The 72,089-nt window shown below is 43.6% G+C and overlaps 1 protein-coding gene across 1 annotated transcript; it reads right to left on the reverse strand.

Annotated features, from left to right (window-relative positions):
* Positions 1–17,194: 17,194 nt before the first annotated feature.
* Positions 17,195–45,765, reverse strand: ATF5 (activating transcription factor 5). The gene is made up of 3 exons (XM_063436550.1): positions 45,410–45,765; positions 29,127–29,399; positions 17,195–21,551 (listed from the first exon to the last, which is right to left on the reverse strand). The coding sequence occupies exons 2-3, from the start codon at positions 29,302–29,304 to the stop codon at positions 20,794–20,796; spliced, it is 936 nt and encodes a 311-aa protein (XP_063292620.1). The 5' UTR covers positions 29,305–29,399; positions 45,410–45,765; the 3' UTR covers positions 17,195–20,793.
* Between the last annotated feature and the right edge of the window lie 26,324 nt (positions 45,766–72,089).

The following is a 72,089-nucleotide window of genomic DNA, read 5'->3' on the forward strand; positions in this document are numbered from 1 at the left end:
GACACATGTGCAAAAGCTAGAGACCCGTGTAGCCGACATGGAGCTCGCCATGGAGGACATGGCGAACCGCTCCAGGAGGAACAACGTCCGCCTGAGAGGCCTGCCCAAAAGGGAGGGCGAAGGCCCCCTGGTGCCCACACTGCTTGCCCTCTTCACACCGCTACTGCCTAACCTGCCTGCCGACCAATGGTGCATTGAACGGGCGCACAGAGCCCTCCGCGCGAGGAGACAGGAGCCCACTGCTTCCAGGGATATTATCATCCGGTTCCTCCACTTCCAAACAAAGGAGGCCCTGATGAAGAAAAGCAGAGAAGTGGAGCTTCGATCCGAGGGGTCCGTCCTGCAGCTGTACCAGGATCTGGCCCCCAGCACACTGCAGAGGCGAAGAGAGTGGAGGCCCATTACAGAAGCCCTGAGAGGAGCCGGCATGCGATACGCCTGGGGCCACCCGTTCAAGCTATTGGCGTTTCGGGAAGGGAGAGCCCATGTGCTGGTACCCGGTGGCGACCCAGTGAAGTTCCTGAACGGGCTACAGATTCCAACCCCGGCACAGCTGGCGACACAAGCAGAGACCAATGAGGATCTAGTTCCCCTGCCGACGGAATGGCAAGAGGCCGGTGCCCGGAGGCGCTGACGGCTGGAGCGGGTAGAGTACGGAGGCGGAGAGACTGGGAAACATGGCTGGGAGGCCAGGGGACTTTGGCCTGCGGAGGGACAGGGGGGGGGGGCACCGGGGACTTTATTTGGGTGGGGGAAGGGGGTACTGGGACTTTGAGCATTTAGGCCCGTGAGGCCACCAACTGAGCACACAGACACCCTTACAGGACGGGTGCCACAACAAATATAAAGGCCGGGGGGGAGTGGGGGGGAGGGAGGGAGGGGACAGGGGAATGCGACCATGATAACAATAGCCTCGAGAGGGGTGACAACCCAGCCGCAGCCATAGCGCACAGTCATGGGCCTTGTTCGGGGGGGGGGAGGAGGAGGAACAGGCAGGCTCGGATGGGGATGAGACAGAGGGGGCATCATGCAAGCCCCACAGGAGGCACTAGCAACTAGGGTGGGCGGACTCAGTCTTACGAACAGCTTGAATATAGGGTGTTTTTCTGCATGATAGGATCCCAGACAGGGCCTTTTCCCCCAACACAGTCCCCGGGCCACAGCTGGCTTTCACACTGTTGATTAATTGTTGTTTATGGTTTTACATGTTATGTATATATGCATATGTTATTTGCTTGTGATAAGAGAGCAGTTCACACAGCACACTGAAATAGCTCTGAAAACATGCTAGACTGCGCAAATGGGTCAGAGGCTCACACATCCACATCTCCCTCTAGCGCTACGCGCGGACGAGATAGGGAACTGTGATCCCCAATCCATTCTGGCAACAGATAAGACCAGACATGCACAGCCGAGCACCTTTCCTGCTCGACTGTGGTTTAGTTTCTACCCTTTTCCCTATTTCTATCTTTCCCTTTCTTCCTCCCCTCCACCTGAACACCCTCCCCTATACACCCTGGACCAGGGGGGCCCAGCTAAGGGATACGCGGGTTGGGACCAGGACAGAGGTGGGCGTACAATCCAGCGATACTACCATAGGTTGATATGTCCTTGAAAATAACATCCTTAAATGTGAAAGGGCTTAACACGCCGCACAAAAGGCGTCTTCTCTTCAGAGAATTGAAGAGAATGAAGTCTGACATAGCCTTTATCCAGGGAAAAACATCTACCGAAACACACTGCATTCCAACTAACTAACCAAACATTCAGGGTCTCATGCGAAGCCAGAAAACACACAAAGCACAACGGGGTTGCGGTCCTAGTCTGCCCGCTACAGATAGACGCCACAATGGCCGACCCAAATGGGAGGTACGTCATAGTGTCAGGCACTCTTCTAGCGCACAAGATACATCTTGTAAACGTCTACGCCCAGGGGCGGACTGACCGGTCGGGCACTTCGGACATGGTCCGAGGGCCCGGCCGGGAGGGGGGCCCGCCATCAGGGGGCCCGGCGGCACACTTTGAGGGGGCCGGCCGCCCCTTTAAATGCTGCAGCCGCCTGAGCGCTCTCTTAAGAGCCTCAGGCGGCTGCAGCTTCTCCCCTCCCCTCCCCTGTAGCGTGGCCGAGCTGCTCTGCGGTCCGCGGTGCCCGGCCGGAGTGATAGGAAGGTGCTTAGTGTGCACCTTCCTGTCAGTCTGGCTGGGTACAGGAAACAGAAACTCCTGTTCCGCGCGGAACAGGAGTTTCTGTTTCCTATACCCGGCCGGACTGACAGGAAGGTGCACACTCAGTGTCGGCCTCAGCAGCTCGGCCACGCTACAGGGGAGGGGGTAAGAACAAAGAGGGAGGGGGGGTAAGAACAAAGAGGGAGGGGGGGTAAGAACAAAGAGGGAGGGGGGGTAAGAACAAAGAGGGAGGGAGGGGTAAGAACAAAGAGGGGGTAAGAACAAAGAGGGAGGGGGGGGGGTGGTAAGAACAAAGAGGGAGGGAGGGGGGGTAAGAACAAAGAGGGGGGTGGTAAGAACAAAGAGGGAGGGGGGGGTAAGAACAAAGAGGGGGGTGGTAAGAACAAAGAGGGAGGGAGGGAGGCGGGTAAGAACAAAGAGGGAGGGAGGGGGGTAAGAACAAAGAGGGAGGTGGGGGGGGGGTAAGAACAAAGAGGGAGGGAGGGGGGGTAAGAACAAAGAGGGAGGGAGGGGGGGTAAGAACAAAGAGGGAGGGAGGGGGGTAAGAACAAAGAGGGAGGGAGGGGGGTAAGAACAAAGAGGGAGGGGGGTAAGAACAAAGAGGGAGGGGGTAAGAACAAAGGGAGGGGGGTAAGAACAAAGAGAGAGGGGGGTAAGAACAAAGAGGGGAGGGGGGTAAGAACAAAGAGGGAGGGGGTAAGAACAGTGAGGGCTGGGGGTAAGAAGAAGGAGGGAGGGGGTAAGAAGAGGGAGGGGGGTAAGAACAGAGAGGGAGGGGGGTAAGAACAGAGAGGGCTGGGGGGGTAAGAAGAAGGAGGGAGGGGGGTAAGAAGAGAAAGGGAGGGGGGTAAGAAGAGAAAGGGAGGGGGGTAAGAAGAGAAAGGGAGGGGGTAAGAAGAGAGAGGGAGGGGGTAAGAAGAGAGAGGGAGGAAGTAAGAAGAAAGAGGGAGGGGGTAAGAAGAGAAAGGGAGGGGGGTAAGAAGAGAAAGGGAGGGGCTAAGAAGAGAGAGGGAGGTAAGAAGAGAGAGGGAGGTAAGAAGAGAAAGGGAGGGGGGTAAGAAGAGGGAGGGGGGTAAGAAGAGGGAGGGGGGTAAGAAGAGAGAGGGGGGGTAAGAAGAGAGAGGGAGGGGGTAAGAAGAGAGGGAGAGGGGTAAGAAGAGAGAGGGAGGGGGTAAGAAGAGAGGAGGGGGAGTAAGAAGAGAGAGAGGGGGGTAAGAAGAGAAAGGGAGGGGGTAAGAAGAGAGAGGGGGTAAGAAGAGAGAGGGAGGGGGGTAAGAAGAAAGAGGGAGGTGGGGTAAGAAGAGAAAGGGAGAGGGGGGTAAGAAGAGAGAGGGGGGGGTAAGAAGAGAGAGGGAGGGGGGTAAGAAGAGACAGGGAGGGGGTAAGAAGAGAAAGGGAGGGGGGTAAGAAGAGAGAGGGGGGGTAAGAAGAGAAAGGGAGGGGGGGTAAGAAGAGAGAGGGGGGTAAGAAGAGAGAGGGAGGGGGGTAAGAAGAAAGAGGGAGGTGGGGTAAGAAGAGAAAGGGAGAGGGGGGTAAGAAGAGAAAGGGAGGGGGGTAAGAAGAGAAAGGGAGGGGGTAAGAAGAGAGAGGGAGGGGGGGGTAAGAAGAGAGAGGGAGGGGGTAAGAAGAGAGAGGGGGGTAAGAAGAGAAAGGGAGGGGGTAAGAAGAAAGAGGGAGGGGGGTAAGAAGAGAAAGGGGGGGGTAAGAAGAGAAATGGGGGGTAAGAAGAGAGAGGGAGGGGTAAGAAGAGAAAGGGGGGGTAAGAAGAGAGAGGGGGGTAAGAAGAGAGAGGGGGGTAAGAAGAGAGAGGGGGGTAAGAAAAATGAGAGGGGGGTAAGAAAAGAGAGGGGGGTAAGAAGAGAGACAGAGGGGGGTAAGAAGAGAGAGGGAGGGGGGTAAGAAGAGAGAGAGGGTAAGAAGAGAAAGGGAGGGGGTAAGAAGAGGGAGGGGGGTAAGAAGAGAGAGGGAGGGGGTAAGAAGAGAGAGGGAGGGGGTAAGAAGAGAGGGAGGGGGGTAAGAAGAGAGAGGGAGGGGGGTAAGAAGAGAGGAGGGGGGGAGTAAGAAGAGAGGAGGGGTAAGAAGAGGGGGAGGGGGGAGTAAGAAGGGAGGGGGGAGTCAAAAGAGGAAGAGGGAGTAAGAAGAAGGGGAGGGGGGAGTAAGAAGAGGGGGAGGGGGGAGTAAGAAGAGGGGGGAGGGTGGGAGTAAGAAGAGGGGGAGGGGGGATTAAGAAGAGGGGGTAAGAAGAGGGGGGAGGGGGGTAAGAAGAGGGGGGTAAGAAGAGGGGGGAGGGGGAGAAGAGGGGGAAGGGGGGAGTAAGAAGAGGGGGGAGTAAGAAGAGGGAGGAGTAAGAAGAGGGGGAGGGGGGAGTAAGAAGAGGGGAAGAGTAAGAAGGGGGAGTAAGAAGAAGGGGAGAGTAAGAAGGGGGGTAAGAAGAGAGTGAGGGGGGAGTAAGAAGAGGGGGGAGTAAGAATTGCCCCCTCCCCTGTCCGCAGGCACCGTGCGGGCAGGGGAGGGAGGAAGAGAGGACCCGGGAGCTCAGCCTTCAGCTCCTCTGGGTCCTTCTTGCGCGAGCACAGATCGTTGCCGCGGTTACCACGGCAACGTTACAGCTCTTGCGAGAGTAAACTCTAGCCCTGGAGCTACGGGCTAGAGTTCACTCTCAACACTGTGACCACCAGGGATTCCTGGTGTTCGCAGTGGTGAGAGTGAACTCTAGCCCCATAAACACACTGCCCCCACACACCATACACATTCACACACTGCCCCCATACACCCACACACACCATACACATTTACACACATTGCCTCACACACACACACACATACACTGCCCACCCATACACACACAGCCCCCCATACTAACATTGCCACACACATACACAGCCCCCTCATACACACATTGCCCCACACACCCCAGGTAAGTTGTCAAACTGTTCTTAAACGGCTTGACTACTTACTATGAAAGGGGGGGGCGGCCCTCCTGGCACCATAACGACTACACAGAGCAGTAGTGGTTATTGTGCATGGATTATTTCTTTAAATAATCTACAAGTGCCCCAGTAGCCAGCAAGCCAGCCAGCCCACAGGCCGGCTAGCCAGCCAGCCAGCCCACAGGCCGGCCAGCCAGCCAGCCAGCCCACAGGCCGGCCAGCCAGCCCACACGCTGGCCAGTAGCCAGCCAGCCAGCCCACAGGCCACCAGTTAGGCTTACAGCCAGCAAGCCCACAGCCTGTCAACCACAGCCAGCAAGCCACAGCCAGCAAGCCCACAGCCTGCCAGCAGTAGCCAGCAAGCCCACAGCCTGCCAGCAGTAGCCAGCAAGCCCACAGCCTGCCAGCAGTAGCCAGCAAGCCCACAGCCTGCCAGCAGTAGCCAGCAAGCCCACAGCCTGCCAGCAAGCCCATAGCCTGCCAGCTGCAGCCAGTAAGCCCACAGCCTTCCAGCAAGCCCACAGACTGCCACCTAGCAACAGTAATTAAGGTAAGAGGAGCCAACTTGGCCTAGGTATCAGCGAGCTATGTTGTGTTGCTATATTGTGAATAGGAACCAGAGTGTTGGAGAGACCCCCCTCCAGGCCCCATTAGACTCCATTGTAGTCTCTAATGGGACCTGGAGGAAATTCTTTCTAACACACTCTCTAAAGGACACTTCGATAGCCTCTGCTAGAATGCTCCCCCCCTCCATGGCCCATTAGCCCTCAATTGTAGTCTCTACTGGGGCCTGGAGGCGACTGTTTCCAGCAGGGACACTGAGATGGCCTCTGTTAGAAAGACCCCCTTCCAAGCCTATTAGACTCCATTGTAGTCTCTAATAGGGCCTGGAGGGGATTCTTTCTAACACACTCTCTAAAGGACACTGAGATAGCCTCTGCTAGAAAGTCCCCCCTCCATGGCCCATTAGCCCTCAATTGTAGTCTCTACTGGGGCCTCGAAGGGATTATTGCACTTTTGTTCCTTGTGTCTAAAGATTGTGTAGGGTGTGGCTGGAGGCGGTGCATGGAGGCGGGACATGGGTGGCGCTTGCTGCGGAGTATGGGTGGGGCCTGTAAGGGGGCCCTTGATTTATTTTGCCCGGGGGCCCTGAGGGTTCTCAGTCCGCCCCTGTCTACGCCCCAAACACCCCGGACCAGGCTTTCTGGGACGATTTGACCTCTAAGCTGCAATCACTGCACCACGGACTCATCATACTGGGGGGAGACATGAACGCAGTGCCAAACCCAGCAATAGATAGAAGCGCACAGCGCAACCCGACAGGGCCACAGGGAAGGGGAGGACAGGATAGGCAGCTCCACAAGTTCATCGCGGACACCGGGTTGGTGGATATCTGGAGAGCAAATCATCCGAGCACGAGGGATTTTACCTTCTACTCGGCCCCCCACGGCACCTATTCCAGACTTGACATGTTCTTGATCAATGAGCGATCCCTGGCGCGGGTCACGGGAACAGAGATAGGATCCATCTCGTGGTCAGACCACGCAGACGTCCATGTCACCATGGGGAACCTTTGCAATGCCTCCCCCTGGACATGGAAACTCAACGCATCCCTCCTGAGAGACCCAGAGGTAGTGGCCCAGATCCGCATGGATATTCAGGAGTATTTCGACTCAAACGATACGCCGTACATGCGCCCCGACATCATATGGGCGGCGCATAAAACGGTTATAAGAGGGGAGCTTATTAAGATAGCTACTGCCAAAAATAAAAGAAAAGCCCAAGCTCTGCAGCGGCTCCTGACTGAACTGCGGTCACTAGAACAAAACCACAAGGGACGACCAGACGAGGATACATTTAGACGGTTAGAGGCGGTGCGCCATGCCATACGCTCACTGCTAGTAGACGATACCGCTAGAGCCATGACCTGGTCTAAACGGACCTTCTACGAGCGAGCAAACAAAATGGACACCCTATTGGCCCGAGTACTCAGACCCAGAGCCAAAAGAGGTCACATAACAGCCATTCGCCATCCCGACAAGACGGTCAAAACGCTACCCAACGACATAGCGGAGGTGTTCACGTAATATTATAGGTCCCTCTACAACCACACCCCAACAGCAGACAATAAGACAATACCCAACGACGAGGCGACACTTCGCTTCGTACAGACCCTGGGACTCCCCAAATTGCCCCAAGACGCAGTAGACATTCTGGCAGCCGAAATCACCCCAGACGAAATAGACCGAGCAATAACACTACTAAAAGGGAACAAGGCCCCGGGACCCGACGGATTCGACGGTAGCTATTACAAAACATTTAGAGAGGAACTAACCCCCCATCTAGCATCGGTATTCCAAAGCTTTCAGACGGGATGCACCCCGAACCCGGACATGTCCCTGGCCACCATCATCCTACTGCCAAAACCAGATAAAGAACCCCTGTCCCCCGGGAACTATAGGCCCATTTCCCTCATAAACCACGACATGAAAATCCTAGCAAAAATTCACGCAGAATGCCTTAACCCATTCCTAGCATCTCTGATAGACGCAGACCAGGTCGGTTTTGTACCGCACAGACAGCTATTCGAAAACACCCGTAGAAACATAGATTTGATATGGAGACAGGTGGTTACGAAAACCCCAACGCTGTTTGTGTCGCTCGACGCGGAAAAAGCTTTTGACCGTGTGACCTGGCCATACTTGTTCACCCTGCTGACCCACCTAGGGTTCCCCGACCAGTTCATGCCCGCCTTACGAGCAATGTATACCAACGTTAGAGCACAGGTGAAGATTTCGGGGGCCCCGCTCTGACCCTTCACGCTTTCCAACGGTACGAGACAGGGATGTCCCCTCTCACCTCTTCTGTTTGTGCTCTCCCTAGAACCCCTATTACAGGCACTAAGGCGCCATCCGAGTGTTCAGGGAGTTCGCGTGGGGGGTCGCGAGTTCCTGGTATCGGCCTATGCGGATGATGTGCTCTTAGCTTTGACCAACCCCGCAAAGTCAATGGAGGCCTTACAAGAGGTAGTGAATACCTTCGGGGTCATCTCGGGGTACAAGGCCAATATGGCGAAATCGGGCGCCCTCCCAATTGGGGTACCGGCAGACACTGTCTCCTTGATACAGGAAACCTACCACCTACAAATCGAATGGCAGACACTCAAATATCTTGGAGTTCGACTGACGGCTAAGCCAGAAAAACTCCACGACCAAAACTATACACCCTTAATAAAGCAGCTAGTGCGGGAAATGGAGACATGGGTGGATAGGCCCATCTCATGGATGGGTCGAATCCACGCCGTTAAGATGAACATCTTGCCCAGAATTTTATTTATGTTCCAAGCGCTCCCCATTCGCGTCACAAAAGCCTCCCTGCAGCCCCTACAGCAGGCGATTGGCGCTTTTATATGGCAGAACAAAAGGCACAGAATCTCTAGATTTATCCTCCACAGGCCACGTCCGAGGGGGGGATTGGGCCGCATATCTATTTCTACTACATAGCTACACAACTGACTCAGGCGGCGATGTGGCACTCCCCACCGGGGGAACGCAAATGGGCGGATGTAGAATCCCTCATGACGGGAGCCAACCTCCCACAACTTCTCATGTGGGTACCCAAAGCACACAGACCTGAGATCAGAATCACGTGCCCAGCCATACTCAACTCCCTACAGATCTGGGACACATATAAGCTTAAATACCGATTGGCATCTGACCCGTCCCCAATCACGCCATACTTACGCAACACGGCCTTCCCCCCAGGTATGACAGCAAGGGACTTCAGGAATTTAGAAAGGATAGGGCTCCAACGCATCTGCCAACTATATGAGGGAACAGAGGTCATCGCCTTTGACACATTAAGACAGCGGGGTCACCTCACCCCGGCAGATTTCTTTAGATACGTGCAGATTAGAGACTTCGCGAATCTGGCTCACATAAAAACGGCGGCCCGGAAACAGTTGACGTTCTTTGAACGCATATGCCTCCAAGAAATAATACCCAAGGGCATGATAGCGCTCATGTACGCCCACCTCTGTTCAGAAGCTAGGGACTGGGGAAAATTAGCCTACACGGATCAATGGGAAAGGGACCTAGGAGACACGCTGGAAGGCATAGAGTGGCAAGAGATCTGGGAGGCAAACCACACCTAGTCGGTGTGCTTCACACTCCAGGAGGAGTCCCTAAAAACAATGCTTCGCTGGTACACTACACCAGTCAAGCTATACCACATGCACAAGACTCCCACAGATGTGTGCTGGAGGGGGTGCGGCCTGAGAGGGACGTATGTCCACATGTGGTGGGAATGTCCGCAGATAACCACATTCTGGAAGCAGATTCAGACATTATTGACCCAGGTATTTGGCAGATCACCAGACCTAGACCCTTGGCTATTCCTCTTAAGCAGGACTCTTGACGGCTGGACTAGACATGAACAAAAGCTGCTACATAAGATTACTTTGGCAGCCAGGAGGGCCGTAGCATCCGACTGGCTTAAGCCAAACACACCACCCCTCTCAGGGGTCATTATGGGATATGGGAACCATGGGAAAATTCCAACCTGGGCAACTAAGAAAACAACCCCCCCCCCTTCCCCTCCCCCTCCTTCCACCCCTCTCTCGATACTTTCTCTTCTCTCCTCTTCTACAATAACTTAAACTAGGAAGCGACTTGGCCGACGTACCAGGCACACAAAGCCAGACACAGGGGGCTCACGGACAACCGGAACCTCGGGAGGGGGAACCGGACTGGCAGCCTTTCACGCAAGGGAGGGCAGACCAGGAAAAGGGAACACATACAAGACCAAAAACGGTCTGCACCCAGTAGGTCAACGACAAGTAGCATGCTGCTGGACGGTTTCCTCTTTTGGAATGGCCCGTTACAAATGTAAGCTGTGAAACTGTGCAGGTACTCTTGTGCCAAGAATGTTCAGCCAATGTGATATGTCTTCCTTGTACAATTCTAAACATGTGCTCCTTACTGATGTGCCACGTTTTATACTTCTTGTAACTACTGTCATGGCTGCACAAGCCGATTGTTGTAACATGCACAACGAAAATAAAGAATGAAAAAAAAAAAAAAGAAAGATGCATTAGTGGGCGGTAGGTAGAAATAGGTTGACTACCCTTGATGTACACAAAAGGACTATTTCTCTCAAATATTGTTCACAAATCTGTCTAAATCTGTTTGTGAGCACTTCTCCTTTGCCGAGATAATCTATCCACCTCACAGGTGTGGCATAATCTATCCACCTCACAGGGTGATTAGACAGCATGATTATTGGACAGGTGTGCCTTAGGCTGGCCACAATAAAATGTCACTCTAAAATGTGCAGTTTTACTGTATTGAGAGGATCCGGGGGGTCCAAAAACCAGTCAGTATCTGGTGTGACCACTATTTTTCAGCTCATAAAAAATAGGGGCAACAACAGAAGTGTTGCATTTATAATTTTCTTCAGTGTAGCTGCTGCTATTTCAAATTTATACGTTTTTCTCTGTCCCATCTCAAATTTTTCACAGCTCCTCCTCTGCCCCAGTCTTCCTCTGCTTCTCCTCTGCCCCAGGAATTTTTGTACATACAATGCAGATACACAGATGTGCACACTGAAACACATGCACACACTGCCACACATGTTAATACAAGGATACAAACACTGACACAGATATTACTGATACAAAGATACAAACAGTGGCACAGATGCACAGACATAAACAGTGACATACAGATATTATCAGAGGAGCCCCCTCCTATGGAACCGGCGACATGCTTGCTGCACCACACCCCCAATGCAATACAGAGCTACACACATTCGGCAATACCAAGACTCTTGAACCCGGCTAAGGTAGTAATCCTGACTTACTGGCGACAGACGCAGACACCTCAGACGAAACAGTGGGTAGAAGAGGTCGAGAACACCAGAAAATTTGAAAGATATGTCCAACAATGGTTCTACTGTTCTTTTCAACACCCCTTCGCTGGGGGCCGCTCGGCCGGTGTCTGATGTACCTCCGGATTGACATGCTCCACCTGGACTGGGATGGTTTGGGTCAGCCTATAGAAAGGGGTAGGAAAGACTAGGCACCTTTCGGGATAACAGCCTACTCCATATGATCAAAAGGTTCTCAGCTGACAGATCACAAAGATGACTGTTACTCTATGTACGACTCAATAGTCAGGTGCTAATATGTTCTAATTATTTATTGTTACGATTTTATTTTTTTTCTATTCATTTGTTTTTTTATGCATTCGACTCTTGATTAACTCGTCATGTTCAGGATTTTGCCTTTAGATTTTGTTGAAAGCAACGATGTCCACACTCCAAACATAGTTACTGGTTTATTTTGTTTTCCATGTCACTTTTCCTCTTCGTAGGAAACTTTTTTATACACCAGCTGTATTATTTCACACAAACATTGACACACAAAGATAGACACACACGTCACGCATACAGCTGTACAGACATATAGAAACACGCACTGCTACAGATACAAACACTGACATACATACAGATACATAAAACACATACCTATACACAGATACAAACACTGCCACACATGCAGCAATACAGACACACACATATACACAGACACTCACTGCCACACATATTGACACAAACACTGACACACACCTAGATATACAAATAAACTGCCACACATGCAGGTACAGACACACTGATACAAACACTAACACACATGCAAAAATACACTGCCACACAGAAGCAAACACTGACACACATGATGATGCACGGACACACAGATACAAACACTAACACACATGCAAAGACACTGCCACACAGAAACAAACACTGACACACATATAGATATACATAAGCAAACATTGCCACCCATCTAATACATTTACTTGTGATGGGCAATTGTAGGTATAATACACATTGCTAAATCGTATTTCTTTAAACTGCAACTGTTTCTTTAACTAATAACCTTTTACCTATTTACAGTACACAACATGTTTACTCCATCTTGTCTTAGACTAATGCAATAACAAATCAAGGCTTTGCCTATGTCAACCTAACGTCTAGTCCAAATAAAGATTAAAGATGTCTAGGTTATGACATTAGACTGTTAAGTATGTTTTTCTTTTATTTTTAAATATGAACTGCTTTCAACCCTAAGGTGTATGTCAACCTAACCTCTAGTCCAAATAAAGATTAAAGATGTCTGGGTTATGACATAAGACTGATCAGGGTGACATTAGACTGTTAAGTATGTTTTTCCTTTATTTTAATATATGAACTGCTTTTAACCCTAAGATTAATTAACCCATACATTACCAGTAGTAATTAGAAATGCTATACTATATATACATGCATAATCAATGCTAGGTAGAGACTTACTGACCGACTCTGGAGGTGACATACTGAGAGATTACCTGTATATGCAGGAGGGTATGTTATACTAATACTTTTGCAAGCATTTATTCATTTAATTTTATATACTCTGCTTTATGTTTTATTGATGGATTATTATATTCAATAAACTATATTAACCCCTTAAGGACCAAACTTCTGGAATAAAAGGGAATAATGACATGTCACACATGTCATGTGTCCTTAAGGGGTTAAAAGACAAAGTTATTGCTTCCAACTCCTATTTTTATTGTATTCTCAATTATTTATGTATTTTAAATAGAGAAACTCTATACCGACTATACAAAATTTTAGCTAAAATATCTGTATGGTTAGCCCTGCTAAATTCTAGGTTTTAAGACGTTATAGCGGTAAATAGGAGTACAAGCGGTTACATACTGACACACTTGCAGATACACAGATACAAACACTAATATACATGCAGATACAGACACACACAAAAGCACTAACACACATTCAGATGCACAGACGCAAACACCGACACACATCTAAATACACAGATACACTGACTCATGCAGATACACAGACACACAGATACAAACACTGCCACACATACAAATACAGATACAAACATTGACACACCATACAGATGCACAGACACTACATACAGACACACACAAATATACAGACGCAAAAAAAACACACATACAGGTCAACATTTTTGCTACCTTCAAGTTTCCTACCTTTTGGGAGCAGGAGGCTGGCTTCCATGGCTAGAGCTGTTGGGACTGTTGGGGCTGTTAGGGGCTTCCTCCTCTCCTGCTGCTGGCCTTCCCGCAGTTGGGAAGAAGTGACCGCCTCTCACTTTCTCCCAGCACTTATTGCAGATAAGGAGAAGCCCGGTCAGGCTGATAAAGCACCCCAGCGTATGACCAGCCCCTGATGGGACATGTGCATAGGCCACCGAATGGGCCCTGTGGTTCCACACCTGTGCAGTGCGGCTGCACTGGCGGTAGAACAGCAATTACTGATCTTTATTTTTTTTTTGCTTACCCCTGGGGGAACTAGATGTATCTCTGGGGGTAAACATATCACGCTTGGGAACCGCTTCTGTATAGGAACAAATTTCTCTGCCAGAAGCCACAAATCACTAATTTAACAAATGTAAAGTTGCAGGAAATGCCAGCTCATGCCTGCTTTCAAATATTACAGGAAGTTTCACAGAGTGATAGCATTTTTAAAATAAGGGAGGATGAGGAGTGAATGGACTCCTGCATTTCACTGTTAGCATTACATTAGCAGTACAGAGATTGATAGACATTGCTATAGCAGTTGTAAATACCTTTATTTTAGAAATGTATTAACTACATTTACTGAATGTAAGCATTGTACTCAAATGCAGATATTATTTTTACATTCTGTTGCAATTTTTAGTAAGCTGTACTGTTTCTCATGCCTTCAGGATCTTTGCAAATACTTATCAGCAAGGTTTTTTTTTTTTTTTAATTCTTTATTTTTGTTGTGCGCAAAAAGGGTTACAGACAGGCATGAGGTGCCCCGAGAGCAGTCCCCAAGCATTTACACCGCTTAACATGCGGGACATTGGAATATCAGGCACATTTTTATAGAAAATTGGTTACACATACATTCAACTGGTGAAAGCAGAGACTGTCACCACAGCTAGGGTAATCAGTTTTGGCATAGCTTGACAATAGTTAGGTGGCAGTATATACCTCACAGCTGTATACATAATACCATTGCTTATCAAAGAGTTGTCATAAGTTGATTGCAGATAGATGGTAGATTACAAGATTAAACGATTAAGGGTTAAACATGGCAGAGTAAGATTTGTCTATTGCTGTAGAGTAAGACGTAAGAGTATAAGAGTATAAAGCCATTGAGTACTAAAGCATATAAACATGAAGCTCTTAGTAGCCTTGTGGAAAAATAACATGACTCAGGAGGGATGAGTGTTCTAAAAGCAACAGGCACGTTAGCGTTTCTAAATAGGTGCACATTCGTTATTATAAGATGCTAGCATATTGTATAGTGGTGGTGATGAGAGCTGGTGTATGGTGTGGCAATACATTACATAAAGTCTCAATAGGTAGAAGCAGGCATCTGTGTAGCATTTTAGTCCCACTGAGTGAAGCTCCATCACCAGACTGCAACTGCATCCCCATCCAGACCTGTCATCCGATTCCTGAGCGTTGCAGAGTGTGGGAGCGTTCAGAGGTGTTCCGAGGTGCTGCCGCTCTGGCGTGGGGGGGTGTCGCTCCTGCCCCAGGCTGATGTGTAGGCCTGCGTCTTCTGGCCTGAGACTCGGTGGCATATATTGCCCGAGTGTCTCCCCCTTGTGAGGGTGGCGGGAGGTCTGCAGTTTGGTTGCCGCTTGTGTTTCCGCCCAAGTGGCCGACGCTTGCGGGTCGTAGCCCTCCTGGCCTTCCGCCCGGGTGGGCTGGGTTAGGTGTGTGTCGGTTTTCGGTTCAGTGCTGTGCCCGAGGGAGTCCCCCTCTCGCCCGGCTGCCCAGAGATCTCCTGTCGTTGTGCCTCGGTGCGCTGTGCGCGTTGCTGGAGCTTCTACCAGAAGTCGTGGAATAGGGCATCCAGACGCTGCATAAGGTCTGTGCAACAGTCGGAGCCCTGCTCAGGTGCTGCAGGCTGAGTTTGCAGTTGCCGCGAGTTCTCCGCCGCCATGTTTGATGAGCCACGTGTCGCCGGACCCGATGCCCTCACGCTGTGCAGAGGCTCGGTCTGGGTTCGCGGCGTGGACCGGGATATCCCCCACCGGTCCCGGGGGGGTGGGGGGGGTAGGATGATTGAGCGTCGAGGAGGTCGTGGAGCAGGTAGGAGGAAGGGAGAGCGGCCGTCTCCCCCTTGCCAGCCATTCCGTAGGCCTCGGTCACCGCAACTTGGGGTCTCGGGTGGGTAGGTCGTCGATTAGGGTGTCCAGAGATGCACCCCGAGAATCCCCGTTCAATTATGCCCCTTTAGAGTGGATCTGTGCCAGGTTTGCGGGGTATTTTCCCCAAAATCAGGCAGAAATTGCAGGAGCTGAGTTTTGGCACGTCCACGCTGCTTGGCAGCTAGGCTCCGCCCCCCATCAGCAAGGTTTTTGACCATTTTTATTTAGATATTTTTGTCACACCTACCGTATGTGAGAAAAATTGCACTTTTGCTTTCATACTAATATTTGAGACCCTGTGTGGAATGCTGCAAGATAAAACACACCGTATACTGTCTAAAGCTTTCCATTTCACAAATACATTTTATAAAGGATGAATATGTAGAAAAACAATTGTGTAAATTTTCACATTTATAAATTGTTACATTCTTCTGCAAAGCAATCTATATACAAAACTTCTGTGTTATGACACGTTTATATGCCAGGTATGCATCCCTTTCTTCAAATAAATGTTGTACCAGTATTTTTTCAATAAAAAAGTGCTCGGTAGTAAAGCGGTTAAACAGAAAGAAAGTCCCATGTCATTTTCGTCCCCCTTTAGTCCACGTCATTCCAGTGCTCCCATAGACACACTTTTGGGGTTGCATGCATAATATGGACCAATAAAATGTTACATGGAGATATTTAAACTTCCCTAGCCCTATCTACTGTGCCCTATTGTGGTTTCTGTTCCCAGCACCCTTTAGTGCGGGTCTTGATCTATTGTGTATTATTCTGGTATTGACCTTCGCTTCGTTACCGATCCTGAGTTTATCTTTAACCCTTTCCTGTGTTGCTTGCTTGTTTGATGACTGTGTACCTGACTATGACTAGTTCTCGTGGTCTCTCCGTTACCCTGACCTCGGCTTCTTACCGACTACGCTTTTCTCTCTGTCTATAGTCTAAAGCCCGGTAATACGTTATTTCCTTGTTTCGTCCTTTGCTATCCTAAACTCTGCGTTGTGGGGTTTTACCTCATGACATCTGCAGTGCCAAGCATGCCACTCATTCATAGGCTGAGAGCATCAGCTAATCATACTTAGCCAAGGAATTTGATGATGTGCAGCAACATTTGCACAGGATTTATATTAGCCAGTCTGGACTTCTAGTTTGGGTGTGGCTGATGACACCCCAATGATGCTGCTAAAAATGTACAGCAGCTAATGGATGAAAGTCTGTATGTTGAGCGTTTCAAAGTGAAGTGCTGCACATACAGACTCCAGTCAGACCACCAGAAATCACTGAAGCGCTTTAACAACATTCTTAAACATAAATCACACTTACACATCTAAACTAACCTTATTAGTCACACCCAAACACCAAACTTTTTTTTTTCCTTTCCTTTCTATACTGATCCATAAAGTTTGTGAGTTAGGGAGTCATTCAGAAGTTAGCATTGATTAGGACAACAAGCAGCAGCAGTCACAGGGGTCAGCGACTTAAAAAAGTTATATTTAAGTAGCATTGAGAAGAGTGAACATATCACAAACTCCCTTTTGCTTTGAGACAGGATGCCACACACAGCTGTACAAAAGAGCCACAAAGCAGTCATTTTCTTTATATTGGACCTTGAAGAGAACGTTCCCTTTCATTCATCCTAGTCCCATGACTAGAAGTGAGACCATTTCTCAAGGTCAAGTCTCATTTCTATGTAGCCATTAAGAGCTAGCCCCTTTTGATTTGTCAAGTCTTAAAATGTATAAACTATTACCTTTTTATGCATAACAGTACACTGATGAAGTTGTGTGCAAGAAAAAAAAAACAACATTCGTTAATACACTTTAAAAATAATGACCACCACACCAAGTCACAATTTCAGGAGGATTTATTTATAAATGTATAATTAAAGAAACAAAATTGCTTGTATAAGTGCAGCACAATGCAAAAACCCTTTCAACCAACTATTCCACAAAAGAAGAAAAAAATAAAAATGTGTAACTATATATAGTTAACTAGAAAAGCTACAATTTCTGGGGAAATTGTGTGAAGTGTTCTTGCCTCCACCAGTAGTCTAAAACTGCAGTGTGCGGAGTAACTGTTATTATTTATTTATATAGCACATTTAATTGCAACGCTGTTGCCCAAAGTGCTTCACAGTTACATTAAAACATACATTTATAAAAACATTAGCCGGTGTACAAAAGGCCCTGTCTATGACATCACTTGCTGCTCCAGCCTGGCACAGGTCAGAGTATTTTGGCGGTTGCCATCTTCAAACGGTCGTATTTTAAAAACTATAATTCATACAGCGAAGAGCTTTATATTGTGAGAATCTCAAGACCCAGACCTACATTTTGATGCATAGTATGTCTTTGAAATGAAGGCACAGTCGCAGTTTAGATATTGCCCTTCAAATCTTAGCTGGCTAGAGTGGAGTTTCAATGAATGTCAATGGACGGCGTGAGTTGCAAACAAATGGTCATATTGTGAAAACTACCATTGACATTGCTAGTGGCAGCAGGGATAGCTGAACGTTTTGATATAAAATTTGTGTAGGTGGGCTTGAAAATGAGGGAGTGGTGGCAGTTTAGAAATCATGTCCTGTTTTTTTCAGCTTTTGTCAGCTCCCACTCTAGTTTTGAACATTTTGCCATTCATTCCTATGGGACCAATTTCGCCACAAGAACGACGATATTCCGTGAATCATTCGGCGAAACACTCCACAAAGTAATAGCACACCAATCGGGAACAATCCGCACATTTCGGTATATTACTGTTTATGTAGTGTAAAACCTGTGGGAGGAGTTAGGGTGGTAAATTTGTCTATAATAATAATAATATATATGTGAGATAACATTAAGTGGTCTTGCTATGCAAGAACACTTATTAAACTACCTGTTATAGCCATGGGAAATAAAGCCCACATAGATCAAAGTATGTAGTGCTGGGGATCACAAATGCCTTCCAAGATAAAGTTTCATAAATCCTCAAAAAATGTGCTACATTATACTTTAGCAAATAATGAAAAATTCCTAAAACCCCCACAATTAATTCTTGCAAAACACAAAAAAGTAACATGTAAAGAATTTAGATGGAATACACTAAACAGTTTAGAACAACTTTCTAAGTAAACTAAACAGGTTTTGTAATTCACTAATGAACCATTCTTTAATTTTGTTCAGATCATACATTAAGCAGCATTGGTTTATATATCAAATGCCAAACTAAGCATACAAATGTAATAATCACTATAAGGGACACTCCATGCTGCTCCACAAGTTTTAATGCACTGTGGAGATGATTAAAAACTATGCAAAAAGATTTGTTTTCTAAACAAGTATTAGCTTACAGTTGATACTCTGCAGGCTCTCCATGTTACTGTTAACAGCAGGCAAGGAAAAGGCTTAACAATTTTCAACCTATCAGTGCCCTGCCATACACATTTCTGTTACTAGTCCCACGAAGAGCATTTAAAAATGTGCAATAACTCCATGAGCACTTGGGTCAATTCCAATGCAAGTGCTCTCTCTTGTTGCTACTCTGTATGGTAGTGCCTGAAATTTTGAAATGCCTTTAAACAATTGATTCCTGTTTGAAAGTGAAGCTAAATTCGACAGGTTTTACCTGCAGGATTTTTTTTTATAAATATAAAAAAAGTTAACAGCATCCATAACAAGCAGCTGAAAGCTTTAATATACTTTTAAGTAGTAGGTACTTGGTGTGTACTTTTCATCTTTGTAAACTAAATCACAGAGACTACAAAGAAATTGACAGGGTTATTTACTAAAGTGAAAATTGTATGAAATCCAAAGTGAATTTAAAGTTTAAGACCAATGTAGCCAAAATGGAAGTTCAGCAATTTTGACGTTAGACAACCACTTTACCGAATAACCCTGTATGGGTTTTTAGAAGAAAAAAAACAAACAAACTGGACTTTTTGGGGTTTTAAATATACATTTATATTTCTAATTTGTTAACATGGTAGATTATGAAGATCATACACAGACTTAACCCCTTAAGGACCAAACTTCTGGAATAAAAGGGAATCATGACATGTCACACATGTTATGTGTCCTTAAGGAGTTAAAGGGACACTGTAGGCACCTAGACCACTTCAGCTCATTGAGGTGGTCTGGATGTTGTGTCCCATTTGCACTTTTGCTGAAAATTGCAGATCCAGCGAGCCAGACAGCCACAGGGGGCGCTTCCAGACCCATAACGGACTTTTGGTCCGTTATCTGACGCTGGACGTCCTAATGGACCTCCAGCGTCAGATTTTCCCCATAGGAAAGCATTGAATGATGCTCCACTATGGGGAGGTCTAATGCGCGCATGCAAATTAGGTCTCCCCCGCCGGCTCAAGTTGGTGGGGTAGGAGAATGGGCGGACCCTGACTCAACACCGAGGGACATCAGCACTGGATTCAGGTAAGTGGCTGAAGGGGGGTACTCCAGGAGCTTATAGTGCCAGGAAAACGGGTTTGTTTTCCTGGCACTATAGAATCCCTTTAACATTTCTGGTCAGTGTATTTTAAACAGAATGTATGTTAATATGATTTTCGAGTCAAAAACTGCATTTTATTTTCATATAATTCTGATAATTTACTTCAGAGTGCACCAAATATTTTAGATTTTTTTTTCCCATTAGGGGAGCTTTTTATAAATTCAAGACACAATCAATAAGATGAGGAATGTTCATAAATGTGAACTGATTGATTGGGGAAACTAACATTGGGGAAACTAAATTATTATGCCCAATGAGATGCCATAGACATGTGGCGCATGTGGTGCAAAGAGAAGATGCTTTTTCCAAGCAGTTGTCATTGGCAGGGTAGAGCAAAGCAAAAGCTAACAAACACTCAAACATGTGCCAAAATTGTCTATGCTGTTAAGTATACCTTTTGATTATTATAGAACTCCACTAAAATGTCAACACACTATGTACAGTATACATAACAAATTTGGCTTTCTGGTAGGGTCTAGTGGAAATTTTGAACCCTGATTATATTTTGGTATTTTCATGTCAGGTGTTAATGTTGTTTTCAAAAGTCAATTGTATATAAAGGTTTGTTAATAATTAATTCCTGCATTACATTGATAATTAAAGCAGCAATGCACACAATTATATTATTGTGTTCTAGGAACAAACCCAACCACAGTGTATGCTATCAGTACGCCATGATATTTGGATGTGACCTAAAACTAGATACTGATCTTTCAATTGATACAGTCACTAGGGATTGGGCAAGTGCCATGTTTAAAAAGGTGTAGGTCTATGGGTAAGCCTATAAAAGAAGAAAAGAAAAAAAAACAATCAAAAAAATCAAACAAGCATATATTTCAGTCTACTATAATGTTTACAGTCTTCTACCCTTTCCCAAGAAAAGGCAGTGTTCTCTGCATTAATTAACGACAGAACACGGGATTAACTTCTAAATCAATTGCTTATCCTATAAACTTCCTAAGGCTAATTATTACGGAGTCTTTGACTCCTGGCCTTGTAGACCTCAATGAGGAGGTCTTTGACATATTGGATCTCTCTTTCAATTGAATCAGACTTTTCTTTCAGCTCTCTATTCCTGATTTCTAGACCTTGACACTCTTCATCCAGTGCATCATACTCTGCCCGCTTTCGCTGACGGTACCGTAGAGCTGCTGTCTTATTCTGATCTCTTTTCTTTTGTTTACGGTCACCTCTTTGATTAATGGAGGCAGTGTTATTGGAGGTCACAGTGGTAGGGTATGGTGTAGGCCTGTTCAGGTGTTTGTATTGTTCTGGCGGGTCAGATGTGTAATTTATCGCATTTAGATCCTGCAGGTTTTCTCTAGAGAAATCACTTGATACATCAGTGTACAGATTTAGTAGCTCAAGACAACCAGAATCCAGAGTTTCCAGTGAAACAGAAGGAGATGTCTGGGTTTCTGAAATGTAGGCCTGGAATTCTACTTCCTTCGCACCAAGCTGTTGATCAGATGTGGGGAAAAGGAAGTGCCCTTCAGAAGATGGAGGGGTGCATGGAGCCACCTGATCAGGGGGCATTGGAAGCCCAGGAGATTGTGTCTCCTCCAGGAAGTAGTCTTCCATTTGTTCTAACTCCTTCTTTAGAAGAGTGGCCATCATTTCCAAATCTGGGGCTGGTGGGCCTGGCATTGATGAATCCATAGATCCTGGAAGAAAGCATGAGAAATCCACCCTTTCGGTCATCCAGTCTGTGAATCCATCTCCTGTAGAACAAACGAGATAAAGAACAAATTAGCTTAAACTCTTCCCATCTTAGAGACAAAGTAATTCTAAAACATAAACACCAGCCAGGTTATTTTCCAGATGCTAATAAAACCTGGTATCTCTTGATGCTTGCAACACCACTGTCTCAGCTGGAGTACCAAGATCTCTGTACAGTGCATACTTGGTAATCCCTATGTTGAATAAAATGGTGACCCAGGGGAAGCACCCTACCATCAGGATTTATAGTTAGAATGGGGGAATATACGGTTGGGATGGTTCAACATTAGTGAGACTTACTGGGGTATGGTTTAGGATAAAGGACACTTAGGAGTAGAGGATACCTCAAGATGTTGTTGACTGTAACTCAATTCTCAGCAAAGCAAATGCAGTCTTGGAGAGTTTATAGTTTCAGCCCACTGTATCTTGAAAGAGGGTACCCTGAATGTCTCATCCATTCTAAATCAATACCCAAAAGCCAGCACCTAATCTGGCTACAATGACCAAGACTAGTGCAAAGGATCTCCTGTATCATTTTCACTTTGTAGACTACAAAAATGGTCTTGCAAAAAGGCTCATAAGACCTTAGGTAGTTTATTGACTAAACTCAGAATTGAAGCACGCTGAAATCCAAATGGCTAAATGTAAACTAAAATAGCCAAACTTAATATAGCTGAGTAGGAGAATTTTTCAAGATCAGCTATTTTAGCCTATATTTTGCCATCTGAATTTCAAATCACAAGGCTCCTTGGTTTAGTAAATAAGCCCCCTTGTGATACATTGGGTTTCCACTCTTACAACTGGTAATTTGGACATGTGATCTACTAAGCTAATTCAAAATTATGCACAGACCAATCATCATTATCTATCTATCTATCTGAAATGTTTCTAATTTGGCTCTGCAACTGTGTGAAAAAGTATACATGATGGGTATTGAAGTACCCATATGTTAGAGTAATACATTGTGCTCAGTTACATCAGGTTTATGAAATACTTCAGTTCTGATGACATGTCCAATCCGGTACCTTTAATAAATTAGCACTGAGGCCATGGTGTATGCGTGGCAAGTGAGGAGCACTGCATTCATTCAGAATCATCACGCTGTTCATAAAATTACAAATGTCTTTAATGGCTGCCAATCTGAATATAAATTGCAATGTTTTTACATTAAAAGAACATCACAATGAATTAGTTAAGATGTCTGGTGTCTCCCGGTGCCGTCTTATATTCCAGTAACATATACGAATAGTGCAACACAGTGTCTCTAGGCACCTGTTAGCTGCCTTTCCTTTGCTGCTGGGCCAATGCAGATGCATTAGCTTGAGCAGCAGTGATAGGCAGAGAGCATCAGCTGATGCTCTCAGCCTATCCCTGGTAAACCATCACGAGTAAACATACATACGTCAATTTTAAAGCTGTAAATGTGATGGGTGACCACTTATAGGCTGATAAATCAATTAACAACTAAAATTTAGTTCCGATTAACAAACCAAACACTAACACCACTGCAAAGTATTCACAATACATAAAACAAACTTAACGTAAAGTTATTCATACAACCAAAATACAGTTGTGCTCAAAGTTTGCATACCCTTGGAGAATTGGTAATATATGTACCATTTTTAAAGAAAACGTGAATGAGCAGGCAAAATAGGTTTATTTTTTTCTTATGGGATTCATATTCAACTGTACATTATAACAGAATGGCACAAGCATAAAACAAAATATGGCAACAAAGAAAAAATAGAAATGACCCATGTTCAAAAGTCTTGACCCTTAGTTATTAATACTGTGTATTGCCCCATTTAGCAGCAATTACAGCTTGCAGTCTTTTGTAATAGTTGTCTATGAGGCCCCTAATTCTTGCATGTGGTATAGCTGCCCATTCGTCTTGGCAAAATGCCTCCAGGTCATGCAAAGTCTTTGGTTGTCTTGCATGAACCGCATGTTTGAGATCACACCAGAGTGGCTCGATGATATTAAAGTCAGGAGACTGTGATGGTCACTCCAGAACCTTCAGCTTTTTCTGCTGTAACCACTGGAGGGTCAACTTGGCCTTGTCATGCCTGAAAGTCCAAGAGCGTCCCATGAGCAGTCTTCGTGCAGAAGAATGCTAATTGTCTGCCAGTATTTTATGATAACATGTTGCAGTCATCTTGTCATCAATTTTCAAGATTCCCGTGCCTTTAGAGCGCACCCCCCCCCCCCCCAAAACATCAGTAAGCCACCACCATGCTTCACAGTGGGGATGGTATTCTTTTCACTTTAGGCCTTGTTGACCATAAAGCTCTATTTTGGTCTCGTCACTCCAAATTACAGTGTGCCGGAAGCTGTGAAGCGTGTCAGGGTGTTGTCGGGAATATTGTAACCGGGCTTTTATGTGGCATTGATGCAGTAAAGACTTATTTATGGCAACTTGACCACGCAGCTCATTTTTGTTCAAGTATCATCGTTTTGTGCTCCTTGAAACAACCACAGTCTTTTTCCAGAACAGCCTATATTTCTCCTGAGGTTACCTGTGGGTTTTTCTTTGTATCCCGAACAATTCTTCTGGCAGTTGTGGCTGAAATCTTTTTTGGTCTACCTGACCTTGGCTTGGTATCAAGTGATACCCAAATTTTCCACTTCTTAATAAGTAATTGAACACTACTGACTAGCATTTTTCATCCTGATATAAAGTTCCAGTACCTTGTTACGCAGGTCTTTTGACAGCTCTTTTCTGCTCACCATGGCTCAGTATGTAGCCTGCTCAGTGCATGTACATGACAGCTAACAAACTCATTGACTATTTATACACAGACACTAATTGTAATTTAAAAATCCACAGGTGTGGTAAATTAATCTCTAATTGCCTTTTTAACCTATGTGTGTCACCTTGTGTATCTGTAACAAGGCCAAACATTCAAGGGTATGTAAACTTTTGCTCAGGTGATTTCTGTTATTGTTATGATTAAAACAGGAGCCAAATAACTGTGATAATAAATGGCTTCATATGATCACTATCCTTTAATAAAATATTTATTTTTTTGCATGATTAGTCATATTTTCAAAATCAATGCAACATTTCACAATTTCTGCCAGGGTATGCAAACTTTTGAGCACAACTGTGTATTAGAGGGATACAATAGGCATCAAAACTACTTTAGCATATTGAAGCAGTTTTAGCGCATAGATCATGCCCCTGCAGTCTCACTGCTTAAAGGACCACTATAGTGCCAGGAAAACATACTCGTTTTCCTGGCACTATAGTGCCCTGAGGGTGCCCCCACCCTCAGGGACCCCTTCCCGCCGGGCTCTGGGGAGAGGAAAGGGGTTAAACTTACCTTTCTCCAGTGCCGGGCGGGGAGCTCTTCTCCTCCGATCCTCCCATTCGGCTGAATGCGCACGCGCGGCAAGAGCTGCGCGCGCTTTCAGCCGGTCTCATAGGAAAGCATTATCAATGCTTTCCTATGGACGCTTGCGTGCTCTCACTGTGATTTTCACAGTGAGAATCACGCAAGCGCCTCTAGCGACTGTCAATGAGACAGCCACTAGAGGCTTTGAGGGCTGGATTAACCCATTTATAAACATAGCAGTTTCTCTGAAACTGCTATGTTTATAAAAAAAATGGGTTAACCCTAGCTGGACCTGGCACCCAGACCACTTCATTAAGCTGAAGTGGTCTGGGTGCCTAGAGTGGTCCTTTAATTCTCTGAAGTTAAATCACATTGTTTCTGTACATGCAGCCCCAGCCAGACCTTCCTTGCCTGTGATTAACACAGCCTGCATTAAAAATAAACTTCAAATCAGATGTTAATTTGCTTTAAAAGTCTCTCTCTCTTGTAAATGTAACTTTAATCACACACATGAGGCTCCTGCAGGGTCTAAGAAGCTATCAACAGAGCAGGAGATAAATTCTAATTTAAACAGACTTTGTAATAAAGGAAGTTTAAAGATTAGATCTCTCTTTACAGGAAGTGTTTAGGAAAGCTGTGTAAATAACATGCAGGAAGGTGTGATTAGGGATGCATAAACATGATTTAATTCCTAAATGGCAGAGAAATGAGCAGTGAAACTGCAGGGGCATGATTTATAAACCAAAGCTGCTTCATTAAGGTTTTTTTGGTGCCCATAATGTCCCTTTAAATAACCTCTCAATGTGCTTTTCTGTTATTAAATGCACCCACACTAAACAAACTAGCATAATCAATGTGGTACACACAAAAAATTAAAACGTATATTTTATGTAGTACACCATTTAGTAGATAAAACCCCAGGAGGAAGTGGGAAACGTGTTAGAATACTCTTTTATGGTAATCACCACACTGTGGACACACCCCACTCAATACGCAAAGTCTTTGGGGACATGGAGTTTAACCCAAACCACCTGGGACAATACAGCGGTCGCGACTGTTAGTCCTAATTCAGAACCAGACATGTGCAATACAGATCCGTTCTTGCATTGTTCCTGCATACTGCATAGGATGCAAACAAGAGCTCAGCGGATGGCATTTATCAAGCGCATTAGTGGGTTTAAAACCTTAATAGGGTCTCACAAAATTCAGTGTAAGCCTTTTTAAATATTGTGTTATAATAAACATTATTATAGTATGCTATTTATTTCCTTTTTTTGCATGGAGCTGCTTCATAACAGGAAGCTCTATTTTGGTGATTAATTAGTAAAGTGTGTATTACATAAAGTTAATTTTACTATACTGGTTGGACTAGAATGTTTGGTGTGTATGCGCTTAGTAACATACAAGCACTTTATTGAGAGGTTATTTAATATATATTGGTTGTATAAATAACACTTTACATCAGGTATTGACAAATCCCAGGCGCCAGGTCGCCATGGAGATTAGGAAATTTCGCATGGCGCCTGGGATGAGTGAGCCCTTTAAGCCATCTAGCTGACTGGAAAGCTGAGGTGACAGGCGGCTCATAGTGAGCGGAGGCCGGCGGCCGGTCAGGCAGGCAGCTTATGGTTAGCGGAGGTGGGCGGGCGGCCGACAGGCAGGTGGCTCATAGTGAGCGGAAGCGGGCGGCCAGACAGGCAGGCGGCTCATAGTGAGCGAAGGCAGGCGGGCAGCTCATAGTGAGCGGAGGCGGGCGAGCGGACAGGCTGGCGGCTCATGGCGCAAGATTAGTTGTGGCAGGCGGTTGACTGATTATGGAGGCAGCGAGGGAGGTGTGATCTTCATGCTCCCTCACGCGCCATCCAGTGATGCCGGGAGCCGGATTATGACGTAACTCCAGCCCTGGCTCAGTAAACAGCGCGTGTGTCTGCTGTCTGTGAGTGTCTGTCAGTGAATGCGTCTGTTTAGGTGACTGGCCCCTCCAATCACATGAGAATGGTGCTTTTACTGACCTTTTTTCCAACGTCGTACTGGTCTCGCCATGGCTGAGATCATCATCAATTGACGATCTCAGCCAATCCAATGCTTTTCCCTAGGAAAGCATATGGAGACTATAGCACATGCGCAGAAAAACACACTTGAATCAATGCACCCATATGGACAGCATTAAGAGTTTCCATGCAGATCATGGAGATGCCGAATGGTGGTGCTGCACACTGTGCAGCACTGACCAAGAATTCAGCTCTAGTGTTACTAGGCTGCAACTGGCTCCTAAATTATTTAGCTGGCTCCTAGATTCCAAGCAAATCTGTCAAGCCCTGCTCTACACCTTACTTTTATGTTTGCTTAATTATAGGCAGAGATTATTATCAATGTAAAAGCTTTTGAACAGCAACGAATCAGCTGGCAGGCACCTAAGGACACTCTTTTTGTGTGAAACCATTTTAAAAAGGTTTAACGCTTACTATAAACTTGGTCAGATTGCATTGTTGGACACGCCTCTCATCTTTTGGAGTTTCTTCAGACTATTATCCCCCCTTACTTACACAATTATCTCAATTTTAGACAAGTTCACTAATGACAGAAGCAGGACACCAAAGAGAGGAAAACCGACACCGGAGTCTGCTCTGCATGAATCACACTGATCAGACTTCCTCTCTTCTCCCCATCAAGATGTTGCAAAGTGAAGAGATCTTCCAGCTGCACATGTGTACATCTGTAAAGCATGTCCGATACACTTTTCCAGCATTCCCAGGAACGGTACACTGATTGGTTAGATCAGTGCTCCTCTGGAATGAGTGTGGAAAACATAAGAAGAAAAAAGCAGGTAGCATGCAGAGTGAGGCAACTGTCTCAACAAACATCTATTTGTATGAAAACCAAAGTAAAAATTGCACAAGTGAAAAAAAGCAAAACATTTTACAGCAATTGGTATACCTTGTGGGATATCATTTTTTCAAATGGTATACATTTGTAGATCAATTTTAATTTGTGAGCAGTTAAAATTCTCTAAATTTATATCTCGGTCCAAATATTAAAATAGGACATGGACATGTCTCTAAATTTGACATCTACAAAACCATAAAATGCGGTCAAAGATATGCATGGGGGTATTAATGTACTCAGAAGATGTAGCTGAAAAACATTTACATTTTCATTATTGAAGTAGGTCATTAAATATATATAAAACAATCAAAATCATAAGTGTGTGAGATAGTTGGTGAAGTGTCAAAAACCCTAGGTAAATTCCCCAGGATGTCTACTTAAAGGACACTTTAGTCACCAGCAAAACTACAGCTTATTGTATTATTATAATAAGTCCCTTCAGGCTTTTTGCAGTAAACACTGTATTTTCAGTGAAAAGGAATACCTCCACTGGCTACTCCTCATATGCCTACTAGAGGTGCATCCTGTGGCAGTGCTGCACAGTGTGATATTCAGTGTCTCTACCCTCTGCATGGAAACACTAAACTTTCCTCAAAGAGATGCATTGATTCAATGCATCTCTATGAGAAAATGCTGATTGGCCAGGGCTGTGTTTGGCTTTTGCCGGCTGTGCTGCTGATCTGTGTCCTTGACATTCTCAGCCAATCCAATGTTTTCCTATGGGAAAGCATTGCGACTGGTTCAGATCACCACTTCTGATGATATCAGCCAAATAAGCAGATCAGAAGCAGAGCCAGTAGCAGCAGACTGAAATAAATGTAAGATTTTACTATATTTAGGTGGAAAAGGGGGGTCTAGATGGTGTTTTTAACACTATAGGGTCAGGAATACATGTTATGTGTTCCGGACCCTATTGTATTCCTTTAATAAATTATGTACTTGTGTATGTAAATTTTAGGTTACATGGCCAATATTAAACTTAGTAGCCATACATACCATACATGAGTTTTAAAAAAAAAAAATAATAATAATCTGTACATTGTAAAACAAGAGACTAGTTAGCTAATTTATTTTTAGGTGCTTTACATTGGCTACATTATATATACACATGTTCTCAGGCTTAACATGTAAAAGGTTTTTTTCACTTACATCTCCTAAATAAACTAAATAAAAATGTCACAAAGGGGTTAATATCAACTTTTAAGAAAAAGATGTGGGTTACTCAACAGAAAAATATATCAAAGAAATAGCTAAACAAATACTATACTACAAGTGTTTTACTAACTAAAACAGCTGATTTGGAAAATGTATCTAAACTGTGCAATTTGTTTTTCACACCCAAGAATTAGAACTTACCTGCCAGGCACTCTGGTCCATCCTCATGTGTGTTCACAATATTTTCCATGGGCACTGATAAATGATCATAGTGATTCTTATGTACAGGGATCTTAAGAAAATCTGCCCGCCAGTGCAAAGTGCTAACTGGCAACATAGACATTTCCAGGTCCACGTTTAGAGCTGTCAGGAGAGACATTTTGACCAGGAATATTTACGTTTGCACCGGAGAAAAACCTAAAAGCCAAATTCCAGCTGTAACTGGCAGCGGAAGGCGCAGAGTCATATAGGAGCCTATGGGAAAGAAAGATGAAAAAATTAAAAGAATATTCTGTCACTACATTTTTTTTATTTATTTCAAAGACAATAGTGGATACAAGATATTTGTATTTGTTGTCAAGGTTCTGAGATTTCTTAAGTATAAATGTTCAAATTGCAAATATAAGACGGAGGTAAAAACTTGGTATCTATAGTTTCAACTAGATATCTTGCTTCCTCAAACACACAACTGATTCCCACACTTCACCTATCTGAGAATAATGGAAGCAATAGTTAGTAGTGTTACTAGGGAGGGCATGCACTGCACCAGGTGGTACCCAGTGTGGTTCTGTAGAACACTGGTGGTATATAATTTAGTTTCCTGTTTTGTGCTGCTCTCCCTGTCCAATCAGCTTTGTGAAGTACGGCTGGAAACTTCTGAGATTTACAGAACAGAATGGGTAGGGAGAGCAACTGTAGGGAGAAAGAATAGCTTCTGCTCTCACCTTCTGCCAAGTGCAGACCTGGGGTCATAGCTCTCATGACAGAAGCTCTCCATACTCGACCACCAGGCATGTCCACCCTTCTATTTACTTAGGGCCAGGGAAGGAATATTCTGTATTATTTTTTGTTTCACATACTACATACTAAATATTTTATAAATAAGAAATACACACTGCACACTGCAAAAACATGCTCACACACAAACACAATCCATCTCATGCAGACACAGGCTGCATCCACCCTACAAACACACATTCTACTATTAATATTACCTTGGAGGTCCATAGAGCAGTGGCACCATGATGCAACTGGCTATAAGCCAAAGCACTCTAAAGGCAGATACACCCTAATCCTAAATCCCTCTAGCACCAAGTTCCTTCATGCTACTCCAATTTAAATACTAACCCCCCAAGTCTAGCCTAAAAAGACAAATGCTATCCTAATCACCAAATGTTACCTTTAATATAGAATACTTTTACCACTGCATATCTTTTCACTAAAATGTAACCCCTTAAGGACTGAGCCAAATGTACAAGTTTTGATCAAAATAAAATGTAAACAAAAGTTGGAATTTGAATGTATGTCCGTTCAACCATAATTCACCTCTTTCATATTAAGTGCACCCACACTTATTATATTTCATTTTATCCAGGAGAAATATGGATTTCACTTAACATTAAATATTTAGCTATGAAACATAATTTAATATGAATTAAATATAAGAAAATGTGAGAAATTAAGAAATGTTTTTTAATGTTCTGCGTGACATTTTAACTGTGAATGTCATAATACTGTTTGCTTTTACTGCAATAAAATACACATATTTGTATTCAGCGATGTCTCACGTGTAAAACAGTACCCCCTATGTACAGGTTTTATTGTGTTTTGGGAGGTTACAGGGTCATATGTAGCATGCTCCATTTTTCCGATTTTTCACATTGAAATTCGCCAGATTGGTTACGTTGCCTTTGAGACCGTATGGTAGCACAGGAATGAGAATTACCCCCATGATGCCACACCCATTTGCAATCGTAGACAACCCAAGGTATTGCAAATTGGGTATGTCCAGTCTTTTTTAGTAGTCACTTAGTCACAAACACTGGCCACAGTTAGCATTAATATTTGTTTGTGTGTTAAAAATGCAAAAAACGAATTTGAACACCAATTTTGGCCAGTGTTTGTGACTAAGTGATTAACTTTTGTGTTTGTGACTAACTTTTTTTAGCTGGCTCCTAGATTCCAAACAAATTTGTCAAGCCCTGAAATAGCCATATATGTACAGTTGCAAGAAAAAGTATGTGAACCCTTTGGAATGATATGGATTTCTGCACAAATTGGTCATAAAATGTGATCTGATCATCATCTAAGTCACAACAGTAGACAATCACAGTCTGCTTAACCCCTTAAGGACCAAACTTCTGGAATAAAAGGGAATCATGACATGTCACACATGTCATGTGTCCTTAAGGGGTTATAACACACAAAGAATGAAATGTTGCCATGTTTTTATTGAACACACCATGTAAACATTCACAGTGCAGGTGGAAAAGGTATGTGAACCCTTGGATTTAATAACTGGTTGAACCTCCTTTGGCAGCAATAACTTCAACCAAACGTTTCCTGTAGTTGCAGATCAGACGTGCACAACGGTCAGGAGTAATTCTTGACCATTCCTCTTTACAGAACTGTTTCAGTTCAGCAATATTCTTGGGATGTCTGGTGTGAACCGCTTTCGTGAGGTCATGCCACAGCATCTCAATCGGGTTGAGGTCAGGACTCTGACTGGGCCACTTCAGAAGGCGTATTTTCTTCTGTTTAAGCCATTCTGTTGTTGATTTACTTCTATGCTTTGGGTCATTGTCCTGTTGCAACACCCATCTTCTGTTGAGCTTTAGCTGGTAGACAGATGGCCTTAAGTTCTCCTGTAAAATGTCTTGATAAACTTGGGAATTCATTTTTCCTTCGATGATAGCAATCCGTCCAGGCTCTGACGCAGCAAAGCAGCCCCAAACCATGATGCCCCCACCACCATACTTCAGTTGGGATGAGGTTTTGATGTTGGTGTGCTGTGCCTCTTTTTCACCACACATAGTGTTGTGTGTTTCTTCCACACAACTCAACTTTGGTTTCATCTGTCCACAGAATATTTTGCCAGTACTGCTGTGGAACATCCAGGTGCTCTTGTGCAAACTGTAAACGTGCAGCAATGTTTTGTTTGGACAGCAGTGGCTTCCTCAGTGGTATCCTCCCATGAAATCCATTCTTGTTTAGTGTTTTACGTATTGTAGATTCGCTAACAGGGATGTTAGCATTTGCCAGTGACTTTTGTAAGTCTTTAGCTGACCCTCTAGGATTCTTCTTCACCCCATTAAGCAGTCTGCGCTGTGCTCTTGCAGTCATCTTTACAGGACGGCCACTCCTAGGGAGAGTAGCAGCAGTGCTGAACTTTCTCCATTTATAGACAATTTGTCTTACAGTGGACTGATGAACAGCAAGGCTTTTGGAGATACTTTTATAACCCTTTCCAGCTTTATGCAAGTCAACAATTCTTAATTGTAGGTCTTCTGAGAGCTCTTTTGTGCAAGGCATTATTCACATCAGGCAATGCTTCTTGTGAAAAGCAAACCCAGAACTGGTGTGTGTTTTTTATAGTGCAGGGCAGCTGTAACCAACACCTCCAATCTCATCTCACTGATTGGACTCCAGTTGGCTGACATCTCACTCCAATTAGCTCTTGGAGATGTCATTAGTCTAGGGGTTCACATACTTTTTCCACCTGCACTGTGAATGTTTACATGGTGTGTTCAATAAAAACATGGCAACATTTCATTCTTCGTGTGTTATTAGTTTAAGCAGACTGTGATTGTCTATTGTTGTGACTTAGATGATGATCAGATCACATTTTATGACCAATTTGTGCAGAAATCCATATCATTCCAAAGGGTTCACATACTTTTTCTTGCAACTGTATATACATATTTCCATTCTACATGTATATTTATGATTTTTTTTTTTTTTTACATAATTAAGTCATTTTAGTAATAATTTGAGGGACAACCCAGGCAAATTCTATGTTTAACCCTGGAACTTTCCAAAACAGCATAAAACCTGTACATCTTCGTGATAAGTTTTACTGTTTTGAAATACTCATATTTGTGTTCAGTCTCCCAAGTACAACAATACCCCCCATGTACAGGTTTTATGCTGTTTTGGAAAGCTCCATGGCGCCACAACGGTTTTAAAGTGGGACTGCATGTATTCCTGACCCTTTAGTGTTAAAACCACCATTTAGTTCCCCTGGCCCCCTATATATAGTATAATCTTACTATAGTCTGCTGCTGCTGGCTCTGCCCCTGATCTGTCTGCTTGGCTAACATCACCAAAAGTATTGCTCAAAGCCAATCCCAATGCTTTCCATAGGAAAGCATAGGATTGGTTAAGAATGTCAAGGAGGCAGATCGGGGGCTGAGCCACCACAAGCCAAGCACATCCCTGGCCCATCAGCATCTCCTCATAGAGATGCACTGAATCAGTTCAGTGTCTCCATAGAGAAAGTGCCCAGGAAGCACCTCTAGCAGACATCTGATGTGTGGCCAGTGGAAGTATCCCCAGTATGTAATGTAAACACTGCATTTTCTCTGGAAAAAAAAAACCCAGTGTTTACTGCAAAAAGCCTAACGGGAATGATTCTGCTCACCAGAACAAATACAATAAGCTGTAGTTGTGCTGGAGATTATTGTGTCACTTTAAATATACTCTCCTCCTTTACTGTGTTGATTCCCTTTATGTATATAGATGTTTCTATCATACTCCCCGTCTCATCTTTTCTCCAAGCCATACATGTTAAAAGAATACTATAGCAGGACTCGCCAAATCCCAGGTGCCAGGTCACCATGGCCATGTTGACCCATTCAGCCCCTGAGTTGGCCGACTGCCTATAAGTCGAGGCGGACGGCCGACTTATAAAGAGCATGGGCATGTGGTCGGTCGGTCAGCTAAATGGAGAGCATGGGCGTGCAGTCGGTCATTCTGCTTAGGAGGCTCCTGGCGCATTGGGCAAGGGAGCTGTAACCTCCCTGCTCTGCTCCCTTGTGCGTCCTCCAGTAATGCCGGGAGCCAGAATATCATGTCATTCCGGCCCCGGCATTACTAAACAACGCTCTATGGAGCAGAGCAGGGGGATGACTGAAGCCCCACTGGACCCCAGGGAAAGCCGAAGCACTCCAGCTCCCGTTAGGGACACTGGGTGGTCACCTTAATGTGTGTGTGTGTCAGTGAGCGAGCGTGTCACTGAGCGAGCGTGTGTCAGTGTGTCACTGAGCGATTGTGTGTTAAGGTGACCGGTCCCCCTCCAATCACATGGGTAAGGGTTTTTTACTCACCTTTTTACCCTCACGCTGTGCTGGTCTCGCTGCAGCTGGCCCTGCCTCCATGACTGCGATCATCAATCTTGATGATCTCATCCAATCCAATGCTTTCCCATAGGAAAGCAGTGGGAGGCTATTGCGCATGTGTCACAAAACACCATTCTGCGCCAACCAGATCATTGAATCGAATCAATGCATTTCTATAGGGAACATTCAGCACCTCCATGTTGAGCGTGGAGACGCTAAACGTAGGTGCTGCGTTCTGTGCAGCACTGACCCAGGATGCACTCTAGAGGCTGTCTGAGTGACTTTCACTAAAAGCGTTACTAGGCAACAATGTAAATACTGCCTTTTCTCTGGAGGGACAGGTTATATACACGAGAACAATTATATTAATCTGTAGTAGTTCTGGTGACTATAGTGTCAATGTAAGAATTGTATTTTTGACATTGAAAAACCTGGCTTCTAACTTTTTTTGCTGGCTCCTAGATTCAAAGCAAATTTGTCAAGCCCTGCACTATAGGGTCAGAAACACAAACATCCTGACCCTATAGTATTAAAACTCATAAACTTATAATAAGCTGTAGTTGTTCTGGTGACTATAAGATCCTTTAAACTTTCCTGGTAAGCTTTACCCTGCAATCCATGAACCAGTTTAGTAGCTCTTCTCTGAATGCTCTACAAAATATCAATATCCTGTTTGAGATACGGTCTCCATTACTGCGTACAGTACTGCAAGTGAGGTCTCACCAGTAATCTGTACAATGGCATGAGCATTTCACTCTTTCTACTGATAATATCTCTCCCTATGCAACAAAGCATTCTGCTAGCATTTCTACCTACCTTTATGACATCTGGAATAATTCCCCTAAATCCTTTTCCTCAAATGTTGAGGTTAGGACTGTATCAAATATTATATACTCTGCCCTTGGGGTTTTATCGCCCAAGATGCATGATCTTGCACTTATCCACATTAAATGTAAGCTGGCACAGCTCTGACAATTTTTCTAGTCTACATAAATTATTTTCGATTTGGCTTATCCCTCCATGAACATCAATCCTGTTGCAAATCTTTTTATCAACGGAAAAAATACATATCTTATCGTCAGGACCGTCAGCAATACCACTAATAAAAAATACTGAAGAGAATGGGTCCAAGTACAGATCCCTGAAGAACCCCACTGGTAACAAGACCTTGCTTTGAATATACTCTATTCACTACAACCCTCTGTTGTCTGTCACTCAGCCAGTGCCTAACCCATTCAATCATATTGGAATTAAAAGATTGCTTTTTATTAAGTATTCTTCTATGTGTGACAGTGTCAAAAGTCTTACTGAAATTTAGGTAAGCAATGTCTACTGTGCAACCCTGATCTATTATTTTAGTTACCTATTAAAAAAAAATTAAGATTGGCTTGGCATGATCTATAAAAAAAAAATTGTAAGATTAATTTGGCATGATCTCTCTGAAGTAAACCGATGTAGTCTCTGATTTTGAAATCCATGTGATTTTAGATGTTCAACAATCCTATCCTATAACATTTTTCCCATCGCCTTCCTCACTACTGAAGTAAGGCTTACTGTAAAATGCTTAAAGGGACACTATAGTCACCAGGAAAACTAAAGCTTAATGTAGTTGATCTGGGGAGTATAGTCAGAGAAAAGGGTGAGAGCATTGTAATTGGCTGAGATCATAACTTCTGTTGATGTCAGCCAAGGAGGCAGATGGGGGCTCAGCCATCACCAGCATAATGGAAAAAAAGATTTTACTATATTTAGGGGGGTAAGGGTGGGCAGATAGTGTTTTTAACACTGCAGCTTCAGGAATCCATGTCTTTGTTACTGACCCTATAGTGTTTCTTTAATCCTAAAAGAAACCACTGTAATGGTACTACAGGATTAGGCAAGTATGTGCACATCTTGCACTATCCACATATGTAAATTCCCGTTAGTGTAAGAGGTATGCAACCTAAATTACTGGGATAAATCTTAAAATTACTTAGAATAATCTGATTATTAATAGATGGTAAAAATCAGTTCTAGCAGAGGCAGGCATCTGCAGATAAATGTCATTATTTTAATCAAATTTGTTCCATTTGGCTGCTGTTCCTCTGTCTGTTGAAATTAGCACATTGCTTAATTCTCTGTTATTTAGGAGTTTAATCCCTTTTGTTTCTGTCCATGCAGCCCTAGCCACACCTCCCCTGACTATGACTCACACAGCCTGAATTTCAACAAAAATTGTTTCATTTTCAATCAGATGTTAACTTTAGAAGTTTTTATCTCCTGCTCTGTACATTGAACTTTAATCACACACTTGAGGCTCCTGCAACAGTGCAGGAGACAAAAATTCTAAACTAAACAGAATTTGGAATAAAGGAAGTGTAAACATTAGATCTCACTTTACTGGAAATGTTTGAAAAGGCCGTGCATTACTTGCAGGAATGTGTGACCAGGGCTGCATAAACAACATGATTTATCTCCTAAATAATAGAGAATTGAGCAGGGAGACTGCAGGGGCATGATCTATACACCAAAACGGCTTTATTAAAGGACCACTATAGTGCCAGGAAAACATACTCGTTTTCCGGGCACTATAGTGCCCTGAGGGTGCCCCCACCCTCAGGGTCCCACTCCCGCCGGGCTCTAGGGGGTGGAAGGAGTTAAATGTACCTCTTTCTCCAGCGCCGGGCAGGGGACTCTCCTCCTCCTCTACATCGGCTGAATGCGCATGCGTGGCAGGACAATGCTTTCCTATGGACGCTGGCGTCTTCTCACTGTGATAATCACAGTGAGAAGCGCGGAAGCGCCTCTAGCGGCTGTCAATGAGACAGCCACTAGAGGCTGGATTAACCCTATTATAAACATAGCATATAGAAGAAAGGGTTAAACCTAGCTGGAGGGTAGTGGAGGGTAGTGATCCGCAGCCGGCACGATCTGGTGGTCGGGCGTAGTGCCCAGAATCAGGGCTTCAGATGCGGGAGCTCTCGCCATAGACGTCTGGCTCGCTCGGCAGCTAAGCTCTGCCCCCTACTGTCCATTTCTTGTTGTCTATGCGTATATACTAATAATAGGATGTTAGGAACTATGACATTATAATTGAACATTTATTGTAAGCATAAACTTTGTTTTACTTTAGGCACCAACTTATGCCATGCTACACGTTATCTGCTACTCAAATCTAGGAGCAGCATGTACTCTTCGAATATATAAAAAATTGTGCAGTAATCTTTGACATGTATAGAGAAATGTCGACACTTTTTTGATGCTATTCCTGATGTGCCTTCTCTTAACTGTTGTCTTTGCACAGCACAAAAAAAAAAAAAGAATGTTTACCTTATTGAAACTATAGCTACTTAGCCAAACCACATTAGCCTGTTCAATTGACAAGTATACTATGCCTACACTACATGTATTGTCACCAGAATAACCTAAATATAACCTCGACAATTACTCGCTTCATACTTAAAAATGTGCTATATAATCGAATGCCTCTAAATGTTACGCTTTGTATAATCGTATGTTTGTCACTACTGTTGGGGCATTGACAAAACGACTAACTCACATGCACACAAAAATAAAGAATTATAAAAAAAAAGAAGTTGAGTGCACATGCTCAGCATCATATCCAGAGGTTGTCTTTGGGAAATAGACGTATAAGTGCTGCCAGCATTGCTGCAGAGGTTGAAGGGGTGGGGTGTCAGTCTCTCAGTGCTCAGACCACATGCATCAAATTGGTCTGCATGGCTGTCGTCACAGAAGGAAGCCTTTTCTAAAGATGATGCACAAGAAAGCCAGCAAACAGTTTGCTGAAGACAAGAAGACTAGGGACATGGATTACTGACACCATGTCCTGTGGTCCGATGAGACCAAGATAAACGTATTTGGTTCAGATGGTGTCAGGTGAGGAGTATAAAGACAAGTGTGTCTTGCCTACAGTCAAGCATGGTGGTAAGAGTGTCATGGTCTGGGCCAATATAGAATGATGTGGCACAGGTGTCTGGGGACACACATGAGATGTGAAACCGTACTAAGTAATGTGAGTGACAAACCTTTAGTACTGAAAGGCTTTAATAATTATGCATTACTATATATTGCTCACTATGCAGTAAACTGCTTAGTCTAGTATGTTAAACTGTTCCTGCTCCGTTACAATAAATTACGTTAGAATATTTAATTATTTTCAAAAAGTACAAATGAGGATACTAGACAAGATAATATTGGAACTACACCTGGTGACCAGGGACAACCTTACAAACACAATGGCTGGCATTCATATCTTATAGCCTACTGGTTAAGTGCTTTGTTTTCACTCTGATAACAAGGGCTCAGTTCTAGTATTAGTATACAATATGTGATTTTATGAGATATGGATATCCGTGTGTAATTTTATGTATATATTAATACAAAAATACACTTAGTGTGACGTACATGTAGATATAATATATGTATAGATACATCTCATATGTACATACAGGGATGTATTTACCACAAGGCAAACAAGGCATTTGCCTAGGGCGGCACTTTCAGGGAGGGCGCCAAAAAATGCCACCCCGAGCTTCCAGACAAATGCCTTGTTTGCCTCGTGTTCTCGGGCTGTCCACCTTACTGTGAGTGAGTGAGTGAGTGTAGCTGTCAGTGTGTGTCTGTGAGTGAATGAAAGTGTGTGTGTGTGTCTTTCAGTGAGAATGGGTGTGTCAGTGTGTGTATGTCATTTTATGTGTATCTGAGAGTGTGTGCCTATCAGTGAGTGGGTGTGTCAGTGTGTGTCTGTCAGTGAAAGTGTGTGTTGGTTAAACAGTGTGTGCCAATGACTGTATGTGTGTGCCAGTGACTGTGTATCTGTCAGTGAATGTATATCAGTGATTGTATCACTGAGGACATGTGTCTGTCAGTCAAAAAAGTGGCCTTGACATAAATTGGGGGGCAAATTTAGATTTTGGGGGTGCCCGAATTTAGTCTTGCCTAGGGCAGCACAAATCCAAAATACACCACTGTGTACATATATATATATATTTATTTAATTTATTAACTTTATTTATTTATTTATTTATTTAAACTTTTTTTTCACCAGTTCAGGCAGTCCCCCTGCTGGCAGCACTGTAGACACCTATTGTGGCCATGTGACCGCACATGGCCCCTGGCTGTCCTATTTTGCAGAGGGGGGACTGTCTGCCCTTGAGGCACTTAGTACACGCAGAGCATCAGAAGCCTGCCTGATGGCTTCTGATGCCCTGCACTACACTTCCGGGCGCCACGTGGAGCAACCCGGAAGTGATCGCTCCGGGGGAGTGATCATCCGGTGTTCTCCGGCAGCCCAGCAGTGAGAGGGGGTATTGCAAGATGCCCCGACATCCAGGCATCGCTGCAATATCGTTAGAGCAGTTGGAAGCAATCATGATCGCTTCCAGCGCTCTAATTCCCAGTTGACGTATCAGATACGTACGTCCACGGTGCTGTTTTTTGTCGGACGTACCTGATATGTCCAAGGTTGGGAAGGGATTAAACATTGTGGTTCCAGAGAAACTGCTTTATATTGCAGCACTAAGTATGCCCACAGTGGCTGTCTACTAGACAGCCAGTAGAGGGCTTCCTGAATCGAAACAGACCTTTAAGGACATCCAGCGTCAGATTTTTCCCCGTAGGAAAACATTGTGTCAATGCTTTCCTATAGGGAGGTCCAATGTGCGCGCGGCATTTGTGCACATGTGCATTAGCACCCACTCGTTACGGGCCGTCGGAGGGGGCGAGCGTCGGCCCAGCGTCGAGGGACATTGGCGCTGGGAAAAGGCAAGTAAATAAAGTTTTTTTATTTTAAGCATTCTTTATTTATTGATGTTTTTCTAGTTGGGGTAGGGTACAGAAAGGGAAGTTCATGTTATGGAAACAACACAATGCATCTTATTATCATCAAATACAAATCGGGTGTTGACCAAGAGTCGGCAACCAGAGCGTGTCCATTAGATACATTCAAAATAAACAGGCGTTTCAGAGTACATTTTCGTGGTAAATAAGATCAGTTTGGCCACGTTTCAGTCCGACCAGCCAAGCATCCGAAGAGGCCTGTCTAAGAGGTGGTGGACCAGCTAAGCTTGTGTCCCTGTAATGTGCCGTTAGGGTCTTGACCAAAAGTAGGTTGGAGACACATTGTGATTGTGTATTATCAACTGTCATTGTTAAACTTGGTGGGAGGGGAGGAAGGAGTCAGGTGGTTCGAGCTCCTGGCTTTGCCACAGCTCTTATCAGGTAGTGGGTCTTGTAATCTGGTTACGGTCAAGGGGGAGTGGGAAAACTTGGTGTATGGGGGTAAAACTATCTACAACAGGTGGGTGGCTTGTGTGTAGTGTATTGTAGAGGGTGTGGTGGTATATGCAGTGGTTGGAACGGATGTATGTATGAGTATAGAAGAGTGTTAGTTTGTTAGTTTAGTAGAAGTGGTCGGCCCCCAGGGAGCTCCCCCGGTGAACCCAGAGAGGCTGGGGGGGATGAGGTGTAGGCTAGGTGAGTGGGAAATGTGGGTGGAGATGGGTGTTGTTAGCCTTTAAAGTGCATTATGGTTCCGTGTCAGACGTTTGGTGCTGTCGGTTCAGTTGTTGCTTGTGAGTGTCTCACAGTCCACTAGCAAACCAGGGGTCCCAGACCCTGTGAAACACTTAAGGTGTGTCGTGGATTTGGGTAGTCAGTTTGTCCACTTCTAAGGTCTCAGTGATTTTGCGTTTTACAGTCGAGAGCGTAGGTATGCTTTTGTTGGCCCACAGTTCTCCTACTGCTCTGTGTGCCGCCAGTGCTGTGTGCGCTGCTAGTTTGTTCTTGTGTCCAGTCGCAGTGTCTGTTGGTTTGGATAAAAGCAGGGCCCAGTGGTCTAGTGGGAATGGTTTGTTGAGCGCTAATTCTACCAATGCCTCTACATCCAGCCAGAATTTCTGTAGTTTGGGGCAGGACCACAAGCAATGGAGGTATGTGCCAGTTTCGCCACAGAGTTTTCAGCAGTCTGCCTTCGGTAGTCGTCCCATTTTGTGTAGTCTATGGGGTTTGAGGTATCAGCAAAAGAATGTTTTGTATGCCTGTTCTTTATAGGTCACACAAATTGGCAAGGTACTGGTCACCTCCAAAATGTCGTCCCAATCGGTCAGTTTGTCGGGTGGCCCCAGATCGCGTTCCCAGGCTGTAATATATGGCAGCTGGAAGTGCGACGCATGCGTGGTCAGGGATAGATATAGGTTGGAAATTTGCCCTTTACAGATGGGGTAGTCAATGCTCTGTTGTTAAAATGCCATGGGTGGTGCCGTGCCTGCCTGTCCAACTGCGCCTTATTTTCCAGGTCGCGCAGTTGGATAAAGCAGAAGAAAGCCACCATACGCATGCTCTTCCTGTCTGGAAGGTCTGCGTATTCGATGGGTTGTGAGTTATGGAAAAGGTGCATGAGTCTATATATGTCTCAGTTTTGGAAATTGCTGAAGTGGTGTGCCGTCAAGCCTGGGGGAAACAGTTTGCTATGGAGGGTTGGTATCAACGGGGACAGGAATGAGATAAGCTCATATTTAAGTTTGAATCTGCCCCACAAGTCCAGGGAATGGGTGATTGCTGGAGAGGTGGGTGGAGGGATGGCCCGTAGTGTTCTCAGGATCCACATGTATGTGAAGGATGTTCCCATCCTAGGGTGGTGTGTTCGAAGTCTACCCAACGTTTTTCCCCGGTGGTGCGTGCCACTGTTGTGTCTGAGCTAGTTATGCTGCGTGGTAGTATTTGAAGAAGTAAACCCAGTCCCCCTGTGGAATTTCGGCACATTCAGTGTGGCTCGTCGCACTCTTGGTCTCCCATCCTTCCAGACAAACCCATCAAAGGCTGACTGCAGCCTTTTAAGATCTGAGATTCAAATCGGGACAGGGAGTGTTTGGAATAAGTAGAGGAAGCATGGCAATAAAATCATTTTGATAGCCAGGAGATGCCTATTGAGTTCCAGCGTCTGAGGTACTTGTGGGCTGTGTGGAGCATTGGTGTGTAGTTCAGCGTATAGAGGTTAGGAAGCTCTTGCGAGATACGTATGCCTAGGTAAGTGAGTGTTGGTCGCAGTGAGGCGGAATGGCAAATGCTGTTTTATTGTGTGTAGGTGCTGAGCATCGAATGTGATGGGCATCAATTCAGACTTTGATAGGTTAATCTTGTATCTCATCAACATATGCCGCGACCTTGTATTCTGCTACCCAGATCTGAAATAAGGGTTTTTAACCCTTTATTTACCCAGTTGGGGGGTGGGGGGTTGGTGCAAGGGAGGGGGGAGGCCGAGGGAGCTATAGTGCCAGGAATACAGTTTTGTATTCTTGGCACTTATTGTATTCCATTTAATTTACCGTTTACCAATTTACATTTTTTGTATTACTATTTACTGTCAAATTAATTTAATATACCTGCTGTTTAAGCTTTAATAATGAATGGAAAAAATGGTAATGTTTAGGTATATATCAAGTTTTAGCGAATAAACCTTATATTATGTCAATCTCTATTTATTTGGTTATTGACTGTGTCCCTCTCCTGAGCAGACAATTATTTTGGATTTTCTGCTTCAACTCACAGGTGTTAATGGTCCTCAGGGACCATTGCCTGAATTAAAAAAAACACCCACGCCTAAATTAAACCCTTAGGAATAATACGCGTTACATGAGAGAAAAAATAAAAACAACAGAAAAATAACAAATCACTGCTAAGAAACATCAAATTAACTGAGAATTGAGCTTGCTTTTAAGATCAACACAAAAAAAATATTTTTTATTGATTAGGCATCACCTATCTGTGTAACCAGCTGTACAAATGCACATACACAGTTTTAAATATTCTCAGATATTTGACAAATACCTAGTATTATTGAGATTTTGTGTTAATTATATACATGATAATTCTGGAATAAATTCAAAGAATATGGCATGTACAACGTGACCTTTAGATTGAGATTTTGGGGAAATTTACAGTAATTCACTTTCCTGCAACAATAACGTGTAGCAGACAAGAAAACCATTTTTCACCATGCTAGCAATTTTCCTCTTTAGTGTTATGCTTTTCTTCTGACAGGTAAAGATTAAATATTAAATATACTTGCCCAGGCGTGTGTGTACATATATATATATATATATATATATATACATACGCGTGCGTGCGTGCGTATAATTGTATTAATGTATATACTATTTTGACAAACCAGAATTACAACTATTCCCTCTACCACAATACAATGCAGCTTTAGCAACTATTTGCCCTAAAACAACTATTCCCTCTACCACAATACAATGCACCTTTAGCAACTATTTGCCCTAAAATGTGCAATTTCCTTGCCAATGCTTCACAATGCATACATAGTGCATTCTTAGGTTGAAGAAGATGTAAAGGCAATATGATAAGCATGCAAAAGTATCCCATTTTTAAATCTGATAAATATCAGCTACTTAAGGTAATTTTTTGAAACACATATCTTATCAGTGACCAATGGACCTCTTCAGTACCCTGAATTATTTTAGTACATGTACTTTGGAAAGGGTATAGTTTTTACTCATATTATTTATCAGCCTTCACACTGGTAATCTATCATGGGAGTCGTAGATTATCTACCTGGGGATCTAATTTTTAGCCAACCCTTCATTTCACTCTACAGATAACAAGTATGACAATTGCAAGAAAACACCCCTTCCAGCATACAGGTACTAAGTTAACACTATCCATGCCAGACTTGAGCTTAGAAACAGTGGATTTATTCGCTAAACTGTGAGTTAAGAATGGAGAAAATATTTGCATATCTGCCAAATGATTAATTGCAACTATTTTACCAGCTTTGCCATTTTAACCTACAGTTTGCTATTCCCTTGCCAGTATTTCACAACAGTTTTAGTAATTAACCTTAGTTGGTAAATTTATTAAACAGTGAAATGTGGATAACAAAATTAGGTCATAGGAGCTCAGATGGAAAATTCTCAGATTCAGTTACTTCTCTAACTGTGCTATATTAACCTAGAGATTGCAAACCATTTATGGCTATTTTTGGTATAAAATGTATAATTCACTAGTTTTCTGATTAGCTAATAACCTTTAATACATAAGATAATTATAAATTAATACATTTGGGATTTATTTTCTAAACAGGTAGACCCTGTCAGTTGATATTATGTGATTATCAATTTAGGAGATTATTCTGTAACTATAGTGAAATGAAATACAAGTTGCCACATGTAAGGCTAAAAAGCAGATAGGGAAACCTAATAATCTGTCTATTTTAACCTAAAATTGCAATTTGATCCACGACGTACAATTTGTACCCTCATTATTTACTAAGTATAAAACTGTAGCGAACTCTAGATGGTAAAATTCAGCTTAAAATAACCATGTCACTATAGCTGACTTGTCACTTATATTTGCCATTCGGATTTCAATGCGCTTCAGCTATAAATTTAGAGAATACCACTTAGGGATTATTCACTAAAGTTAGACGTCTCGAGAATTCAAAGTGATTTTCAGATTTAAAGGATCAGCATTTTCAATCAAAACACCAAAGGCATAATAAGTTATTACTATAAATTTAAAGTGATAGTCACTAAACCAGAAAATGAAGGCAATTGGCCAGGTAATTTATGTTTCCATTTAAAACGGTGTATTTGGCTTTAACTTTCAAATTCCATTTTCTCCTCAGTACAATTCGAATTGACGTGAATAAATCCCCTTTGACATACTTCAAATCATGGCTATCTAGCAAAACTTTCAGTGACCAAAGTTCAACCAAAACACTTTCTCTCTAAAAAGTATTAGCCTAACCCACTAGATAACGCCTTCTAAATTCGAACAAAATATATTCGTAATACAAAAAAGGTACAGTAATGTATGTATACACAGCAATTCTGGTGCAAAGTTCTAAAAGTGGGCAGTCAACAAGAACATGTCATTACATGGTGGCTACTACACTACTAGACTTTCGGAACTTTGCCCCAGAATTATTTTGTACAGCAGACTCCCAATATTTCACGAAGCAATCACATGTAAAAAAAAAACCTCATGATTTAGTCGAAGATTAAAATAATTTGCGTAATTTCAGCCCATTTGCTGGACTGACGACCGCAGTTCGTAATCCATATTAAACATTCTATTCAGCTACTGTAACATTCTTTTTGTCATAACATTCTTTTTTTTCATACTTACGTCATCTTTGCTAGTTTTAATCGTGCAGCACAAGTGCAAATGCACACTTGTTTTGTGGTAGTGCAAGACTAGGAAGCCATGATAACGCAACAGAAGAACAGAAACCTCTTACAAAACGTTGACTCGACCTTTCAAAAATATGATTAACAAGTCTCTGGGGCTAGTAGGTATAGTTCAGCAACAGTTCCGTCAACGTATCCCTGCGCAGCCTTTACGCCTGCTATGTGACGTTGTGTAACACACTGTTAAAATACCGGCATATTATTTTTATGGTGCTCATTTGTTGGGTTCGAGGTTTTAGGATAATTGATTTTGTAATTAAAATCTTCAGGCTAATTTTCCTTCTTTTTTTCCCCCTTCTTTTTACTATAAGGGACTTCTTCTTCTCGGAAGCAGAAATGAGTTCAGGATTTAGATTGCAACAGAATTGCATCAGCTAGGCAGAGCGACATGAGATTTCCCCAGACCTGTCACTAGGTTCGAAAGCGGTGCCTTATGATTGGCTGATGATATAATGGCTTTTTACTCTCCTATGTGGGCTGACGTTGTAAGGTGTTTACAGTGTAACGAGAACTGGTAGTTTGACCTGTTGATGTAAGGAAAGCCTTGCGATATTATTTAGATGTCCTTATTTGAATATTCTGTTAACAAAAATTAAACATGCAGTCTGAGATTTATATATATTGTATTTTAATAATGACAATTAATTTAAGAGAACTTGCTCCTGCTCATACACAAGACGTATTTGATACATTTTCATTTAGTAATTTCTATATGTATTTGTTACCTTTAATGCATAACTCAAAGAAGTGCTAATTGCCAGTCTTTTCATCCACTGTACTGTTACGGTGTTCATTATTTAGTGCAACTACAAAATCAAAATTTGTGAAATAAATAAAAAAAATCTATATTTTTATTTATAGAAGGTTGTCCTAGAACCTAGATCAAGCTAAACGATCTAGTCACATCAGCCATCATTTAAGTCCTTTAACCCTTTCTCTATTCTGTATAAAACTCAGTGCTGGTTAACCCACCAACGTGTAATGTGACCTCTTGCACATACAAATAAAAATATAAACCATACACACATCTAGGTGATGATGACATAGTAAAAAAAAAGGAGATAAGGGCTGCGCCAGAGAGACCTTATAACATACAGTATTCAGAATAAAAGGTAGTCCAAATAAAAGAGTCTTAACTGGAATGATCTTATTAAGTTCAGATAGTCTATAAGGTGCTTGGTCAGGAACAATGTCCTCTGTGTCCTTGCCCGGGCAGATCAACTCATATGAAAAGATAAAACAAATAGAGAACCACATAGTGTAATATGTCCAGTCTAATATAGCAGATAATAAAAAGATGGTAATAAACTTACATATATTAGAGTTATAGCTAGCTCTAGTATGAAGAGCTTAAAGCGGTACAATCCCCGCTTATGGGATAGACTTCCTCGGTCAGGGGTATGTTCAACACTCAAAAGAGAAGAGTAAAAGGAGACAACCAATGGTGCTCACTGAATAAAATAATGGTATATAAAATATATGTAAAATGGTACTCACAAGAGAGGAGCAGACCAACTGCTTCTTGATGATAGCGTTAGTGGTATGATCCCCACATAGGATTACTTGGAGTCCAGAATGATAAAATGCCAGGTAAAAAGTAAAAACAGTATAACGTGTATAAAAAGATAATTGGCACAAGTAAAGTGACCAAAAAATCTTTAATATATTAAAATAAATACACAATATAAAATATCCACAACGCGCTTCGCCTTACACGGCTTCTTAAAAATTTAATTATTATTATTTTTTTTTATGATGACACAGTGCCTATAGTTACCAATTGTAGTTATGAAGATTACTGACACAGAATTTGTTAATTTTTAGAAACTATTAGATGTTGGATCGTAACTATACATGCACAGACCAAGCTTAAAGCGGCACAGTCATGGCCGCATCCATTTTTTTTTATCCCAGTCCTGACTCCTCTACATCTAATTGTCTCCCTAGTCATCCCTAAATGCCCCTAGGGCCCCCATTTCACACTTTTTAACCTGTTGATTTAATTCCTGGACCTAGGTCCTATGCGCCACTATCTTTGTGTTGGCAGATCACGGCTGTATGGGACACTTCAACTGTCCACACTAGATAGCACGGTAAAATTCTCGCGCGTGCCCAGTTTAACTTGGGCATATGCTGTTGTCTGAAATTCGGATGGGAATTTTGGCTATTAATTAATTCGTCAGAAAGATGAATAAACGAACAGAAATTACAAAGAACAAACAGTCTGCGAACGAACGGAGACCATTTGTTCAGTTTATTACAAGGAGGAAGCTACCGACGCGCGGCTCCATCCTTGTAATACCTCCCCCCCTGCTCCCCTCTTACTCTATGAGGGTCAATATGACCCCCATATTAGCATAATGGAGCAGCATGTGGCAGCTCACTGTTGGAAAAAAAAGTACACACTGTACCATCAGTGGGGGCTATTAAACTAATCAGGGGAGCTATTGTCCCCCCTTGGCCCCCACTTATAAGCGACAGGTGGGGGCCCTTAAGTGGCAAAAGGTTGGAGAACCTACTGTCTCCCCTCTCCTGGCCCCCACCCATGGGCTCCGAGTAGGAGCCTTTTAAAGACAAAAGGGTAGCCGGCTGTCTCCCCCCTCTGGTTCCCACCCATGAGCGGGTGGCGTCCTTAAATGCCAGGGACTTACTGTCTCCCCGGCCCCCACGTATAGGCAGCGGGTGAGGGCTCTTAATTGACAAGGGGGGAACTACCTAATGTCTCCCCCCTCCCGGGCCCCCACTAATGGGCTACAGGTGGGGGCCCTTCAATGACAAAGGGGGCACTTTATTAGATTGGATTAACTCCATACAGGGGTGCATAGCAGTTCAAAATGTCTACTCTTTACTAGCCATTGGCAAGTGAAAATGTAGCCCTGGTAAGTAGAAATTAACCTAAGGTTAGTTTGTCATGAACTCTTGCAGTGGGGACTAACTTTTAGACCTGGTTAGTAATGTAGAACACCAGGTATTAAGCTATGGATACATTATACCACAATAATTAAAACAAACATTTAGGCTACAAAATTTATTTTCTTTGATCATTTTACACATATGTATCAAATCAATATTATTATATTATTTAATATTTTAACCCTTTACCCACTGGATTATTCTTGCATTTGCACAATGAAATGCTTTCTGCAATTTACACATACTGGCACTACAAACACATTTAACCCCAATGGTACTATTTGCACAAAAAACTACTCTCACCGTGACGATTCTCACAGGAAAACATGCATTCATATACATGCTTTCTTACTGCATTCATACACACAAAATACACATAGGAATCTTTTTTTTTTTTTATTGGGAATTGTGTGAACTGTATATATCGTGCCAAAAAAGGCAAACTGGAAAAATTCTACAATTCATCTTATTTTCAAACTTTGGTTTTGCGGCCAAGTATCCCTATGTAGGAGATATAGTGCCTATTTGTAACCCAAATCCCCTGTCCCTCTTTTCTATCCTAATTATTTAGAAGATCTATACTGTCTGTGACTCTAAATGTATAACAGAGCTCCACAGCAATAATATTCACAGAAATTAGGGTTGCAACCTTTCTTTAAAATAAATAAATACAATACATGCTAATTTGCATAATTAATTATATATGCTTGACATAGTGATTATATAGTGGGAAGGTAAAACAAGAAATTAAAATAAGAAAAGGGCATTTAAAGAATGTAGGTCAGACAACTCAGAGGCATCCTATATAAGATATAAAGAAGCCAATAATGCATGTAAAATGGCAATTAGACGGGCTAAATTAGAAAATGAGAAAGTGATCGCCAAAGAGGGAAAAAACTATTTCCTATTTCTCTCCCCCCCCTCCCCCCTCCCCCATTTTGTTTAAGTTCATAAATGTAAAAATATGATAGTGTAGACACACTGAAATCAGAGATGGGTGTGTTAGTAAATGAAGATGAAGAAAATGCAGACATTTTTAATAATTATTTATCAACAGCATATATTAAGGATGAACCTATGGCAAGAGATATGCAAATATTCACACAAAAAAAAACTTGCAGAAAAATTGTGATTGGATGACTTAAGACAAGCAACACAAAGCCCCAGGCCATGATGTTTTTTTTTTGTCAATCTATTTTTATTGAGGCATATGTGTAACAGTTAATGATAATACATCAGTGACAGTGGCGTACATACCGGGGTCGCAGGGGTCGCGGCTGCGACCGGGCCCGGCCCACCAGGGGGCCCGGCCGCCCTGCGACCCAGGTATGTACCCACAGGGCCAGCCTCTTCTGCTGGGGGGCCCAGGAGCCGGCCACCTCCGGGCCCCAGAGGCTGGCCCAGCTGTCACCCGGCTGGCTGGCGGGCGCGCGAGGGAGCACTGTCCCCTGGGTGCTCCCTCTTCAGCTCCCTCGCGCACCGCACTGAAACCGGAGCCGGAAGATGACGTCATCTTCCGGCTCCGGCATCAGTACGCGGCGCGCAAGGGAGCTGAAGAGGGAGCACTCAGGGGAAAGTGCTCCCTCGCGCGCCCGCCAGCCAGCCGGGTGACAGCAGGGCCAGCAACACCACTGGACCCCAGGGAATCCCCCCAGCTCTCCCACAGGTAAGGAGGCTGGGGGGATTAAATTTAAAAAACAAACAAAAAACGTGTGAGTGTGTGTGTGTTAGTGAGTGTGTGTGTTAGTGTTAGTGAGTGTGTGTGTTAGTGAGTGTGTGTGTTAGTGAGTGTGTGTGTGTTAGTGTTAGTGAGTGTGTGTGTTAGTGTTAGTGAGTGTGTGTGTTAGTGTTAGGGTGTGTGTGTTAGTGAGTGTGTTAGTGAGTGTGTGTGTTAGTGTTAGAGTGTGTGTGTTAGTGTTAGTGTGTGTGTTAGTGAGTGTGTTAGAGAGTGTGTGTTAGTGTTAGAGTGTGTGTGTTAGTGAGTGTGTTAGTGAGTGTGTGTGTGTGTTAGTGAGTGTGTGTGTTAGTGTTAGTGAGTGTGTGTGTTAGTGAGTGTGTGTGTTAGTGTTAGAGTGTGTGTGTGTGTTAGTGAGTGTGTTAGTGTTAGTGAGTGTGTGTGTTAGTGAGTGTGTGTGTTAGTGTTAGAGTGTGTGTGCTAGTGTTAGAGTGTGTGTGTTAGTGAGTGTGTTAGTGTTAGAGTGTGTGTGTTAGTGAGTGTGTTAGTGTTAGTGAGTGTGTGTGTTAGTGTTAGAGTGTGTGTGTTAGTGAGTGTGTTAGTGTTAGTGAGTGTGTGTGTTAGGGTTAGAGTGTGTTAGTGTGTGTGTGTGTGTGTGTTAGTGTTAGAGTGTGTGTGTGTCTGTTACTGAGTATGTTTGTGTGCGTCTGTCACTGAGTGTGTGTCTGTCAGTAAATGTGTGCGTCTGTTCATGAGAGTGTGTGTGTCTTAAGCACTTACCTTTCTCCAGCGCCGGACTCCCTTAACGCTGGGGATCTCTCCGTCCCCATCCACCTCTCAGCTCCGAATGCACATGCGTGGCAAGAGCCACGCACACATTCAAACCGCCCATAGGAAGGCATTACTCAATGCTTTCCTATGGACGTTCAGCGTCTTCTCACTGTGATTTTCACAGTGAGAATCGCAGAAAATCCTCTAGCGGCTGTCAATGAGACAGCCACTAGAGGCTGGATTAACCCTCAGTGAAACATAGCAGTTTCTCTGAAACTGCTATGTTTTCAGCTGCAGGGTTAAAACTAGAGAGACCTGGCACCCAGACCACTTCATTGAGCTGATGTGATCTGGGTGTCTGTAGTGGTCCTTTAAGTGTATGTGTTTATGCATGCACTGGCATACATACCGCGGTCGCACGGGTTGCAGCCCTGCGACCAGGTGCCCGCCGCCATGTGTTGCGGCCCCAGCCTGCGCAGAGTAAGCGCTCGCGCGGGGGGAGGGGGGGGCCCCGGATCAGTTTTCGCACCGGGGCCCCATGGGTTGTGTGTACGCCACTGATCAGTGACATTTGCAAACAATGGTAGCCAGCATCATGGTGGGAAAACATAGACATGCACAAACAGCATGATGAGAGCAACTCAAAATAACAATGAAATGCTAGTAGGACATGACGGTAATGCATGTTGTCACTAATTGAAACTCAAGCCATTTTTTTTGTTTTATTTGTAGGGACATTTTTAAATGCATTGCCACTGCCACCAATGATATAAATAAAACTAACCCTAACAAGCTTGTACTGAGCACCACAACCAAAATATTCAATTAGTCATGGATTTATGAGGGGAACATTGGTTGGTTTTCCAAACAAAACAAACCTTATGGTTATATGGTATACTTGAAAGTTACCGCATGAAAATCATCAGAAAATTAAATTAAATAAAACATGTTAAACACAAGGAACATTGATGTTAGTAATGTCCCACCGATGAACAGCGCTAAAAATGACATAAGCAAGATCCAGCGAATGCAAGAACGTATCAGCCTCCGACAGTAATGTCAGCCTGTAACAGTGTCCATCTCTTTCGGCTATGAGTGCCCCGTGGTATCCCCATTTATGGGGAATAGTGCCTGCTTGTAGTTGTGAAAACCTCCTTCTCATTACCTGTCTTGAAACACAGGATGACATCACTAGGTCGCAGTCAAATCTTGTTTGATTCTTGGGACGTGGACATCCTCTTCCGTGTCCCGTGTCTGTCTATTCAACACTATCAAATCTACCTTCAACATTGCCAGTTCAGAGGCAAAGATTCCTTCAGATCCAACACCATTGTTGTTAGATCCAATTGACTGCCTCATGCTTTATTATGTAACCATTGCGTCGCTGAGTCTATGCCTCCATTAGCCCCTGGTCCTCATCCTCTGAGGTCGATATTGGGTCTTGGGGGAAGTCAGGCAGTAAGTCTACCATCTCAGGCCTGCATGATTGGGAGATAATATAGCTAATATCATTGCTGTGTCCCTCATTTAGCCCTTGTGGTTTTCTGGAGTGCTTCCCCATGGTGGTCCAATGTTAATGGTTCCCTCCTGTACCACTATATGCAGCCAAAGTATATTTAGCAGCATTGGATAAGAAGTTTTTATCCGGAACTTAGCATCTTGTTGGCTCACTGCTTAGCTTGCAGGACATGATTTTATTTACCCACAAGTACATTGCTAATTGTGCAGCTAAGTGAACCTCTGGTTTTAATTCTTCAGGATTCTCTTCTGTCAGGAATTGTACTGGAGGATTGGAGAAAAGCAGATGTGGGTCCTATTTTCAAAGAGGATTCAAAATCTTTGGCTGAAAAGTATAGATCCATGAACTAGGTTTTGTGGCAAGTACTTTAAGAGTTATTAAGGGATAATATTCAGTAATTCATTGGTAAGAACATTATTTGCTAAATCAGCATGGTTTTATGAAAAATAGGTCTTGTCTTATAGGGACTCTATAGTCACTAGAACAACTACAGGTTAATGTAGTTGTTTTGATGTCTATAGCCTGTTCCGGCAGACATTTTAATGTAAACACTGCCTCTGTAACTAGGCGCTGAACATTCCTCAAAGAGATGCATTGATTCAATGTATCTCTTTGAGGAGATGCTGATTGGCCCAGAACGTGAGCAATAACCTCCCAATGTTTTCCTATGGAAAAGCATGGGATTGGCTGAAATCGTCAGAATTGATGATTTTAGTGAAGGAGGCGGACGTGGGTGCTGGAATAATATAAGTGAATAAGTAAACTACCTTTTTCGAGGGGGGGTATTTTTGTAGAAACATAGAAACATAGAAACATAGAATGTGACGGCAGATAAGAACCATTCGGCCCATCTAGTCTGCCCAGTTTTCTAAATACTTTCACTAGTCCCATGGCTTATCTTATAGTTAGGATAGCCTTATGCCTATCCCACGCATGCTTAAACTCCTTTACTGTGTTAACCTCTACCACTTCAGCTGGAAGGCTATTCCATGCATCCACTACCCTCTCAGTAAAGTAATACTTCCTGATATTATTTTTAAACCTTTGTCCCTCTAATTTAAGACTATGTCCTCTTGTTGTGGTAGTTTTTCTTCTTTTAAATATAGTCTCCTCCTTTACTGTGTTGATTCCCTTTATGTATTTAAATGTTTCTATCATATCCCCCCTGTCTCGTCTTTCCTCCAGGGTCAAGAATACATGTTTTTATTCCTGACACTATAGTTTTCCTTTAATTGCATTCAATAAAAAGGTAAGTAGAAGTATAGATCACGGTGTTGCAGTGGTTGTGATCTGCTGTTATTTTGACAAAGTATTTAATACAGTTCTTGTTCTTGGGTAGGACATTGGCTTAAATATAAAGTACAGATAGTTGTCATAAATGTTACATTTTCAAGCAAGGCTTAAGTGGCAAGTGGTGCAGTGGTGTATTTTGGATTTGTGCTGCCGTAGGCAGGACTAAATTCAGGCACCCCATAAATCTAAATTTGCCCCCACAATTCGTGTCAAGGCCATTTTTTTGACTGACAGACACATGCCCTCATTGATACATGCATTGATATACACTCACTGACAGATACACAGTCATTGGCACTCACATACAGTCATTGGCACACACTGTTTAACCAACACACACTTTCATTGACAGACACACACTGACACACCCACTCACTGACAGGCACACACTCTCAGATACACATAAAATGACATACGCACACTGACACACTCTCACAGGCACACCCATTCTCACTCACAGACACACACTGACAGCTACACTCACTCACTCACAGTAAGGTGGACAGCCCCAGAACACGAGGCAAACAAGGCATTTGTCTGGGAGTTTGGGGTGGCATTTTTTGGTGCCCCCCCTGAAAGTGCCGCCCTAGGCAAATGCCTTGTTTGCCTTGTGGTAAATACATCCCTGAAGTGGTATCCTTCAGGCTTCTGTTCTGGGACCACTTATTATTATTTATTATTATTGCCATTTATATAGCGCCAACAGATTCCGTAGCGCTTTACAATATTATGAGAGGGGATTTAACTATAAATAGGACAATTACAAATAAACTTACGGGAACAAAAGGTTGAAGAGGACCCTGCTCAATCGAGCTTACATTCTATAGGAGGTGGGGTGGAAAACACATTAGGACAGGAATTTGCAGTCAAATAAGGTGGGCTGCCCTTTAGGAGAGGGCAAGAGACAGGTATGTTAGGTAGGGGTTAGTCTTGGAGGCCATAAGCTTTCCTAAAGAGATGGGTTTTAAGGCACTTCTTAAAATATGCAAGACTAGGGGAGAGTCTGATGGCGGTAGGCAGGCTATTCCATAGGAAGGGAGACGCCCGCGAGAAGTACTGCAAGTGGGAGTTGGCCGTACGGGTGCGGACAATGGATAGGAGGTGGTCACGGGCAGAGCGGAGAGACCGAGAAGGGATATACCTATGGATCTGTGAGGAGATATAAGAGGGGCTAGAGTTGTTCAGTGCTTTATAGGTGTGAGTTAGTACCTTGAATTGACTCCTATAGCATACAGGAAGCCGATGTAAGGACTGGCAGAGAGTTGAGGTGTGAGAGAAACGACTAGAGAGCAAAATCAGTCTAGCAGCAGCGTTCATTACGGACTGTAGGGGTGCAGTACGGCTTTTGGGAAGACCAATCAGGAGAGGGTTACAATAATCCATGCGAGAAATTACTAGAGCATGGACAAGCTCATTGGTAGTATCTGGTGCAAGAAAGGGGCAGATGCGGGCTATGTTTTTAAGATGGAATCTACAGGATTTGGCAACATGCTGGATGTGAGGCTCAAAGGTGAGACCAGAGTCAAGTATGATGCCAAGACAGCGCGCTTGCAAGGATGGACTGATGTGGGTAGCACAAACTTGAAGGGAGAGCGAAAGAGGAGGATCAGTATTAGGAGGAGGAAAGACACTTCTATTCAACCTATTTATAAATGCTTTTGAAATAGGCATTGAAAGTTAGGTTTCAGTGGTTTGCAGATGGCACAAAACGAGGTAAGGCAATGACACATTATGGCACTAGAAAACTCGAAGAGACAGGGCTACAAAAATAATAAAATAAATGGGAAATTTTAGTTATGAAGAGAGGTTGATAAATTTAAATCTGTTTAGTTTAGAAAAAAAGAGCCTCAGAGTAGAAATTATAGCATTATACAAGCACAAAGCGCTTCCTCCCTGCTGTGATGCCAAGAGTCGGAATATAACGTCAATCTGGCCCCGGAACCACAAGTGGAACACGAGGGAGCAGAGCAAGAAGATTACAGCTCATTCACCACTTCCATTGCGTGTCCGCCCACCCAGCAGCCACCTGGACCTCAGGGACAGCAGTTCCACTGTACCCCAAATAAGGAATCCACTACAGCTTTCCCAAAGGTAAGGAGGCTGGGTGGACTTAAATTAAAATAATAATACAAAAATAAATACATTATAAATGTGTGAGATAATGCTTGTGTGTCAGTATCAGTGTGTATGTCTATCAGTGAGTGTGTCTGTCAATTAATGTGTGTGTCTGTCAGTGTGTGTGTCTATCTATCAGTGCATATATGAGTGTCTGTCAGTGAGTGGGTTTGTCTGTCAGTGAGTTGGTGTATGTCAGTGAATGTGTGTGTCTGTCAATGAGTGTGTGTGTGTGTGTATGTGTGTTTGTGTCTGTCAATGAGTGTGTGTGTGTGTGTTTGATAGTGAGTGTGTGTATGTTAGTAAATGTGTTTTTGTCAGTCATTGTGTATCTGTGAGTGAATGTGTGTCTGTCAGAGTATGACAAATGAGTGAGAATGTGTCGGGCATCAGCAGAAGGGGGCAAGGGGGGGCACTTGCCCTCCCCCCTCTGGATTTTTCAGCTTGTGCTGCTATTTTTCTTTTGTGTGATAGTAAACTGCAATACCGGCGCCGGTGAATGGAGAAAGGCAGGGATAGGAAGCTACAGCTTATCCCTGCTTCTTTCTCCTGACTGCATCTGCAGGGGAGCAGCAGAGAGTGCAGCCAGCAAGCATTGGGGTGGCAACAGGAAGAGGTGAGGAGACAGCCTACAGGAAGGTAAAGTAGAAGGAGCAGAAATTAGCAGAAAGGTTCTGCAAGGGGCATGGGGGATCAGCAAGGAATAGGAAGGAACAGCAAGAATTAGGAGGGGTCAGTAAGGAGTAGGAAGGGTCTGCAAGGGGCAGGAGGGGTCAGCAAGGAGTAGGAAAGGTCAGCAAGGAGCAGGAGGGGTCAGCAAGGAGTAGGAAGGCTCTGCAAGGGGCAGGAGGGGCAGCAAGGAGTAGGAAGGGTATGCAAGGGGCAGGAGGGGTCAGCAAGGAGTAGGAAGGGGCAGCAAGGAGCAGAAAGGGTCTGCAAGGGGCAGGAGGGGTCAGCAAGGAGCAGGAAGGGTCTGCAAGGAGAGGAAGGGTCAGCAAGGAGCAGGAAGGATCAGCAAGGAGCAGGAGGGGTCAGCAAGGAGTAGGAAGGGTCTGCAAGGGGCAGGAGGTGTCTGAAAGAGAAAGGAGCAGAAGGGCGCAAAATATGCAGAAAGTAGCAAAAAGGTAAAGGAGCAGAAGGAGCCAAGGAGGAGAGAAGACAGTGTCAGAAGAAAAAGAAGACTGTGTCAAATGGAGAAGAAAATTAGATTGGAGCAGGAAGGACAAGTGAAGTGATCCCTCCACTTCATTCTGGACACCACATCATATTGGTATCTGGGCCTGGCAGGAAACTTTGGACCTTCTCATCTCCCCAGGTAAAAAACATATCAGTGTTAATGTGTTCACTTTTATTTACTGAATGTCAGGAAACACAGAGGGCCACTAGGTAGGGGTGCCGCTAATTGGCTACAATGTCAGCTGGCACTCTAAGCCAATCAGTAGCTGCCCATTCATAAAAACATAAAATAATTTATGAATCGGGAACTAGCGATTGGCTTAGAGCATCAGCTGACCACTCTAGCCAATCAGTGGCACCCATGCCTGATGTCAATCTGCACTTCCTGACACTCCGTTTCAGAAGCAGAATACCATTGAACAACCTGGAGATCTGGAGCTGGAGGAAGCCTTTGGGATTGAACCATTTGAGAGAGGTTTAACCCCTTAAAAGAAAGAGAGCGCACAGGGGCCTCCTGGCATCATAGCATTTTCATTTAGATGAAGTTGTTATGGTGACCAGAATGTTCCTTTAATTTGCTTAAAGGAACACTATAGTGTCAGGAATATAAACATGTATTCCTAACACCATAGTTGTGAAAACTCGAATCACCCTGGCTTTATGTGATAATGACTATGCTCCTCCCCTTCATGACACTGTCAAAAAGGGGCCAAGCATGGATTTAATTACAATTATGCCCCGCCCCCTGGAAAAATTCCTGTGGACGCCCATGAATGTGTGTCTGTGAGTGTGTGTGTCAAATCAGTGAGTGTGTTCATGCCAGTGTGTCTGTCAGTGAGTGTATGTCTATCTGAGAGTGTGTGTGTATGCCTGTCAGTGAAAGTGTGTTGGTCTTAAACATGAAGGGGTGGGGAAATTTTAGATTAGGACAGTGCCTGAGTTTAGTCATGCCTAGGGCAACACAAAACCAAAATACACCACTGGCCACAAGGGAACAGGTAAACTTCTAATTCTGATTTGTTTTCTCAAAATTGGATAACTTGTAGCATGTATTTGAAGCAAGCTATGTTGACTCACCTTATGCCTTATTATATGTTATATATGTAACAATTTGTAATGATATTGCTAGTCACCACTGTTTCATATAAGACACAACTCAGCCTAAAATGAAACAAAGTAAATACAATAATTTATCACCAGTCTATGTATAATTGCAGTTTGTGAATTACAAATGTGTAACTGAACACAGTAGTATCAAGCACCTTCTATACCTATGTGACGAAAGCACCTTCATCGCTTGGATTTGGAGAGGTTTGCTTGCCAGCCTCTTGCCCTGTGACTATGGCCCAGTGGTGAACTTTGGGGCTAAAAACACTGTTTGTGCCTTTTTCCCATCTATGATGCAGTATATGGGGCTAACCGAATGGATTAGGTTTATGGTGTTCGAACAAACTGTCAAACAGCCGGACCACCCGCAAGTGGAGTGTGCAGCCTGTTAACCTCCCAGAAGCTGTGGTTAACTGCAGCTTAAAGGACCACTCTAGTGCCAGGAAAGCATACTCGTTTTCCTGGCACTAGAGCGCCCTGAGGGTGCCCCCACCCTCAGGGACCCCCTCCTGCCCGGCTCTGGAAAGGGGAAAAGGGTTAAAACTTACCTTTTTCCAGCACTGGGCGGGGAGCTCTCCTCCTCCTCTCCGCCTCCGTTCCTCCCCGTCGGCTGAATGCGCACGTGCGGCAAGAGCTGCGCGCGCATTCAGCCGGTCACATAGGAAAGCATTCATAATGCTTTCCTATGGACGCTTGCGTGCTCTCACTGTGATTTTCACAGTGAGAATCACGCAAGCGCCTCTAGCGGCTGTCAGTGAGACAGCCACTAGAGGAAATAGGGGAAGGCTTAACTAATTGATAAACATAGCAGTTTATCAATGCTATGCAGTGCTATGTTTATAAAAAAATTAGTTAACCCTAGCTGGACCTGGCACCCAGACCACTTCATTAAGCTGAAGTGGTCTGGGTGCCTAGAGTGGTCCTTTAATTGATGAACGGCTGGGTGATCGTCGATGTATTGTCGAACACGTGGCGGCGGCCATCTTGTTTAATCAAACGCGGTCAGCTGTGTTTTGCCATCGAGTTCATGGAACTGAACTCGGACACTCGACGGCACGAACACCGCTGGGACTTCCACCTTCATCTATGTTCAGCTAAATATGCACAAACAGAGCGCCGTTCGGTAGAAATAATCTACCAAACACACTTCAACAGTGACTTTGTGCACGAATGGTCCCGTTCGACTATTTGAAGTGCACTTTAATCATTGGAAAGAGACTTCCACAAAACTTTTGAATTTTTGGATACGTTGTTAACCCAGATCAGGGATATCAGGGGATGTGACGGTATTTTGGGGTACTTATGAGACTTTGTAAAATATGTGTTTTTTATCCTTGCGGATAATTACATTAATATATTATCTACCTTAATTGTATCACAGGCAGAGGAGAGGGATTGTGTGCTGTATGTGGGAGTGTCAAGCATTGCTACATTGATTTGATTGGTCTGTATAATTTGTGCCCTGTGCCCCATCAGGTCCAGTGGGCATTCCTCTGGCCTGAAACGTTGTATAAAAATCCAACCTGTACCATTAAACTCTCAGATCATCTTGCACCTTCATGAAGTCTTGGCTCATGTTTGGGGGATTGGAGAGCTACATACACTCTGGGGATTGCTATATCACAATACTCCCCTACCCACTGGAAGCTGGATCCTGGTCTTGCGTCCAGGGTGGGTGGAGAACGATGAGACCCCAACCAAGCGGTTTGTGGGGGTTACGGTGGTTATGGTACTCCAGTACAGTGTTTATGGAATTCGCCAGTACTAGGAAGCAGCAATTGACAAATTGACAAATATAAAAGTGCAAAGTGATAGCAGCTTCCACACAAACTTTCCACCCTACTGTAACAGAATATACAATTAATTCTAAATGGTAAGGATGTACCAATAGTAAGAAAAGTGCGTAGCGCTAAAATTAGTGTCACACTTTCCCTTAGTGGTTGAAAAAATGACAACACTGTACAGATAAACAAAAAACACATATAGTGTACCACCGTTGGTAATTCGTCAGTGGACTAATATAAAAAGGATCCACTCACATGGGTAAGAGCCCAGGATGGATAGAATCTCTCCATTTAAAGGCATTCCTCTATGTATTTTATACATATTTCATGTTTTGTATATTTGTATTTTATTAGTTCTTATCTCACCCCTAACATTTTGCCTTTTTAATTCGTCTTTGCATTGTGTTCATTATGAATACAATGTATATAGGTCTGATTGTATAAGGCTATTATATGAGTAATTGGATCCATCAAAATATTTCCAGTAATAAAGATGACTACCCAGCTAATGGAAGATGATGTGAAGAAACACACTCCATTTATAAAAAGGGCAAGGACTTTTTACTTGGCAAGTGAGGAGAAAGTGACATGAGGGGTTGCTGTCCTGCAACTTGGATACAAGGGTTGTTTACTGAAGAAGGAACAAGCCGATAATAACCCACAGGTGATGTCGGGTGCCACAATGTGAGGCGCATGATGTCATCAGTAAGGGGCAGATTATTCAGCTGTGTTTACACCCTGTTCCAAATTATTATTTAAATAATATTTTATTCATTTACCTAAATAATTGATATAAATATCAGTCAGCATAATTCTCATGTTATCAACTATTAAGAGTACAATTCAAATTTTATTGAACAAACCTCCTAATGATAACAGTATTTTTTTTAAATATAAAAAACTTACAATGCACTGTTCCAAATTATTACGCACAATAAGTTTCAAAACACTTTATAGGTTGTAAAGAACTGAAAATTGTCATTTGTTGTGTTTGCAGCATATTTACTGAAATCAAAAGCTATTTCAATCAAACTTATAACAACATTTTAACTTTTTAAACATTTTAACGGGTCACGTTACATTTTAACATAGGACCCCTTATTTGATAGCAGCTTCACAAGTCTTGAATCCATTGAACTTGTGAGTTTTTGGACAGTTTTTGCTTGAATTTGTTTGCAAGTTGTCAGAATAGTGTCCCAGAGCTGCTGTTTGGATGTAAACTGCCGCCCACCCTCATAGATCTTTTGCTTGAGGATGTTCCAAAGGTTCTCAATAGGATAACTGCTTGATCCAAGGATAAATCTGACTGCCATTCTGGGGTCAAGAAGGAATTTTTTTTCCTAGCTTGTTGCAAAATTGTGCTTCAAGCTGGGTTTTTTGCCTTCTTTTGGATCAACAGCAAAAAACAAATGTGAGGAAGGCTGAACTTGATGGACGCAAGTCTCTTTTCAGCTATGTAACTATGTAACTATGAGGTCAGGGGAGGATGGAGGCCACACCACGACTTCCTCTCCTTTAATCCCCATAGCAGCCATTGATGCAGAGGTATTCTTTGCAGCATGAGATGGTGCATTGTCATACATGAAGATGATTTTATTACAGAAAGCATAGTTCTTCCTTTTGTACCAGAGAAGAAAGTGGTCAGTCAGAAACTCCACATACTTTGCAGAGGTCATCTTTCCACCTTCGGAGACCCTAAAGGGACCGACCAGCTCTCTTCCCATGATTCCGGCCCAAAACATGACTCCACACCGCCTTGCTGACGTCGCAGCCTTGTTGGAACAGGGTGGCCGTCCACCAGCCATCCACTACTCCATCCATCTGGACCATCCAGGGTTGCACGGCACTCATCAGTGAACAGGACTGTTTGAAAATTAGTCTTCATGTATTTTTCTGCCCAATGCAGCCATTTCTGCTTGTGAGCATTGGTTAGTGGTGGCCAAATAGAAGGTTTATGCACAGTTGCAAGACTCTGGAGGACTCTACACCTTGATGTTCGTGGGACTCCAGAGGCACCAGCAGCTTCAATTATCTGTTTGCTGCTATGTAATGGTATTTTAGCAGCTGCTCTCTTGATCTGATGCATGGATCTGGAGGAAATCTTACTCAATAATTTTCTTTGTTTTTTACTATATGTATTTGTGCTGATGTGTACTATGGTCGTTGCTGCCGCCCAGGAGTGATGGGAGTTTGAGCGCAGGACTTGTTTCTTTGTATTTGTATTCACTTTTGTATCACACAGGTAGGTTACAATGCTGCTGCCCATCCCATGTGTTCCCTATTAAGGTTAATAAACATGTAGGGATGTATATAAATAATACCCCTTTCTGTCTCATTAAAGATATCTTTGACAGAAGCTCAAGGAAGCAAGGTGAATGGTTAGAGTTAGGACCCACCTAACTTTTTTTCTTTGGTTTTTACTATATGTATTTGTGCTGATGTGTACTATGGTCATTGCTGCCACCCAGGAGTAATGGGAGTTTGAGCGCAGGACTTGTTTCTTTGTATTTTATTTATAAACATTCTCATATGCAAAACCTAACATAGCAGCATTGCACATATAACAACTGGCAACAAGAGCCTCAAACATCCAATCAAAATTACAATATAAATAAAATTATATAAAACATCATATCAAATGGTAAACTAAATAACAAACAAAAAAAAAAACTGAAAAAATGACAAACACTTTGAGATAAGAAGTTCCACATAGCATGACTCCATATAAGTGCTGCATCATGTAAAGAGAAGCTAAAAATAACATGTTTTAGCTTATCTAAAACACACACAAGAAAAGTACACAGTGCAAAAAATATAAATCTATGTGGAACAGCACCATTAAAAACTAACATTCCAATATTTCTAACATCTCTCAATAAATACAGTACAAGAAAAAAATATAAATATGGATCAATGAACTATAGGCAAAGTGCAAAAGAGCAAATGATAATAAAATCATACCGCAAAACAACGTATAACAGTGCAAACCTAAATACAATCGATAATGCAAGTGTAAATTTTTGATTTGTGACCTGTTCAAACATTATTTCACTAAGGCTATTGGGCCTACAAAAAAAAATGACCTTTCTTGCTTTACCATCAGCAAAGTCCTTCAAAACAATTTCAAAGTTAATCTCTTGAGCAATGGCATTCTTAATAGACAGCATGGCAAGACCCACTAGCCATTCTTGCGACATTGAAGAACGCAGATAATTGTGGCAAAACCAACCTCGCCACTATGAACTGGAGAAGCCTGGTTGCCCACCTGCTGCCTTTGGACTATGGCCCTGGGAGATTGGGCCCTTTAAGAAACGTATTCGGCCCTAACAGAGTGCATGTCACTCATTCTGGCCCTTTAAATACAGTGGGGTCATTCGGTACTTGCCCTGTGTGAGCGGTGATACCCCAGATAGCTATGCCATGGAGCCTATTCATATAATGAAAGACTATGGGAAAGACTTTAGCTCCATGGCAATTGAACTGTGTGAATAGGATCTGAGCGCTATTCGGTAGTTTTGTGCGCTCAGATCCCAGCTATCTGGGGATATGTGAAATGTCTGTGTGTTATGTGTAAAAGGTGACTTTATGTATTTTAAAGTGTTTTACTGTCTTTGTGTCCCCATGTGCATAATGGAGTTTTGTCCCTGTCCTGGGAGGTAATTGGATTACTTCTCCATTGTCTCCAGGAGAGAGGGCTCTGTAAAACCGGTCTGAGCCGGAAAGCCATGCTGGCAGGGGGTTTTAAAAGCTACTTTGCTAACTTTTGAACCCCTGGTCTGATTCATGCCATTTTTTAATATGTTGTTCCCCTGAATGGATTGATTGTGGATATGTATTTTTATGTGAATGTGATGTATGGTTTTAGAGTTATGAAAGTTGGGTAGAAAGTATGTTTTAACTGTATGTTAAAAACATATCTCAGGATAAGGGGAGGGAATATGTGGGATGTAACTGTGATGTGATTGGTTGTTTTATACCTCCCTGTGGGTGGACCTGTATTTGCAACAACTGTAATAAAAACCAGGCTGGGTGTGCCAGCACCTCAGATTCTGCTTGACCCTCAAACCGATGTGTCGTCTCGTTTTTGGGGGAATTGGATTGTATGCTGACTGCCAGGAGTGTAAGCGGATTGTATGCTTTTCCTGTTCAGCTGATTCCAGGGTTCGTGTGTTTCCAGTTCGGGAGTTGCTGAATTCGTACAGTTTGCAGTTCGGGAGATTGGTGCTTGCAGTAGCTGCTGGTCTATGGAAAAGGGGATTATCTCCTAAACGTTTTTTATCCTCTTGTAAGTGAAACGGTCCGTTACAATAATTTTGAATGATTTTCAGTTTTTTTTTTTTAATTCTTTATTTTTCACGTGCAAAAAATGACAAACAAGCTTGAGACGCCACGATAGCTGAATCAAGCACATTATAAACAATTAGCGTAGGACAGATACATGGCTATGTATAGACAGCACAATTTATATTTAAGTATGAATAACAACGTAGGTATTCACTAGCTTTGGTCGTGAAGTAAAAGTTAGATTAGCGTGAGACTAGCGTGTAAACTATTCTTGCAACCGTTTCGCTTCAGATCTAGGTGTCTCTGCAGGACCTGACATCCCCTATGCGTGATGTGTGTGGTCAAACTGTGGCTTGCATGTGTGGAGTGCATGCGTGGTGCCGTTATCCTGTGGCTAGTGGCACAAGGGGAGATTAAGTATCCCCGTTTACCCTGGGGGGGGGGGGAGAGTGAAGGTCAAGCTCTCTTGGTGGCCCTGCGTATATCGGGTAATTGTGTAGCCGTGGGTATAGCTGCTGCGGCGGGACAGCTGGTTGCACCCTGTCTTCAAGTTTTGAAAATTATGTGTGTCTTGTGCTAATATAAAGGTGTCTGAAATAAAATATTAAAACAGTTGTAGCCATAATACAAGAAACAAAAAATAAGAAAAAAAACAGAACTTGTGCACTTTAAACTGCTGTGCGTTTAGAGTTCCTCATGTATAGCCCACTGGGCCAGTCTTTGGGCCTGGGGACCCGTGAAGAACTAGAAGTGGCCTAACTAGCCATCAAAGTCCCTTCAAGTTGCGGCAGCTGTGCTCTTTCGTGCTTCACGCTGTCGGGGGACAAATGGTGGTGTCGTCGCTGGGTCTCCTATCCCGGGCGTAGCGGGTTTGGCGAGTTGTCCCGCCGGTGGTATGGAGTCCTGTCGTAGGCCCAATGTGGGAAGTAGGTCTCTCGCGCCCTGCATATCTTGGATGGTGTACCGGGAATCTCCGTGAGAGAGTTGTAATGCGCGGGAGCCCCTCCACTTGTATGTGATATTTTGCACACGGAGAAGCGCTGTGAAGGGCTGAAGGGAACGTCTCCAGGCCATTGTGGACCGTGAAAGGTCTGAGAAGAATGATAGCGACATATTCTCGAACAGGTAGGGAGAACGGTTTCGTGTTGCGTTCAGCACTGTAGCTTTATCCCTGCTGTTCGGCAGACGTACCAGTAGGTCCCTGGGTTGTGTGGCAGGGGCTGCAGTAGGCCTTGGGAGTCGGAACATCCCTTCTGGGGTTATCTGCTTAGCTTGTTTAGAGGTAAGTAGGGTCGTGAGTAGCCGTCTTGTGAAATGAGGCAATTCCTCCTCTGGCGTCTCTTCTGCGACCCCACGAATCTTGATGTTTTGGCTGCGCCTCTGGTCTTCCAGAACCGCGAATTGGTGTTCAAACTTAAGGTTCTGATGTTGTAGATCAGCAACCAACTGCTGCAGTTGCTTGGTGTGCGTGCTGGTGTGCAGGGATCCCTGTTCCAGGGCATGAATGCGGCCTGTCAGGCCCTGTAGGTCTGCGCGTATTTTCGCCATATCTGCCTGAATGGCGTGTTGGACTCCGGCCAGCAGGTCCTTCATTACCGCTATGGTGACCGGAGGTGAGTTGGGTTGCGGGGAGGTGGAGAGAAGGGCCTTTGGTGCGGGTAGGGGCTCTACCTCTGTTCCGGTCGTGAAATCATCGGACATGTCTGAGCTGTCGTCCTGGAGGGCGGCCATATTTGGGCCCACCGCAGTCCGGGCCTGTCTCCATAGGTCTCCGATGCTGGGGTTTTGCCGTGGCTTGTCCGGTTTGGGCTTTTTAGTTTTCCGCCCCATCTTATCTGCTGCAGCCAGCACTGGTGTTGTACGGGTTTTTTGCCGAATCTGGGCACTGTAAGTAGGGTGGAATTGGCAGTTTTGTCCGGAGCTCAGACAGCATGCGGCCATTCAGTTCCGTGGCTTAGCTCCGCCCCCCGATTTTCAGTTTTGAGAAGCTTCTTTCACCTGAAGCCACTGTTATGGGGAGTGTCAGTAGTATGCGAAGTGCTATTGCTACATTTGAAGCAAAATCATTCCTGACTGCGTAGCCCAGTATGTCAATTGTGTTTAATGCTTGGTGAAACAACAGGAGCCAAGACGATAAGCTCTTCACATTGCTTTCCTTCAATATGTTTATCCTAGGACCAGAGAACTAGAAACCACAGGGCCCCGGTGCAAAAAATGCCTTAAGCCCCCCAGACAGACACACACATACACACACACAGAAACCCATACATACAGACACACAGACATATAGACACACACACATCCAGACACACACACACACACACACATCCAGACACACACACACATCCAGACACACACACATCTAGACACACACATACAGGCTCTGGATTTAACGTTAACAAGGAAAAACGCAAGACAGTCTGAAGTCAAGAATACAGATATAGCGTAAACAGTATGCAAGCCAAAGGTCAAGGAATATAGAAGTCAGAATAGTCTGGAGCAAAGCCAAAGGTCAAGGGATACAGAGATCAGAGTAGTCAGTAGGAAAGCCAAGGTCAAAATACACAAGAAACAATACCAGAAATGCGCTCTCGGATAACTAGAATGGAAATCACGACAGGGCACAGAGAAATAAAGGAAAAAGGTTTAAATGGCCTAAGGTGCTCCTTGATTGGCTACACGGCTATTAAGGGATAATATTCAGGAATTTATTGGGAAGAACTTTATTAGCAATAATCAGCATGGTTTTATGAAACATAGGTCATGTCAAACTAACCTAATTGCATTTTACGAAGAAGTAAATAGAAGTATAGATCAGGGTGTTGCAGTGGATGTGATCTACTTGGATTTTGCCAAGGCATTTGATACGGTTCCTCACAATAGGTTAGTATTCAAACTAAAAGAAATTGGTCTAGATGAATGTTCTTGTTCTTGGGTAGAACATTGGCTTAAGGATAGAGTACAATGAGTTGTCATTAATGGTAAATTTTCAGGCTGAACAAAAGTGGTAAGTGGTGTCCCTCAGGGTTCTGTTTTGGGACCGCTTCTATTTAACATATTTATAAATGATCTTGAAATAGGCATTGAAAGCCATGTACCAGTGTTTGCAGACGACACAAAACTTTGTAAAGTAATAAAATGTGAGCAAGATATTGCTTTGCTGCAAAGGGATTTGGATAGATTGGGGTACTGGGCACTAAAATGGAAGATGACATTTAACGTAGAGAAATGCAAAGTTATGCACTTCGGGGTTAAGAATGCACAAGCAATTTATACCCTAAATGGTAGTGAACTAGGGATAACCACACACGAGAAGGATTTGAGAATTGTTATAGACAACAAATTAGAAAGCAATATGCAATGTCAATCTGCAGTTGCTAAGGCCAGTAAGGTTTTGTCATGTATAAATAGGGGCATAAATTCTCATGATGTAAATATAATTTTGCCTCTTTATAAATCGATGATAAGACCAAAACTTGAATATGCTGTGCAATTTTGGGCACCTGTTTTAAAGAAAGATATCATGGCATTAGAAAAATTGCATAGACAAGCTACAAAATTGATAAAAGGAATGGAGCATTTTAGTTATGAAGAAAGGTTAAAAAAAATTCAATCTCTTTAGTTTGGAAAAACGGCGCCTCAGAGGGGATATGATAACATACAAATATATTTGGGGCCAGTACAAACCTTTATCTGGAAATCTATTCATAAACAGGGCTATACATAGGACACAAGGTCGCACATTTAGGCTGGAAGAAAGGAGATTTAATCTGAGGCAAAGAAAAGGTTTTTTTTTTACAGTAAGAGCAATAAGGATATGGAATTCTCTGCCTGGGATCAAGAAGGAATTTTTCCTAGTTTGTTGCAAAATTGGAAGTGCTTCAGACTAGGTTTTTTTGCCTTCTTTTGGATCAACAGCAAAAACATATGTGAGGAAGACTGAACTTGATGGACGCAAGTCTCTTTTCAGCTATGTAACAATGTGACAGTGAACGGGTGTGTGTGATGTCACACGCACACACATTTCCCAAGTTAGGCACTCAAAGGGTTAAGTAAGAACTTTAAAAAGTTCTTATTTGCAGCGGCCGGCGTCTCTAATGATTACAGACCCGGCTGCTGTGTGAGGGGAAACATGCCTGTCAGAGGATAGCAGGCATCGCAGGAGGAGGTAAGTGAAAGGCGGCATTCACAATACCACGTGGGAATGCCGCCACAACGAGATGCGCTTGCCGGGTCCCAGTCCGCTCGCGGGAGCTTGGAGACAGTATTCATGGGCATTCACCTTCTGATGTGGGAATGACGCCGCAACGATGCGCAGGAGCGGACCCAGGAGCTTTGGCAGGAGCGGACCCAGCGGGCGGCGTGACATGTAGATTCCACCTTAAAAACATAGCCCGCATGTGCCCCTTTCTTACGCAAGATGCTACTAAGGAGCTTGTCCATGCTTTAGTAAAGGTCTTCCCACAAGTCGTATTGCCTCGCTACAGTCTGTAATGAATGCTGCAGGTAGACTGATTTTCCTCTCCTGTCGCTCCTCTCACACCTCTCCCTTCTGTCAATCCTTATATTGGCTTCCTGTATCCTACAGGAGTCAATTCAAGGTACTAACCCACACCTATAAAGCACTGACCAATTCTAGCCCCTCCTAGATATCTTCACTTATCCACAGGTATGCCCCTTCTTGGTCTCTCTGCTTTGCCCATGACCTTCTCCTGTCCGCTGTTTGCACCCGTACAGCCAACTCACGCTTGCAGGACTTCTCACGGGTAGCTCCTTTCCTTTGGATTAGCCTGCCTACGACCATCAAGCTCTCCCTTAGTCTTCAATCATTTAAAAAGTGCCTCAAAACCCATCTCTTTAGGAAAGCTTATGACCTCCTAGAGTAACCTTTACCTCACATACCTGTCCCTTGCTCTCTCCTAAAGGGCAGCACTTTATTCTCTCCTCCAGCTCTGCTTCACTCCGCCTTGTTTGATTGCTACCTCCTGTTCTGTTGGGTTTTACGCCCCACCTTCTATAGACTGTAAGCTTGTTTGAGCAGGGCCCTCTTCAACCTATTGTTCCTGTAAGTTTTTGTAATACATTTTGTCTCATTTATTGTTAAATCTCTCCTTTTGATAATATTGTAAAACGCTATGGGATATACTGGCGCTATATAAATACCAGTAATAATAATAATGATAATAATACAGACACACATACAGACAGACACTTACATACAAACACACACACACACACACACACAGACAGACACACACATATAGACACATACACACAGACATACAGACAGAGATACATTTATACTGACAGACAGACAGACACACACACACACACACACACACACACACACACATACACTAACGCACACACATGCAAAATGTTTAAGTCACCCTCCTGTTTTCTACCTTTAAAGGGACACTCCAGGCACCCAGACCACTTCTGCTCATTGGAGTGGTCTGGGTGCCAACTCCCACTACTCCTAACCCTGCAAGTGTAATTATTGTTCCTGTAAGTTTTTGTAATACATTTTGTCTCATTTATTGTTAAATCTCTCCTTTTGATAATATTGTAAAACGCTACGGGATATACTGGCGCTATATAAATACCAGTAATAATAATAATGATAATAATACAGACACACATACAGACAGACACTTACATACAAACACACACACACACACACACACAGACAGACACACACATATAGACACATACACACAGACATACAGACAGAGATACATTTATACTGACAGACAGACACACACACACACACACACACATACACTAACGCACACACATGCAAAATGTTTAAGTCACCCTCCTGTTTTCTACCTTTAAAGGGACACTCCAGGCACCTAGACCACTTCTGCTCATTGGAGTGGTCTGGGTGCCAACTCCCACTACTCCTAACCCTGCAAGTGTAATTATTGCAGTTTTTTAAAAACTGCAATAATTACCTTGCAGGGTTAACTCCACCTCTAGTGGCTGTCTACTAGACAGCCACTAGAGGTCTCTTCCTGGTCCATAGCACAGGAAACCTGTGCTAGAGCGTCGCTGGACGTCCTCACGCTGTGAGTTTTCAATGCTTTCCTATGGGGAGACCTAATGCACATGTGCAGAATTGCCGCGCATGCGCATTAGGTCTCCTCGGCCGGTGGGCGGGATCAGTCTCGCCCGCCGGCCGACAGAGCCAGTAGGAGGAGCGGCGCGGAGGAGGAGACAGCGGCGAGGGACATCGCCGCTGCCACAGGTAAGTGACTGAAGGGGTTTTAACCCCTTCAGTAACTGGGGATTGGTGGGTGGGAGGGAGAGGGACCCTCCAGTGCCAGGAAAACGATCACTGGAGTTTCCCTTTAAGGTGCAGTAAGGTGACTTTACCTGGGGTCCAGTGGTGGCTCAGGCTGATGGGAGTCAGAGTTTCCTCTCTAACTCCCTCCTCTCCTTCCTCCCGTGCGGCTCCCGGTGGTTGCTGAGAAGAGTGACCGGGGCAGTCACTTCATCCCAGCGTGGCAGTGTCTGACCATGCCCCCTGGAAATTCATAACAGCACGGGCCACCCAATGGGCCCCTGAACACGTGGCCCCGACGATTTCACCGTGCGGGCCAGGGCCACAACACATGGAGGCGTCCACCAGGTCGCAGGGGTCCGCAGGGAGGCCATGCCCCCTGGAGTGACGGTCCCGGTCGCAGCTGCAACCGCACTGCCTTGGACTTTACATTAGTTAATAATTCTTGTAACCTCATACAGCTCTTCAATAGTTGCTACATATCCATGTCTTTAAGTTTCCTGATATCGTACAAAAACTGAAAATAGTTTTGATTACAACATCCAAGACAGTGTAGAAGAACTTAACTTGTGGATTTTGGATCAGCTTTTGGATCTTGTCCCTTATGGAGAAAAAGTCTCTTCTTTTTCCTCTGTTTATGCAGTGAAGAAGGGAATACAGGATCAATTTCCATTTGCAATGCCATCATAGTGCTTCTGTGGGTAACTCCTCAAATCCATTGTCAGACTGATAAGTTTCCAAGTAGGACTTGCTGGCTTCTAAAAGCTCCACATCTGGAAAAGAAAAAGTTTTTGCTCTGAAGAAGTTTGCTTACTTGATTAATGCTAATTTTTAAGTAAACCAACATTACTGTCAAACACAAAAACATAAGGCTGTTAAGCTATTTTGTCAATGATGCGGACTCATTTCTTCAAATACTGCATCTTCTTCTATTTTCTTCATATATTTCAGCTTTTTGGAATCTAAAAAGACAAATGGCATCAATTTTGTTAGAGCATCTTGTATTTGATAGTGACTTCACCATCAGTCTACTGATGTGCTTCTTTAAGATGTCCCATCGATTTGCTGAGCTAGACAAAAAAAAAAAAACATATATTTTCTGCAGGGTACCAAAAAACTAACTGGCTTCCCTACAACACATAGAGCATCATTGACAACAAGGTTTAAATAATGAGCACTGCAAGGAAAATAGAATGCCAGTGAATTCAAATTATTATTATTATTATTAATTTATTATTTATATAGCGCCAACAAATTCCGTAGCGCTGTACAATGGGTAATTAATTATTTTGTGAACACCAGGGCCTTTCATGTTAAACTCGTTGTCATATCCTTGGCATCTCATATCCTTTAAATGTATGTACAGTGTCTCAAGCTCTGCCAGAATTGAGGCAGTCAACCCTTCACTAGATGAACTATAAACTGGAATGAATCTAATAATTCCACATCAGGGTTTGCTGTTGGTGAGTCCCCTTGTGTTATTTACACAATCCGAACAATCATGATCATCTGTTCCACAAAAGCAACATCTGGGGTGCAGTCAAGAATGATGGAATAGTATTTTGCTTTTTTTGTTAATAGCAGAATCCGTCTTGTTATTTCTTTAAAAATAAGACCAATCAGTTCATTCTAGATATCGTTTAACAGATAATGGCAATGAATTTCAGAATTTGTTATTTTTTCATGGTGGTTTTG

The sequence above is a fragment of the Pelobates fuscus genome, chromosome 11 (genome assembly GCF_036172605.1).
Source record: "Pelobates fuscus isolate aPelFus1 chromosome 11, aPelFus1.pri, whole genome shotgun sequence".
Lineage (NCBI taxonomy): Eukaryota > Metazoa > Chordata > Amphibia > Anura > Pelobatidae > Pelobates > Pelobates fuscus.

What these genes read in the sequence shown, in the direction of transcription:
- ATF5 (XM_063436550.1), bottom strand. Translation starts at nt 29,304, where the DNA reads ATGTCTCTCCTGACAGCTCTAAACGTGGACCTGGAAATGTCTATGTTG. An exon ending in TGGACCAGAGTGCCTGGCAG is followed by an intron (nt 21,552 to 29,126) that starts GTAAGTTCTAAT and finishes TTTGTTCTACAG; the next exon opens with GAGATGGATTCACAGACTGG.